This window comes from Oryx dammah, unplaced genomic scaffold (genome assembly GCF_014754425.2).
Source record: "Oryx dammah isolate SB20612 unplaced genomic scaffold, SCBI_Odam_1.1 HiC_scaffold_28, whole genome shotgun sequence".
Classification (NCBI taxonomy): Eukaryota; Metazoa; Chordata; class Mammalia; order Artiodactyla; family Bovidae; genus Oryx; species Oryx dammah.
The window spans coordinates 37,498,304-37,570,392 of NW_024070212.1; the positions used below are offsets into that span (position 1 = coordinate 37,498,304).

General features: G+C 37.0%; 1 long non-coding RNA gene across 1 annotated transcript; it reads right to left on the reverse strand.

The window, feature by feature from the left end:
• Positions 1–16,539: 16,539 nt before the first annotated feature.
• Positions 16,540–34,606, reverse strand: LOC120856771. The gene is made up of 3 exons (XR_005719476.1): positions 34,488–34,606; positions 28,887–28,892; positions 16,540–16,553 (listed from the first exon to the last, which is right to left on the reverse strand). It is a non-coding gene; the product is annotated as an uncharacterized LOC120856771 (long non-coding RNA).
• Positions 34,607–72,089: the final 37,483 nt, after the last annotated feature.

The window sequence follows — 72,089 nt, forward strand, 5'->3', positions numbered from 1 at the left end:
TGTGTTTCTTCCAGTCCAGTGTTTCTCATGATGTACTCTGCATAGAAGTTAAATAAGCCGGGTGACAATATACAGCCTTGACATACTCCTTTTCCTATTTGGAACCAGTCTGTTGTTCCATGTCCAGTTCTAACTGCTGCTTCCTGACCTGCATACAGATTTCTCAAGAGGCAGGTCAGGTGGTCTGGTGTTCCCCTCTCTCTCAGAATTCTCCACAGTTTGTTGTGATCCACACAGTCAAGGCTTTGGCATAGTCAATAAAGCAGAAATAGATGTTTTTCTGGAACTCTCTTGCTTTTTCCATGATCCAGCAGATGTTGGCAATTTGATCTCTGGTTCCTCTGCCTTTTCTAAAACCAGCTTGAACATCAGGGAGTTCACGGTTCACATATTGCTGAAGCCTGGCTTGGAGAATTTTGAGCATTACTTTACTACATTACTGCTTTACTACAGATGAGTGCAGTTGTGCGGTAGTTTGAGCATTCTTTGGCATTGGCTTTCTTTGGGATTGGAATGAAAACTGACCTTTTCCAGTCAAGTACAGCAAATTCTAGAAGACAGGAAGAGTTCAATCAATAAAACAGATTAAAAACATTAGAATTGAAAAGCATGGATGCACTTTTCCTCAAAAATTTAAAAAGCACAGTATTTTAAGTTAATAACCAACAAATACTGAGAAAAGTGTGAAATCATAGTTTAGAAAAATAGTATCTCAAGCAGAATGAAATAAATGTACAAAAAGCTACATGGACTTCAAAGGCAGGGAGAAAAACAGACCAGTTATAAAAGAATCACAGAAGACATAATCTGGGGGATGTAGGAAACAAAACATTACATTAAAAGTGAATATTTAACAAACAAGATTAAGGAACAAAAGTTAAAAAAATTACAGATTAAAACTATAACAGCAACAACAAAATTATACTAAGGAAGAATATTAGTGGAAAGCTTAAGAAATAATACTAGAAAGGAAATAAGACTGTAACAAAAAACTAACAGTATTAAAACAGTTTATAGCAGTATTATTTGAATCCAGACTAAATTTTATATTATTTTTTAGAAAGGACTGAACAAGTTATTGTTCAATTTAATGAAATTTCCTTTATGTTCAGTTCAGTTCAGTTGCTCAGTCGTGTCTGACTCTTTGTGACCCCATGAATCACAGCATGCCAGGCCTCCCTGTCCATCACCATCTCCCGGAGTTCTCTCAAACTCATGTCCATCGAGTCGGTGATGCCATCCAACCATTTCATCCTCTGTCATCCCCTTCTCCTCCTGCCCTCAATCCCTCCCAGCATCAGGGTTTTTTCCAATGAGTCAACACTTCGCATGAGGTGGCCAAAGTATTGAAGTTTCAGCTTTAGCATCAGTCCTTCCAATGAACACCCAGGACTGATCTCCTTTAGAATAGACTGGTTGGATCTCCTTGTAGTCCAAGGGACTCTCAAGAGTCCTCTCCAACACCACAGTACAAAAGCATCAATTCTTTGGCACTCAGCCTTCTTCACAGTCCAACTCTCACATCCATACATGACCACTGGAAAAACCTTAGCCTTGACTAGATGGACCTTTGTTGGCAAAGTAATGTCTCTGCTTTTTAATATGCTATCTAGGTTGGTCATAACTTTTCTTCCAAGGAGTAAGTGTCTTTTAATTTCATGGCTGCAATCACCATCCACAGTGATTTTGGAGGGCCTCAAAATTAAATCAGCCACTGTTTCCACTGTTTCCCCATCTATTTGGTATGAAGTTGAGAGGGTAACAGGCAGGAAGGCCAGGGGTGTCTAAACGGAGGAAATAGCCTGCAAGTGTCAGACATTTTTATCTCTCTTAAGCTGCAGGAGGAAACTAGCAATAGTTTTTCCTTCTCTATACAAATTTAAAAGGAGGTTTCTCTTAAAATACTGTGTTGCCATAATGACACCTGGTTTCACCCGAGGTTCAGTCAGTTCAGTTCAGTCGCTCAGTCGTGTCCGATTCTGTGCAACCCCATGAATTGCAGCATGCCAGGCCTCCCTGTCCATCACCATCTCCCAGAGTTCACTCAGACTCACGTCCATCGAGTCCGTGATGCCATACAGCCTTGACGTACTCCTTTTCCTATTTGGAACCAGTCTGTTGTTCCATGTCCAGTTCTAACTGTTGCTTCCTGACCTGCATATAGGTTTCTCAAGAGGCAGGTCAGGTAGTCTGGTATTCCCATCTCTTTCAGAATTTTCCACAGTTTGCTGTGATCCACACAGTCAAAGACTTTGGCATAGTCAATAAAGCAGAAATAGATGTTTTTCTGGAACTCTCTTGCTTTTTCCAGGATCCAGCGGATGTTGGCAATTTGATCTCTGGTTCCTCTGCCTTTTCTAAAACCAGCTTGAACATCAGGGAGTTCACGGTTCACATATTGCTGAAGCCTGGCTTGGAGAATTTTGAGCATTACTTGACTAGCGTGTGAGATGAGTGCAACTGTGTGGTAGTTTGAGCATTCTTTGGCATTGCCTTTCTTTGGCATTGGAATGAAAACTGACATTTTCCAGTCCTGTGGCCACTGCTGAGTTTTCCAAATTTGCTAGCCTATTGAGTGCAGCACTTTCACAGCATCCTCTTTCACGATTTGAAATAGCTCTACTGGAATTCCATCACCTGCACTAGCTTTGTTCGTAGAGATGCTTTCTAAGGCCCACTTGACTTCACATTCCAGGATGTCTGGCTCTAGATGAGTGATCACTCCATCGTGATTATCCAGGTCGTGAAGATCCTTTTTGTACAGTTCTTCTGTGTATTCTTGCCATCTCTTCTTAATATCTTCTGCTTCTGTTAGGTCCATACCATTTCTGTCCTTTATCAAGCCCATGGCTAGATGTTGGCAAAAAGTGATGTCTCTCTTTTTAGTACACTGTCTAGGTTTGTCATAACTTTTCTTCCAAGGAGCAAGCATCTTTTAATTTCATGGCTTATAGTCACCACTTTCGAGCCCAAGAAAATAGTCTCTCACTGTTTCCACTGTTTCCCCACCTATTTGCCATGAAGTGTTGGGACTTGATGCCATGATCTTATTTTTTTGAATGTTGGGTTTTAAGCCAGGTTTTCACTCTCCTCTTTCACTTTCATCAAGAGGCTCTTTAGTTCCTCTTCACTTTCAGCCATAGGAGTGGTATCACCTGTATATCTGAGGTTATTGATATTTCTCCTGGCAATCTTAATTCCAGCTTGTGCTTCATCCAGCCTGGCATTCCACAGATATACTCTCCATGTAAGATAAGTAAGTAGGGTGACAGTATACAGCTTTAACATATTCCTTTCCCATTTTGGAACCAGTCTGTTGTTCCATGTCCAGTTCTAACTGTTGCTTCTTGAATGGCATACAGATTTCTCACGAGGCAGGTAAGGCGGTTTGGTATTCCCATCTCTTAGAGAATTTTCCGCAGTTTCTTGTGATCCACACAAAGGCTCTAGTATAGTCAGTGATGCAGAAATAGATATTTTTATGGAACTCTTTGTATTTTCTATGAGCCAGGTTTCTCTGCCTTTTCTAAAAACAGCTTGAACATCTGGAAGTTCTCGGTTCATGTGCTGTTGAAGCCTGGCTTGGAGAATTTTAAGCATTACTAGAGTGTGAAATGAGTGCAATTGTGCAGTAGTATGAACATTATTTGGCATTGTGTTTCTTTGGGGTTGGAATGGAAACTGACCTTTTCCAGTCCTGTGGCTAATGCTGAGTTTTCCAAATTTGTTGGTAGATTGAGTGTAGCACTTTAACAGCATCATCTTTTAGGATTTGAAATAGTTCAACTGAAATCCATAACCTCCACTAACTTTGTTTGTAGTGATGCTTCCTAAGGCCCATGTGAGTTTGCACTCCAGGATATATGGCCCTAGGTGAGTGATCACACCATTATGGTTATCTAGATCATTAAGATATATTTTTTATAGGTCTTCTGTGTATTCTTCCACCTATTCTTGATATCTTCTGCTTCTGTTAGGTCCATACCATTTCTGCCCTTTATTGGGCCCATCTTTGCACGCAGTGCCCTTGGTATCCCTAGTTTTCTTGAAGAGATATCTAGTGTTTCCCATCCTGTTATTTTCCTCTGTTTCTTTGCATTGATCACTGACAAAGGCTCTCTTATCTCCCCTTGCTATTCTTTGGAACTCTGCATTCAGATGGGTATATCTTTCCTTTTCTCCTTAGAGTTTACCTTCCCTTCTTTTCTGAGCTATTTGTAAGGCCTCGTCAGAACCATTTTGCCTTTTTGCATTTCTTTGTCTTGGGAATGATTTTGATCACCACCTCCTTACAGTGCTATGAACCTATCAATAGTTCTTCAGATTTGTTATCAGATCTAATCCCTTGAATCTGTTTGTCACTGCCACTGTATATTCATAAGTGATTTGATTTAGGTCATACCTGAATGACTGAGTGGTTTCTGTTACTTTCTTCAATTTAAGTCTGAATTTTGCAATGAGTTCATGATCTGAGCCACAGTCACCTCCTGGTCTTTTTGGTAACTGTATAGAGATTTTCCACCTTCAGCTGCAAAGAATATAATCAGTCTCATTTCACTATTGACCATCTGGTGATGTCCATGTGTAGAGTCATCTCTTGTGTTGTTGGAAGAGGGTGGCAGCTATGACCAGTGTGTTCTCTTGGCAACATCCTGTTAGCCTTTGTCCTGCTTCATTTTGTACTCCAAGGCCAGACTTACCTCTACTCTGGGTATCTCTTGACGCCCTACTTTTGCATCCCAGAACCCTATGATGAAAAGGATTTCTTTTGGTGTTTGTTCTAGATAGTCTTGCAGGTCTTCATAGAACCATTCAACTTCAGCTTCTTTGGCATTACTGGTTGGGGCATAGACTCGGAATACTATGATATAGAATAGTTTGCCTTGGAAATGAACAGAGATCATTCTGTTGTTTTTGAGATTGCACCCAAGTACTGCATTTCAGATTTTTTGTTGACTATGATGGCTACACTCCATTTCTTCTAAGGGATTCTTACCTACAGTAGCAGATATAATGGTCATCTGAATTAAATTTGCCCATTCTGATCCATTTTAGTTCACTGATTTTTAAAATGTCTGTGTTCACTCTTGCCATCTCCTGTTTGACCACTTCCAATTTAACTTGATAATGAACCTAACTTTCCAGGTTCCTATGCAATATTTTTTTTTTTTACAGCATTGGACTTTACTTCCACCACCAGACACATCTACAACTGGTGGTGTTTTTGCTCTGGCTCAGCCTCTTCATTGCTCTGGAGCCATTTCTCCACTCTTCTCCATATCATATTGGGCACCTACTGACCTGGGGAATTTATCTTTCATTGTCATGTCTTTTTGCCTTTTCATACTGTTCATGGGGTTTTCAAGGCAAGAATACTGAAGTGGTTTGCCATTCCCTTTTCAAGTGGACCACTTTTTGTCAGAACTGTCCACCATGACCCATCCATCTTGGGTGGCCCTACACAGTATGGCTCATAGTTTTATTGAGTTAGACAAGGCTGTAATCCATGTGATCAGTTTGGTTAGCTGTTTCTGATTGTGGTTTCATTCTGTCTTCCCTCTGATGTATGAGGATAAGAGGCTGTGGAAGCTTCCTGATGGGAGGGACTGAAGTGAAGTGAAGTGAAGTTGCTCAGTCGTGTCTGACTCTTTGCGACCCCATGGACTGTAGTCTACCAGGCTCCTCAGTCCACGGAATTTTCCAGGCAAGAGTACTGGAGTGGGTTGCCATTTCCTTCTCCGATGGGAGGGACTAGCTATAGGGCAAATGGGTCTTGCTCTGGTGGGTTGGGGCTATGCTTAATAAATCTTTAATCCAATTTTCTTCTGATAAGTGGGGCTGTGTTACCTCCCTGTGGTATGGCCTGAGGCCACCTCCTTCAAAAGGACTCATGCCAGGTCTCTGCAGCTCCCAGGACTATTGTTTTCAGTGCCCCTGCCCAGTAGCAGGCCACTGTAGACACACACCTCCACCAGAGACTCCTGGACAGTCACAGGCAAGTCTGGCTCAGTCTCTTGTGAGATCACTGTTCCTTTCTCCTGGATCCTGGTACACACAAGGTTTTGTTGTGCCCTCCAAGAGTCTGCAGAGAAGGCAATGGCAACCTACTCCAGTACTCTTGCCTGGAAAATCCCAGGGATGGGGGAGCCTGGTGGGCTGCAGTCCATGGGGTCACGAAGAGTCAGACACGACTGAGCGACTCACTTTCAGTTTTCACTTTCATGCATTGGAGAAGGAAATGGCAACCCACTCCAGTCTTCTTGCCTAGAGAATCCCAGGGACAGGGGAGCCTGGTGAGCTGCCATCTGTGGGGTCGCACAGAGTCAGACACGACTGAAGCGACTTAACAGCAGCAGCCAAGAGTCTGTTTCCTCACTCCAGAGGGTCTGTAATCAAATTTCCTGGGCATTCTCAGTCCCTTTGCATATCCCAAGGTTGGGAAATCTGTTGTGGGCCCTAGAACTTTGGCAACAGTGCAAGAATTTCTTTGGTATAATTGTTCTCCAGTTTGTGGGTTTTCTGCTCAGTGGATCTATGGCTGGGCTAATGGTAACCTCCTCTAGGAGGGCTTATGCCACATGCCACACCTCCCAGGTCTGCTGTAGTCAGAGCCCCGTCCCTGTGGCAGGCCACTGCTGACCTGTGTCTTCTCAGGAGACACTCAAACACTCAAAGGCAAGTCTGGCTCAGTGTCTGGTGGGGGTCACTTTTCCTTTCCCTGGGCCCTGGTGCACACAAGGTTTTGTTTGCACTCTCTGAGAATCTCCGGTGGGTATGAGGTTTGATTCTAAAGGTGATTTTGCTGCGCCTACTGTCTTGTTGGGTCTTCTCTTTGCCCTTGGATGTGGGCTATTTTTTTTTTTGGTGGGATCCAACATTCTCCTTTTGATGGTTGTACCGGAGCTAGTTGTGATTTTGGTGTTCTCACAGGAATAGGTGAGCGCACATCCTTCTACTCTGCCATCATACATAACGACTTTCTGAATTACTTTACTCTGCATAATAGGTTCAAGGTTTATCCACCTCATTGGCACTGACTCAAATGCATTGCTTTTTATGACTGAGTAATATTCCATTGTATGTTAGTTCTGTAAATTTTTAATTCCTGAATTTTTAAATTTTTAAATTAGACCTGTAAACAATTAAAATGGGTCAGTGGTAAAGAATAAGCCTGCTTATGCAAGCGATACAGTTTGGATTCTTGTGTCAGGAAGATCCCCTGGAGAAGGAAATGGCAACCCACTCTAGTATTCTTGCCTGTGAAATCTCATGGAGAGAGTAAACTGGTGGGTTACAATCCATAGGGTTGTAAAGAGTTGGACTCAATTTAACAACTAAACAACAGAATATTTTAGTTTTCTTAATGATTGGATATACTTTTCATTATTAATTATCATTACCTTTGGGGATATTCCTCCTTTTGAAATTTCCTTTTTTTGAAATTAAGAGTAATACTAGTTTTTTATGCATATTTTCTGCACATTATATTGTTTTTCACATTTAACTTTCAACTCACTAGTGTCTTTACCGTTAAAGCAATTTCTTTAGTCAGCATTTTATAAGGTTATGCAATGTTATGGAGCCTGACAATCTGTCTTTTAACTGGAGTATGGAGTACTTAATGCAGTTACACTTAATGTGAGTATTGAGATTACTGGATTTAGATTGTTATTTTACCCTTTGCTTTCTGTTTTTTCTGGTTTTGTTCCTTTTCCCCTATTTTCCTGTCTTAAATTAATTAAGCATTCTAAAAAATATTCAATTTAATCCTGTGTTTTCATCTTTTTAGCCAGTGTTAGTTTCAAGTGGTTAAACTAGAGATTTACATGTGCTTTGAATGTGCATCATTAACTTATAATAGTCTACCTTAAATTGATATTATAATTTTACAAAAATTCTAATATCTTTATCAGAGTCATTTTCCATTTATCCTCACTTTGTGCTCCTATTTTAATGCATTTTACTTCTCCATAATTTACAAACCTCACAATATATTGGTATTTTTCCTTAACCAGTCAAGAAATTAACTCTTTCAAAATATAACAATTAAAGGCGTATTATATTTGAATACATAGTTACAATTCTATAACTATACATGTCTTTCTGGATATCTGGGGTTTTTCTTCAAACTTAAGAACTTCCTTTAGTGTCTCCCATAGTAAAAGCTCATGGAGATAAATTCTCTCAGTTTTTTATTGTCTGAAAATATATTTAATTTATCTCTCCTTTTTTGTGGCTCTCCTAATATTACAATATAATTTATATACTTTTCTGAATGTTTTGACAAACATATATAGTTGTATAACAAGGGCCATAATGAAAATGTAGACCAATTCTTCAGTTCAGTTCTGTTCAGGTCAGTTGCTCAGTCGTGTCTGACTCTTTGCGACCCCATGAATTGCAGCACACCAGGCCTCCTTGTCCATCACCAACTCCCGGAGTTTACCCAAACTCATGTGTGTCGAGTCAGTGATGCCCTCCAGCCATCTCATCCTCTGTCGTCCCCTTCTCCTCCTGTCCCCAGTCCCTCCCAGCATCAGGGTCTTCCTCAAATTTTCCTAGTGCCTATTTAGAGTCAAGCATCCCTCAGTCCCAGCCCCAGGCAATTCAGAGTCTGTTTTTTTTGTCCCTATATATTTGCCTTTTCCAAAAATTCATGTAAATGGACTCATGCAGTATGTGGACTTTTGAGTCTAGCTTCTATACTTTAGTAGTACTATATATTTGTTACTCAGCCAAATTGTCCCTTGTATCAAGAGTTTGTATTTTATTATTTGGTGAGTAGTAGTCTATTTTATGGATAATACTTTTCTTATCAATCTATAAGAGATCAATTGTGAATAATATGATATAAATGCTATCATGCATGTCCTTATATGAATATAATTTGTCATTTTGCTTGGATAAGTGAATTAGATTTCTGAGTCTTATGATAAATATGTTTTATTTTATTACATTCTGTCGCTTCAGTCATGTCCAGCTTTTTGTGATCCCCGAGGACTATAGCCCATCAGGCTCCTCTGTCCATGGGATTCTCCAGGCAAGAACCCTGGAGTGGGTTGCTATTTCCTTCTCAAGGGGATCTTCCCAACCCAGATGTGGGATTGAAACCACATCTCCTGTATTGGTGGGCAGATTCTTTACTTAATGAGGCACTATCAAGTGTTTTCCAAATTAAATGAAGTATTTCACATTCCCACCAAAAATGTTCCAGAGCACAATGCTGTCCGACACCCACGACAGCATCCTCACCAGGAGTTGGTATTGTCGTATTTTTAAAAAATTGAATTTTAATCTCTCTAGTTGGTATGCTGTAATATTAATATTTAATGGTTTTAAGTTTTTCTAAAATCAAATAATATTTAGAATTTCTTCAAGTGTTATTTGCCAAAAGTATATCATCTTTGTTGCTTTATCTATCCAAACATTTTGCCAAATTTAAGCTGAGATATTTATATTCCAATTACTGAGTTAGAGATTTATTGATATACCATAGATACAATCATTTTAGGAGATGTATCATTACTAAATATTTTGTACATATGTGAGACTGGTGGTTTCATTCTGTAAAGAGTCTTTTAAATAGCAAATGCTTTTATATTCAGAGTCTAATTTATCTTTTTCTTGATTTCTTTATTTGGGTTGTATTTTTGAAGTTGTGTCTGCTGAATCTTTGCCTAATCTATGATCAAAATTTTTTCTACTTCCAGGACTTATAAAGACAAGTTTTACTTCTAGATCTAGGATCAACATATACTTTAATTTTTTCTTCCAAATGAATCAATAAAAAATATTTATATATTCCACAGGATGTTTACATAAGAATTTTTAGCAGTGTTTTTATAATATCAAAAATGTGAAACAATTAAAATAACCTATTTTAATAAGCAATTAAAATAAGTAACAAGGATGAATTTCCCAAGCATATTTTGGAAAAATTATCTGAAAGGGAACACATATAATATGTAACCAATGACTATAGAGATTTTGTTGTTATTCAGTTGCTTAGTTGTGTCAGACTCCTTGTAACTCTAAGGATTTCAGCTTGCTAGGCTTCACTGCCCTTCACTATCTTCCAGAGTTTGCTGCAACTCACATTCACTGAGTCAATGATACCTTTCAGCCATCTCATTCCTGTCACCTCCTGGTCCTCAATCCCTCAATCTTTCCCAGATCAGGGCCTGTTACAATTAATCAGCTTTTTACATCAGGTGGCCAAAGTATTGGAGCTTCAGCATCAGTCCTTCCAAAGAATATTCAGGACTGATTTCCCTTGCAATAGATTGGTTTGATCTCCTTGCTGTCCAAGAGACTCTCAACAGTCTTCTTCAACACCACAGTTCAAAAGCATCAATTCTTTGGCCTGCAGCCTTCTTTATAGTCCAACTCTCACATCCATACATGACTACTGGAAAAACCATAGCTTTGACTATACGGACTTTCATCAGGAAAGTGGTGTCTCTGCTTTTTATTATGCTGTCTAGGTTTGTCACAGCTTTTCTTCCAAGGATCAAGCGTCTTTTAATTTACTGCACTCACCATCTGCAGTGATTTTGGGGCCCAAGAAAATAAAGTTTGTCACTGTTTCCATTGTTTCCCGTTCTATTTGCCATTAAGTGATGGGACCAGATGCCATAATCTTAGTTTTATGAATATTGAGTTTTAAGCCAGTGTTTTCACTCTCCTTTTTCACCTTTATCAAGAGGCTCTTTAGTTTCTCTGGTATTCTCATCTCTTTAAGAATTTTCTACAATTTGTTGTGATCCACACAAAGAGATTTAAAATATTCCAAACATATTTATATATCAATAAAAGTACAGACAAGTGAATCAGGAGTATAAACTGTTAATTAAGGGTACTATTTTATTCTGAAGATAAGAGAGTAGCATAAAATAGGAAATGTGTACACAAATTTTACAACTGTATTGGAAATGTTTGTTGCCTAAGATATTTCGTGGCTACATAGAGACTCATTATACTGCTTTATAAAATTTTAAGTGATACAAGTTTTTTCTTTCAAGTGATTTTAAATTTATTATAAGTGAAATAAGGTATTAAAAGGAAATTAATCATATACATATACATTTAAACAATTATAAAGTTAGCTTTCATCAGTATCTTTTTTTTAATGAAGTACAATATTCTAGGGAAAAAAAGTTTATAAATTAAAGTAAAAATAAAGCAAACTTATAAAAGGTGTTAATAATTTCTTGCATTTTGTCATCCAAGGAACCTAAACCTAAATATCTATAAAGCATATTGCAATTAATTTGGATGAAAATTCAATGTTTCTGTTAATTGGTATCTTATATGTTCAGTTCAGTTCAGTCACTCAGTCGTGTCTGACTCTGTGACCCCATGCACACCAGGCCTCCCTGTCCATCACCAACTCCCGGGGTTCACCCAAACATGTGCATTGAGTCGGTGATGCCATCCAGCCATCTCATCTTCTGTTGTCCCCTTCTTCTCCTGCCCCCAATCCCTTCCAGCATCAGGGTCTTTTCCAATGAGTCAACTATTTGCATGAGGTGGCCGAAGTACTGGAGTTTCAACTTTAGCATCAGTCCTTCCAATGAACACTCAGGACTGGCCTCCTTTAGGATAGACTGGTTGGGTCTCCTTGCAGTCCAAGGGACTCGCAAGAGTCTTGTCCAGCACCATAGTTCAAAATCATCAATTCTTCGGTGCTCAGCTTTCTTCACAGTCCAACTCTCACATCCATACATGACTACTGGAAAAACCATAGCCTTGACTAGATGGACCTTTTTTTGGCAAAGTAATATCTCTGCTTTTGAATATGCTATCTAGGTTGGTCATAACTTTCCTTCCAAGAAGTGAAAGTCTTTTAATTTCATGGCTGCAGTCACCATCTGCAGTGATTTTTTGGAGCCCCCCAAAATAAAGTCTGACACTGTTTCCACTGTTTCCCCATCTATTTCCCATGAAGTGATGGGACCAGATGCCATGATCTTTCTTTTCTGAATGTTGAGCTTTAAGCCAACTTTTTCACTCTCCTCTTTCACTTTCATCAAGAGGCTTTTTAGTTCCTCTTCGCTTTCTGCCATAAGGATGGTGTCATCTGCATATCTGAGGTTATTGATATTTCTCCCTGGAATCTTGATTCCAGCTTGTGCTTCTTCCAGCCCAGCATTTCTCATGATGTACTCTGCATATAGGATAAATAAGCAGGGTGATAATATACAGCCTTGACATACTCCTTTTCCTATTTGGAACCAGTCTGTTGTTCCATGTCCAGTTCTACCTGTTCCTTCTTGACCTGCATATAGGTTTCTCAAGAGGTGCAACTAGTAACTAAAGGTTTTTAGTAATTAAAGAAAATATATATTGTCTTAAATTCTCTTGACACTTTATTAATGTTTGATATTCAGTTCAGTTCAGTCACTCAGTCATGTCTAACTCTTTGCGACAAAATGAACTGCAGCATGCCAGGCTTCCATTTCCATCATCAGCTCCCAGAATTGCTCAATCTCATGTCCATGGAGATGGCGATGCCATCCAACCATCTCATCCTCTGTCATCTCTTTCTCCTTCTGCCTTCGGTCTTTCTTGGCATCAGGAAGTTTTTCCAATGAGTCAGCTCTTCGCATCATGTGGCCAAAGTATTGGAGCTTCAGCTTCAACATCAGTCCTTCCAATGGTTATTCAGGGTTGATTTCCTTTAGGATTAAGAAGTTGGATCTCCTTGCAGTCCAAGGGACCCTCAAGAGTATCCAACATCACAGTTCAAAAGCTTCAATTCTTCATTGCATCAACTTCCTTTACTGTCCAGCTCTCACATCCATACATGACTACTAGAAAAACCATAGTTTTGACTAGACAGACTTTTGTTGGCAAAGTAATGTCTCTGCTTTTTAACATGTTATTTAGCTTGGTCATAGCTTTTCGCCCAAGGAGTAAGCGTCTTTTAATTTCATGGCTGCAGTTGCCATTTGCAGTCATTTTGGAGCCCAAGAAAATAAAACTCTGCCACTGTTTCCATTGTTTCCCCATCTATTTGCCATGAAGTATGGGACAGGATGCCATGATCTTCATTTAGAATGTTGAGTTTTAAGCCAGTTTTTTCAAGCTCCTCTTTTACTTTCATCAAGAGCTCTTTAGTTCATCTTTGCTTTCTGCCATAAGGCTGGTATCATCTGCATATCTGATGTAATTGATGTTTCTCCAGACAATCTTGATTATAGCTTGTGCTTCATCCAGTGTGACATTTTGCATGTTGTACTCTGCATATAAGTTAAATAAACAGGCTGACAATATATAGACTTGATGTACTCCTTTCCCAATTTGAAATCAGTCCATTGTTCCATATCCAGTTCTAACTGTTGCTTTTTTGACCTGCACACAGATATTTTAGGAGGCATACACATTTTAAAAAGGTCATCTAGTATTCCCATCTCTTGAAGAATTTTCCACAGTTTGTTGTAATACACAGAGTAAAAGGCTTGGCATAGTCAGTAAAGCAGAAGTAGATGTTTTTCTGGAACTCTCTTGATTTTCCTATGATCCAACAGATGTTGGCAATTTGATTTCTGATTCCTCTGCCTTTTCTAAATTCAGCTTGAACATCTGGGTGTTCTTTGTTCATGTACTGAGGCTGGCTTGGAGAATTTTGAGGATTACTTTGCTAGTATGTGAGATGGGTGCAATTGTGTGGTAATCTGAACATTCTTTGGCATTGCCTTTCTTTGAGATTGGAATTAAAACTGAATTTTCCAGTCCTGTGGCCACTGCTGAGGTTTTCCAGATTTGCAGGCATATTGAGTTCAGCTCTTTAACAGCACCATCTTTTAAGATTTGAAATGGCTCAACTGGAATTCTATCACCTCCACTAGCTTTGTTTGTAGTGATGCTTCCAAAGGCCCACTTGACTTCACACTCCAGGATGTTGGCCCTAGATGAGTGATCACACCATCGTGGTTATCTGGGTCATCAAGATATTTTTCTGTATAGTGCTCTGTATTCTTGCCATCTCTTCTTAATATCTTCTGCCTCCCTTAGGTTCATACTGTTTCTGTCCTTTCTTTGCATGAAAATTTCCCTTGCTATCTCTAATTTTCTTGAAAATATTTCTAGTCTTTCCCATTCTATTGTTTTCTGGTTTCTTTGCATTGATCACTGACAAGACTTTCTTATCTCTCCTTGCTATTCTTTGGAACTCTGCATTTAGATGGGTATATCTTTCCGTTTCTCCTTTGCCTTTAACTAATTTTCTTAGCTATTTTTATGTCCTCCTCAGAAAACCATTTTGCCTTTATATTTCTTGGGGATTGTCTTGATCACCACCTCCTGCACAATGTCACAAACCTGCATCATAGTTCTTCGGACACTCTATCAAATCTAATCTCTTGAATCTATTTGTCGTTTCCACTGGATAATTGTAAGGGATTTGATTTAGGTCATACCTGAATGTTTTGGTTTCCCTTACTTTCTTCAGTTTAAGTCTGAATTTTGCAATAAGGATTTCATGATCTGAATCACTGTCAGATCTGGTCTTGTTTTTGCTGACTGTATAGAGCTTCTCCATCTTCGGCTGCAAAGAAAAATCAGTGGGAGAGGGAGAGGATGAGATGATTTGGGAGAATGGCATTGAAACATGTATAATATCATGTAAGAATCGAATTGCCAGTCTATGTCCGATGCAGGATATGGCACACTTGGGGCTGGTACGCAGGGATGACCCAGAGAGATGTTGTGGGGAGGGGAGTGGGAGGGGGGTTCATGTTTGGGAACGCATGTACACCCGTGGTGGATTCATGTCAATGTATGGCAAAACCAATACAGAATTGTAAAGTAAAATAAAAAATGAATTAAAAAAAAAGAAAAATCAGTTTAATTTCAGTATTGACTATCTAGTGACATCCATATGTAGAGCTGTCTCTTGTGTTGTTTTAAGAAGATGGCTGCCATGACAAGTGTGTTCCCTTGGCAACACTCTGTTAGCCTTTGTCCTACTTCATTTTGTACTCCAAGGCCAAATTTGCCTGTTACTCCACATATTTCTTGACATTCTACTGTCTCATTCTAGTCCCCTATGATACAAAGGACATATTTTTTGGTATTAGTTCTAGAAAGTCTTGTAGGTCCTCATAGTACCATTCAACTTCAGCTTCTTCAGCATTACTGGTTGGGACATAGACTTGGATTACTGTGATATGAATGGTTTGCATTGGAAATGAACAGAGATCATTCTGTTGTTTTTGAGACTGTATGCAAGTACTGCATTTCAGATTCTTTTGTTGACTTGAGGGCTACTCCATTTCTTCTAAGGGATTCTTGCCCACAGTAGTAGATATAGTGGTCATCTGGATTAAATTCGCCTATTCTGGTCCATTTTAGTTCACTGATTCCTAAAATGTCAATGTGTACTTGTTCACTCTTGCCATCTCCTGTTTGACCACTTCCAATTTGCCTTGATTCATGGACCTAACATTCCAGGTTCCTATGCAATACTGCTTTTTATAGCATTGGACTTCACTTCCATCACCAGTCATATTCACAACTGGGTGTTGTTTTCATTTTGGTTCTGCCCCTTCATTCTTTCTTGAGTTATATCTCCACTCTTCTCCAGTAGCATATTGGGCACCTACTGACCTGGGAAGTTTATCTTTCATTGTCATATCTTTTTGCCTTTTCATACTGTTCATGGGGTTTTCAAGGCAAGAATACTGAAGTGGTTTGCCATTCCCTTCTCCAATGGACCACTTTTTGTCAGAACTGTTGACCATGACCTGCCCATCTTGGGTGGCCCTACACAGTATGGCTCATAGTTTCATTGAGTTAGACAAGGCTGTGATCCATGTGATCAGTTTGGTTAGTTGTCTCTGATTGTGGTTTTTATTCTGTCTGCCCTCTGTTGTATGAGGATAAGAGGCTTGTGGAAGCTTTTGTTGTAAAATTAAATTTAAAATTATGAGCATTTTTTATTATGAGTGAGAATGACATTAATTTAATAGCACTATATTCTGAGTTTTATTTTCAGTGGGACATAAATGACTTCAGGTGGTTTATTGATAATTGTAATCTAAATGTGCTTTGGTTACTGAAGACATTTAATCCTGCAAGTATTTATAAGAAATTAATGAACAGATATTTTAATTTACTGGAAAGAGTCAGCAAGTGAGAGATTTGTCACAAACCAGCCAGTGAAAAACCATTGACATTTTGTTCACTATAGCCCTCCCATTTTACCTTCCCCCTCTATAAAAGAGTTTTCTTTATTTCTGCTGGACACTTGCACTTGTCTTACCAGAGTTAATGATCCTCCTAATTGGAATACTTTGTGGATTGTGAAAAAACACATTTTTCTTTTTTGCTGAAGAAATAACTGCCAGTCATTTGTTTTAAACATGCTGTGCTTAGTCACTCAGTCATGTCTGACTGTAACCCCATGCTCTGCAGCCATGCCAGGCTTCTTTGTCCATGGGGACTCTCCAGGCAAAGATACTGGAGTGGGTTCCCATCGCCTCCTCCAGAGGATCTTCCCAACCCAGGGATCAAACTCTGGTCTCCTGAATTGCAGGTGGATTCTTTCCCATCTGAGTCACCAGGAAAATCCTTTAAACATGGTAAAACATTTAAATTATCAACAAAAGTCATCTTTTCAGTGGCCAAATTAGTGATACAACTTCATGCAAACATAATAGTCCTTCAATTAGATATCCTAAATTGAGAGCAGGCTGGCTAGAGGGAGTTAAAAATAGATAAGCTAATGACAGCTCTACCTTGATTGCACCGACTTTGTTTTATCGATTAATGATAGCAACTAGGATAATTGAATCATCACAGAGTAATGATCATCTGAGTCTATCACTGTTGTAGTTTCTCAGAACTGTAAGGTTTTCCTACACCTATAAGTAAATACTTTTATGTGTAGCAACAAATACAGGTTTTAAAATAAGTATCAAAATGAGAGTAATTTAATTTTTAGACTTGATATTTGAGATGTAGACAAACATCTTTTTAAACCATTTTAAAAATTGAATTATTGGTAATTTCAGTTCAGTTCAGTTAGTCACATCCGACTCTTTGAAACCCCATGGACTGCAGCACGTCAGGCCTCCCTGTCCAACACCAACTCCCAGAGTTTACTCAAACTCATGTCCATTGAGTCAATGATGCCATCCCAGCATCTCATCTTCTGTTGTCCCCTTCTCCTCCTGCCTTTGATCTTTCCCAGCATCAGGGTCTTTTCCAGTGAGTCAGTTCTTCGCATCAGGTGGCCAAAGTATTGGAGTTTCAGCTTCAGCATCAGTCCTTCCAATGAATACTCAGGAGTGGTTTCCTTTAGGATGGACTGGTTGGATCTCCTTGCTGTCCAAGGGACTCTCAAGAATCTTCTCCAACACACAGTTCAAAAGCATCAATTCTTTGGCTCTCATCTTTCTTTACAGTCCAACTCTCATATCCATACATGACTTCTGGAAAAATCATAGCTTTGACTAGATGGAACTTTGCTGATAATTTACCTTGTGTTAATATATATATCTAAGTGATTGGTGTTCTTTTCCATTATAGGTTGTTATAAAATATTGAATATAGCTTCCTATGCTATTCAGTAGGTCCTTGTTTATTTTATATATAGTAGTAGTATGTATGGAAAAGGAAATGGCAACCCACTCCAGTATTCTTGCCTGGAGAATCCCAGGGTCAAAGGAGCCTGGTGGGCTGCCATCTATGGGGTCACACAGAGTCGGACACAACTGAAGTGACTTAGCAGCAGCAGAAGTATGTATATGCTAATCCCAGGCTTCCCAGGTAGATCAGTGGTAAAGAATCTGCCTGCAATGCAGGAGACACAGGTTTGATTCCTGAGTCAGAAGATCCCCTTGAGAAGGAAAGGACAACCCACTCCAGTATTCTTTCCTGGGAAATCCAATGGACAGAGGAGCCTGGTGGGCTGCAGTCCATGGGGTCATAGAGTCAGACAGGAGGTAGCAACTGAGCAAGTATATTCGCATATGCTAATCCCCAATCCTAATACATCTCCCCCACCACTTACTGTCACTTTGGTAACCAGAAGTTTGTCTTAAATGTCTGTGAGTCTAGTTTTGTTTTGTAAATAGGTTCATTTGTATAATTTTTAAAATATATTTAATTTATAAGTGATATCACAATATTTGTCTCTCACTCTCTGATATACTTCACTTAATAGGATAATCTCTAAATCCATCCATGTTCCTGCAAATGACATCATTTCATTATTTTATGGCTGAGTAATATTCTATTCTGTGTGTGTGTGTGTGTGTGTGTGTGTGTGTGTGTATGTATTTTCTTTATCTATTCACAAGTTGATGGACATTTAGGCTGCTTCATGTCTTAACTATTGAAATAATGCTGCAATGAATATGGGGGTGCATGTAATTTATTTTATTTTTTATTTTTTTTAATTTTTTAACTTTACTGTTTTGGTTTTGCCATACATTGACATGAATCCACCACGGGTGTACATGAGTTCCCAACCCTGAAACCCCCTCCCACACCCTCCCCATATCATCTCTCTGGGTCATCCCAGTGCACCAGCCCCAAGCATCCTGTATCCTGTATCTAACCTAGACTGGCGATTCATTTCCTACATGATAGTATACATGTTTCAATGCCATTCTCCCAAATCATCCCACCTTCTCCCTCTCCCACAGAGTCCAAAAGTCTGTTCTTTACATCTGTGTCTCTTTTGCTTTCTCACATACAGGGTTATCATTACCATCTTTCTAAATTCCATATATATGTGTTACTATACTGTATTGGTGTTTTTCTTTCTGGATTACTTCACTCTGTATAATCGGCTCCAGTTTCATCCACCTCATTAGAACTGATTCAAATGTGTTCTTTTTAATGGCTGAGTAATACTCTATTGTGTATATGTACCACAGCTTTCTTATCCATTCATCTGCTGATGGACATCTACGTTGTTTCCATGTCCTGGCTATTATAAACAGTGCTGCAATGAACATTGGGGTACACGTGTCTCTTTCCATTCTGGTTTCTTCAATGTGTATGCCCAGCAGTGGGATTGCTGGGTCATAAGGCAGTTCTATTTGCAATTTTTTAAGGAATCTCCACACTGTTCTCCATAGTGGCTGTTCTAGTTTGCATTCCCACCAACACTGTAAGAGGGTTCCCTTTTCTCTGCACCCTCTCCAGCATTTATTGCTTGTAGACTTTTGGATCACAGCCATTCTGACTGGTGTGAAGTGGTACCTCATTATGGTTTTGACTTGCATTTCTCTGATAATGAGTGATGTTGAGCATCTTTTCATGTGTTTGTTAGCCATCCATATGTCTTCTTTGGAGAAATATCCATTTAGTTCTTTGGCCCATTTTTTGATTGGGTCATTTATTTTTCTGGAATTGAACTGCATGTATTTTAAAAGTTTATTTTTAATTGGAGGATAATTGCTTTTCAATTTTGTATTGGTTTCTGCCATGCAACTATATGAATCAGCCATAAGTATGCATATATCCCCTCCCTCTTGAGCCCCCCTCCCACCTACCCCCATCCCACACCTCTAGGTAATCAAAGAGCACTGGGCTGATCTCCATGTGCTGCACAGCAACCTCCCACTAGCTATCTATTTTACAAATGGTAGTGTATGTATATCAGTGCAATGCTCTCAATTCATCCCACCTCTCCTTCCCCTGCTGTGTCCAGAAGTCCTTTCTCTATGTCTGCGTTTATATTCCTGCCGCAAGTAGGTTTATCACTGTTATTTTTCTAGATTCTATATAAATATATGCAATAGTATATTCTATTTGCTTTTCTCTTTCTAATTAACTTCAATCTATATAACAGGCTCTAGGTTAACCCGCCTCATTTTAACTGACTCAAATTTGTTCCTTTTTATGTCTGAATAATATTTCACTGTGTATATATATATATGTGTGTGTGTGTGTGTGTGTGTGCGCTTGCGCATGTGTGTATATATATACCACAACATATTTATCCATTCATCTTTTGATGGACATCTAAGTTGCTTCCCAGCCCTGGCTAATGTAAATAGTGCTGCAGTGAACATTGGGGTACATGTGTCTTTTGAATTATGGTTGTCTCAGATTGTATGGAGAAGGCAATGGCACCCCACTCCAGTACTCTTGCCTGGAAAATCCCATGGATGGAGGAGCCTGGTGGGTTGCAGTCCATGGGGTTGCGACTGAACAACTTCACTTTCATTTTTCACTTTCATGCATTGGAGAAGGAAATGGCAACCCACTCCAGTGTTCTTGCCTGGAGAGTCCCAGGGATGGTGGAGCCTGATGGGCTGCCATCTATGGGGTCGCAGAGTCGGACACGACTGAAGTGACTTAGTAGCAGCAGCAGCAGCAGCAGCTTGTATGCCCAGTAGGCTTTTGTACAGCAAAGGAAACTATAAACAAGATTAAAAGCAGGGCTAAAATGGAAAAAAATAATTGTAAATAAAGAAACTGACAAAGAATTAAACTCAAAAATATACAAGTAACTCATGCAGCTAAATATCAGAAAAAGAAACAACCCAGTCAAAAAATGGGCAGAAGACCTAAACAGACATTTTCTCCAAAGAAGACATACAAATGACCAATAAATACATGAAAATATGCTTAGTATTACTCATTACTAAAGAAATGAAAATCAAAACTACAATGACAAATGCAAATCAAAGCTACCATGATGTATCACCCTACACCAGTCAGAATGGTGTTGTTCGGTTGCTCTGTTGTGTTGCTCTTTACATCCCTGTGAACTGCAGCATGCCAGGTTTCCCTGTCCTTCACTATCTCCCGGAATTTGCTCAAAGTCATATGCATTGAGTCAGTGATGCAATCTAACCATCTCATCCTCTGCTGTCCCCTTCTCCTCTTGCTCTCAGTCTTTCCTGGCATCAGGGTCTTTTCTAGTGAGTAGGCTCTTCATATCAGGTGGCCAGAGTATTGGAGCTTCAGGTTCAGCATTATTCCTCCCAATGAATATTAGGGTTGATTTCCTTTAGGATTGAGTGGTCAGAATGGCATCATCAAAATATCTACAAACAATAAATGCTGGAGAGGATGTAGAGAAAAGGGGCCCCTCTTGCACAGTTGGTGGGAATATAAATCGATACAGTGACTATGGATAACAGTATAGAGATTCCTTAAAAAAAAGGGGGGGGGATAAAAGTACCATACGCCCCTACATGTATCTTTTTGAATTATGGTTGTCTCTGGAGCTGGATCTTCTCAGTGGTAAAGAATCCACCTGACAGTCTAGGTGATGTAGGAGACTTGGGTTTGATCCCTAGGTTTGAGAAGAACCCTTGCAGGTTTCTTAGAGCAGTCAACTTGTCAGATTAAAAATAATTTATATATTAAAAAAAAAACTTACTTGAAAACCCTGCATGTATAGATTGAAATGTTAACTACTAGTGTGATAATATGATTTTCTTCAGAAAACTACAGGAAAGTAGAACAATGCAGATAGATATCAGTTATGAGCAAATTTAAATTTAGTCACTATTTACTTCCTTAGGTCTCCCTCTCAATTTAGTTATAGATCAGTTAATGTGTCATATAAGGCTGCCAACAATTAGAAAAATGTTACTGAGAAAAATTCCCATGTTATGATCATTTTAAGATATATTTATCTTTATTCCTTTGAAGATTTTCACTTATTTTTATTATTTTTGTGATAAGAATAATCTAGAAAATTTTACTTGTTATAATTAAGTTAATTAGCCTCACATATTTGGTATGCCATTATTATTGCAGGTTTTTTGAGTAACAATTTCTATATCATACGGTTCACCCACTTAATGTGTATAATGGTTTTAAATGTATTAACATATTCAGTGAATACTGTATATTCAATATATTTTTTCAATAATATTTAATTAGATAAATCAAAGAAATCAGTTTTAGCTATTTTACATATTTCAAAATATTATGATCACTTATAGGAACATGAAAGAAAAATCTTAAGCTTTGAACAGTACTCTTTAGCAAATTCAATTTTCTGTTAACAAGTAACAGGATTGATAGAGGGTCAAGTGTTTGGGTCTTATGAATATATAGTTGGCAACATGAAAATTAAGTGGAGATGATTATGATTCAGAATACACATGCATCTGAAAATACTTTTAAGCACACACACAAATTCTAAAGGAAATTTTGTATGGACTATCCTGAAGTTATTAAAGGTGGTTGTTTTATATAACAAATAACAATTATTTAGTAGATACTTTGATATTTTGATATATCTGTACACCTGTGAGGTTACCACCAAAAGCAAGATTATTAACATAGCCATTAGCCTCAAAACTTTCTTTGCATGCTTTTGTAATTACCCCCTCAAGCTTCTCCTATTCTGAGGACTGATACTGCTTTCTGCATTTTCTAGAATTTTCATAAATATAATACAAAAAGTTTGGAGGTTTTTAAGACTGTCCTGAAACGTGCCAATTTGTATCAGGATTTACACATCTCAATAGTTGATTAAACTCAGAGCTCAGCTTTATACAGCAAAAGGGCACATAGCCAGTCATAGGAAAAATGACTACATTAGGTGATGACCAAGGATGCCATACACAAATTTCCACATTCTTCTTCTTCTGGAGTCTCAAAGAACGTGTTTTCTCTTTGGCTGTGAATTAAAGGGATGTGTGCTCAGTACTCTTCCCTAGAGAAACCCACCTGAAAGCCACAGTCTGAGGCTTTTATGGAACTGAAACTCAGAATCATAACAATGAAACCAATTAAATATCAACAATCTTGATATTTACGTAAACAGTCCTGACAGGCTATTACATCATGGTCCTTTGCTCCATTTGTACACAACGAAGTCCTCAATCACTAACATAAAATACCTTCTGAAGTCTAGATACTCTGAGGTTCACTAAAGTTAATATCTTGGGTTAGGTTCTCTTGGTGGAGAAGGCAATGGCACCCCACTCCAGCATTCTTGCCTGGAAAATCCCATGGACGGAGGAGCCTGCAGTCCATGGGGTTGCTACTAGTCGGACACGACTGAGCGACTTCACTTTCACTTTTCACTTTCATGCATTGGAGAAGGACATGGCAACCCACTCCAGTGTTCTTGCCTGGAGAATCCCAGGGACGGGGGAGCCTGGTGTGCTGCCGTCCATGGGGTTGCACAGAGTCGGGCACGACTGAAGCGACTTCAGCAGCAGCAGCAGCAGCAGCAGGTTCTCTTGGAGACATGAATCTCTAAGAAACAAAACTTGTGTTAATCTTTTTCTCATGAATACCTACTCTCTTTGGTTTGACTTCTTTTCTTAAGTGTATTGACCTTCATCAGTATTATTGTATTTATCCCTATTTCTTTCTATTTTATTACTATAAAGCAATCTATCATATAGCTTCTCTGATGGTCCAGTGGGTAAAGAATCTTCCTGCAATGCAGGAGACATGGGTTCAGTTCTTGAGTCAGGAAGATCCCCTGGAGAAGGAAACGGAAACCCAGTATTCTTGCCTGGAGAATTCCCATGGACAGAGAAGCCTAGCTGGCTACAGCCCATGAAGTCACAAATAGTCAGACATGACTGAGCAACTAACACACACATTCTGTCATATAAATATACAGAAATGTTTCTGCATTCATTTGTTGATGCATATTTAAATAATTTCCTGGTTTTTGTTAAAAATAATGCTCCTATGAATATTTGTGTACAGCTTTATCATTTATACATACTTTAATTTTATTGAATAAGTATATAGAAGTAAAATAGATGTCACATAATAGGCATACCTTTAACTATATAAGTAACTTCAAAACATTTTTTCAAAGTAGTTGCACCATTTTGCCTCTGTCTTCTGGTGGCTCAGACGGTAAAGCATCTGCTTGCAATGCAGGAGACCCAGACTTGATCCCTGAGTCAGAAAGATCCCCTGGAAAAGGAAATGGCAACCCACTCCAGTACTCTTGCCTGGAAAATTCCATGGACAGGGGAGCCTGGAAAGCTACAGTCCATGGGGTTGCAAAGAGTCGGACATGACTGAATGACTTCACTTTCTTTCCTTGCACCATTTTATATTTCTACTAACAGTAAATGAGATTTACTGTTGCTTCATATTCTTACCAACACTATGTATTGTTGTTGCTATTTAGTCTCCAACTAATGTCCCACTCTTTTACGATCCTATGGACTACAGCCAGCCAGGCACATCTGTCCATGGATTTTCCAGGCAAGAATACTGGAGTGGGTTGCCATTTCCTTCTCCAGGGGATCGTCCCAACCCAAGGATCAAACGTGCATCTCCTGTGTTAGCAATTCTTTACCACCAAGCCACCTGGGAAGCCCTGGTCATATGCTTTAGTTTTAGTCATTTAATGTGTGCATGTGCTCAGTCGTGTATGACTCTGCAACCCCAGGAGCCTCCAGGCTCCTCTGTCCATGGAATTTTCCAGGCAAGAATACTGGAATGGGTGGCCATTTCCTATTCCAGTAGAATCTTCCTGACCCAAGAATTGAACCTGTGTCTTTTGAATCTTCTGGATTGCTGGGCAGATTCTTTAACACTATGCCACCTTAATAGATATTTTATTTTTAACTTGCATTTTTATAGTAAAGAATAATGTTGATTATAGTTTCATGTGCTTAATTAACTTCTTTGGTGAAATAACTTTATTATTTTTATTGCTTGCATTTTTATTAATTTTTTAAAGAAGAAAGCTAAGTCTAGTTAATTAAGTACTTTCTGTTAACCAAATACTGGAACAGATGTTTTACATTTATATGTTAATTTTCTGCCCACTTACACCAGCCCCTGGGAACAACTAATATACTTAATGTCTTAATGAATGTTTTTTCTGGAGATATAATATAAATGGGATCATAGAATATATGGTCTATTATATCTGGCTTAATTCATTTAATTTTTTAAAGGTCTGTCCATGTTGTAGCATATAAAAATACTTTATTCATTTTATAACTGAAATAATATTCTGTGGTATATATTTAACACATTTTTGTTTATACATTCATTGAATGATAGACATTTGGATTGTTTCCCTTCCTTGGCTGTTGTGAATGATGCTTCCATGGTCATTTCTGTATAAATTTTTCAAGGATATATGTTTTCATTTCTTATCAGTATATACCTAGAAGTGAGCTTTTAAAATAACTGCCCAACTATTTCCCAAATAGGCTGTACCATTTTACATCCCTATCAGTAATGTATGAACACTTTGGTGTTCATACTCATGCTCACCAGCATTTATTATTGTCCATTTTTTTTCTTTTTAAAATTTTCCCTCCCACTGTGTGTTAGTGGTATCTCATTGTGGTTCTTAATTGAATTTTTCTTTTAGTTAAATTTCATGAGCTTACGGGACATTTGTATATTTTCTTTAGAGAAAACACTATTCAAATAATTTCTACCTTTGAACTTACGTTGTTGTTTATTGTTGAGTTATAAAATACTTCTTGATATATTCTGCTTCAGTTCAGTTCAGTCGCTCAGTCGTGCCCGGCTTTTTGCAACCCCATGAATCACAGCACACCAGGCCTCCCTGTCCATCACCATCTCCCGGAGTTCACTCAAACTCACGTCCATCAAATGGGTGATGCCATCCAGCCATCTCATCCTCTGTCATCCCCTTCTCCTCCTGCCCCCAATCCCTCCCAGCATCAGAGTCTTTTCCAATGAGTCAACTCTTCACATGAGGTGGCCAAAGTACTGGAGTTTCAGCTTCAGCATCATTCCTTCCAAAGAAATCCCAGGGCTGATCTCCTTTAGATTGGACTGGTTGGATCTCCTTGCAGTCCAAGGGACTCTCAAGAGTCTTCTCCAACACCACAGCTCAAACGCATCAATTCTTCAGCACTCAGCCTTCTTCACAGTCCAATTCTCACATCTATACATGACCACAGGAAAAACCATAGCCTTGACTAGACAGACCTTTGTTGACAAAGTAATGTCTCTGATTTTCAATATGCCATTTAGGTTGGTCATAACTTTTCTTCCAAGGAGTAAGTGTCTTTTAATTTCATGGCTGCAGTCACCATCTGCAGTGATTTTGGAGCCCCAAAAAATAGTCTGATGCTGTTTCCACTGGTTCCCCATCTATTTCCCATGAAGTGATGGGACCAGATACCATGATCTTAGTTCTGAATGTTGAGCTTTAAGCCAGCTTTTTCACTATCCACTTTCGCTTTCATCAAGATATTTTTTAGTTCCTCTTCACTTTCTGCCATAAGGGTGGTGTCATCTGCATATCTGAGGTTATTGATATTTCTCCTGGCAATCTTGATTCCAGCTTGTGCTTCTTCCAGCCCAGCGTTTCTCATGATGTACTCTGCATATAAGTTAAATAAGCACTTCAGTTCAGTTCAGTTCAGTTCAATCGCTCAGTCGTGTCCGACTCTGCGACCCCATGAATCGCAGCCTGCCAGGCCTCTCTGTCCATCACCATCTCCCGGAGTTCACTCAGACTCATATCCATCGAGTCCGTGATGCCATCCAGCCATCTCATCCTCGGTCGTCCCCTTCTCCTCCTGCCTCCAATCCCTCCCAGCATCAGAGTCCTTTCCAATGAGATAACTCTTCACATGAGGTGGCCAAAGTACTGGAGTTTCAGCTTTAGCATCATTCCTTCCAAAGAAATCCCAGGGCTGATCTCCTTCAGAATGGATTGGTTGGATCTCCTTGCAGTCCAAGGGACTCTCAAGAGTCATCTCCAACACCACAGTTCAAAATCATCAATTCTTTGGCGCTCAGCCTTCTTCACAGTCCAACTCTCACAGCCATACATGACATTACTTTACTAGCATGTGAGATGAGTGCAATTGTGCAGTAGTTTAAGCATTCTTTGGCATTGCCTTTCTTTGGGATTGGAATGAAAACTGACATTTTCCAGTCCTGTGGCCACTGCTGAATTTTCCAAATTTGCTGGCATATTGAGTGCAGCACTTTCACTGCATCATCTTTCAGGATTTGAAACAGCTCAGCTGGAATTCCATCACCTCCACTAGCTTTGTTCATAGTGATGCTTTCTAAGGCCCACCGGACTTCACACTCCAGGATGTCTGGCTCTAGATTAGTGATCACACCATCATGATCATCTGGGTCGTGAAGATCTTTTTTGTACAGTTCTTCTGTGTATTCTTGTCACCTCTTCTTAGCATTAAATTAGTATTTTTCCCATTATATGGTTTCCCCTCCATCACTTTCTTAGTAGTGTTACTTTCAGCAAACAATTTTAATTTTGATAAAATCTAACTCTTTATTGTTCTTGTGTTGCTTGTGTTTTGTTGTCATATCTGAGAAATTACTGCCTAATGGTTTAATCCCTGGGTTGGGAAGATCCCCTGGAGAAGGAAATGGCAACCCACTCCAGTATTCTTGCTTGGGAAATCCCCTGGACAGAGGAGACTGGCGGGCTATAGTCCATGGAGTTGCAAAAGAGACACAATTTACAGATTAAACCACAACCCCAGATTAGGAAGATTTATACATATATATTTTCTTTTAATATTTCTATAGTTTTAGTTGTTCAATTTATGTCAGTTTTATATATATCTATATCTATATATCTATATATATATATTTGTATTTAGAGCAAGGGAGAAATTAAACTCATTACTTTTGCATCCAGACTTTTCAGCACAATTTATTCAAAAGACTACCCTTTTCCTCAGTCTTCTTGACACCCAGGCCAATTCTTAAAACTTTTACCATAAAGGTTTATTTCTGGACTGTCAATTTTATTCCATGGATTTATATGTCAGTGCTTAGCCAGTTCCACACTGTCATGGTTAATCTACCTTTGCAGTACAGTTTGAGATTGGGATGTATGAGTCATGTATTATTTGACATTTTTCAAGATTATTTGGGCTATAATAGGTCACTTGACTTCTCATATGAAATTTAGGATCAGAAAAAAGTCAGCTGGGATTCTATAGGGATTGTGTTGAATCTATATATACAATTTGGGAGTAATGATATTCTAACAATATTAAGTCTTCTAGTTCATGAATGTGACATATATTTTCACTTACATAGATTTTCTTTAATTTCTTCCAATGATGTATTAGTGCATTTGCTTTGGCAAATGCAAATCTTGCACTTGATTTGTTAAATTTACCCTTTTTAAATTTTTTAAAACATTTTCAGATTGTTCATTATTATTCTACAAAAATAAAACTGACTTTTTTGTATCAATATTGTGTTCTAACACTTAGCTAAATTATTCCATGCAATCTAACTCTGTGTGTGTTTGTGTCTGTATTTTTAAGATGTACTATATAAAATTTTTTGTCATCTTCAAAATGAGGCAGTTTTTCTTCTAACTTTTCAATTTGGATGTCTTTATTTATCTTATTTATTTATTTTCCTTGCCTAATTCCCCTGGCTGAAACTTTTATCTCAGTTTTGACTAGACTGTTGAGTTTTTATCATGTTCCTGATTTGAGGAAAGCTTAATCTTTCATGATTAAGAATGATGTTAGCTGTAGCATTTTCATAGATGCCCTTATAAGATTGAGGAACTTATTTTTATTTCTAATTTTTTCAGTCCTTTTATCATAAAACAATGTAGGGTTTTGTGAAGAAAGTCACCAATTATTGTGAAGATAATTAGATAATTTTTTGTTTTTTTTTTTTCTGTTAAGATGGTATGCTGTTGTTTTTCATTCACTAAGTCATGTCCAACTCTTTGTGACCCCATAGACTGTAGTTTGCCAGTTTCCTCTGTCCTCCACTATTTCCTGGAGTTTACTCAAAATCGTGTCCATTGAGTCTGGTAATGCTATCTAATCATGTAATCTTTGGCTGACTCTTTCTCCTCCTTCCCTCAGTCATTTCCAGAATCAGGATCTTTGCCAATGGGATGGCTCTTTGCATCAGATGAAATGAAGTGAAGTGAAGTCACTCAGTCATGTCCAACTCTTTGCGACCCCATGGACTGTAGCCTACCAGGCTCCTCCCTCCATGGGATTCTCCAAGCAAGAGTACTCGAATGGGTTGCCATTTCCTTCTCCAGGGGATCTTCCTGACCCAGGGATTGAACCCAGGTCTCCTGCATTCCTGGCAGACACTTTAACCTCTGAGCCACCAGGGAAGCCCAGGTAGCCAACATATTAGAGCTTTAGCTTCAACATCAGTCGTTCCAATGAATATTTAGGGTTGATTCTTTTTAGGATTTACAGGTTTGATCTCCTTGCTGTCCAAGAGCCTGTCAAGAGTCTTCTCCAGCACTACCATTCAAAAGCATAAATTCTTTGTCACTCAGCCTTTATGGTCCAACTCTCACATCCATACGTGACTACTGGAAAAACCATAGCTTTGACTATATGGACCTTTGTCAGCAAAGTGATGTCTTTGCTTTTTAATATGCTGTCTAGGTTTGTAACAGCATTTCTTCCAAGGAGTAAGCATCTTTTAATTTCAAGGCAGCAGTCACCTTCCACAGTAATTATGGAGCCCAAGAAAATAAAATCTCTCATTGTTTCCAATTTTTCCCCTTCTATTTCCCACATTGAAGGTCAGGAATGGCAGCGGTAAGGAGATACCCCTCATCCAAGGTAAGGAGCAGCGGCTATGCTTTGCTGGAGCAGCCGTGAAGAGATACCCCACGCCCAAGGCAAGAGAAACCCAAGTAAGACGGTAGGTGTTGCAAGAGGGCATCAGAGGGCAGACACACTGAAATCATACTCATAGAAAACTAGTCAATCTAATCACACTAGGACCACAGCCTTGTCTAACTCAATGAAACCAAGCCATGTCTGCGGGGCAACCCAAGACAGGCTGGTCATGGTGGAGAGGTCTGACAGAACATGGTCCACTGGAGAAGGGAATGGCAAGCCACTTCAGTATTCTTGCCTTGAGAACCCCATGAACAGTATGGAAAGGCAAAATGATAGGATACCAAAAGAGGAACTCAACTCCCCAGGTCATTAGGTGCCCAATATGCTACTCCAGAAGTAACTCCAGAAAGAATGAAGGGATGGAGCCAAAGCAAAAACAATACCCAGTTGTGCATGTGACTGGTGATAGAAGCAAGATCCGATGCTGTAAAGAGCAATAGTGCATAGGAACCTGGAATGTCAGGTCCATGAATCAAGGCAAATTGGAAGTAGTCAAACAAGAGATGGCAAGGGTGAACGTCGACATTCTAGGAATCAGTGAACTAAAATGGACTGGAATGGATGAATTTAACTCAGATGACCATTATATGTACTACTGTGGGCAGGAATCCCTCAGAAGAAATGGAGTAGCCATCATGGTCAACATAAGAGTCCGAAATGCAGTACTTGGATGCAATCTCAAAAATGACAGAATGACCTCTGTTCGTTTCCAAGGCAAAGCATTCAATATCACAGTTATCCAAGTCTATGCCCCAACCAGTAACACTGAGGAAGCTGAAGTTGAAAAGTTTTATGAAGACCTACAAGACCTTTTAGAACTAACACCCAAAAAAGATGTCCTTTTCATTATAGGGGACTGGAATGCAAAAGTAGGAAGTCAAGAGACACCTGGAGTAACAGGCAAATTTGGCCTTGGAACGCGGAATGAAGCAGGGCAAAGACTAATAGAGTTTTGCCAAGAAAACGCACTGGTCATAGCAAACACCCTCTTCCAACAACGCAAAAGAAGACTCTACACATGGACATCACCAGATGGTCAACGCTGAAATCAGATTGATTATATTCTATGCAGCCAAAGATGGAGAAGCTGTATACAGTCAACAAAACAAGACCAGGAGCTGACTGTGGCTCAGATCATGAACTCCTTATTACCAAATTCAGACTTAAATTGAAGAAAGTAGGGAAAACCGCTAGACCATTCAGGCATGACCTCAATCAAATCCTTTATGATTATACAGTGGAAGTGAGAAATAGATTTAAGGGCCTAGATCTGATAGATAGGGTGCCTGATGAACTATGAAATGAGGTTCGTGACATTGTACAGGAGACAGGGATCAAGACCATCCCCATGGAAAAGAAATGCAAAAAAATAAAAATGGCTGTCTGGGGAGGCCTTACAAATAGCTGTGAAAAGAAGAGAGGCAAAAAGCAAAGGAGAAAAGGAAAGATATAAGGATCTGAATGCAGAGTTCCAAAGAATAGCAAGAAGAGATAAGAAAGCCTTCTTCAGTGATCAATGCAAAGAAATAGAGGAAAACAACAGAATGGGAAAGACTAGAGATCTCTTCAAGAAAATTAGAGATACCAAGGGAACATTTCATGCAAAGATGGGCTCGATCAAGGACAGAAATGGTCTGGACCTAACAGAAGCAGAAGATATTAAGAAGAGGTGGCAAGAATACACAGAAGAACTGTACAAAAAAGATCTTCACGACCCAGATAATCATGATGATGTGATCACTCATCTAGAGCCAGACATCTTGGAAAGTGAAGTCAGGTGGGCCTTAGAAAGCATCACTATGAACAAAGCTAGTGAAGGTGATGGAATTCCAGTTGAGCTGTTTCAAATCCTGAAAGATGATGCAGTGAAAGTGCTGCACTCAATATGCCAGCAAATTTGGAAAACTCAGCAGTGGCCACAGGACTGGAAAAGGTCAGTTTTCATTCCAATCCCAAAGAAAGGAAATGCCAAAGAGTGCTCAAACTACCGCACAGTTGCACTCATCTCATGCTAGTAAAGTAATGCTCAAAATTCTCCAAGCCAGGCTTCAGCAATATGTGAACCGTGAACTCCCTGACGTTCAAGCTGGTTTTAGAAAAGGCAGAGGAACCAGAGATCAAATTGCCAATATCCTCTGGATCATGGAAAAAGCAAGAGAGTTCCAGAAAAACATTTATTTTTGCTTTATTGACTATGCCAAAGCCTTTGACTGTGTGGATCACAATAAACTGTGGAAAATTCTGAAAGAGATGGGAATACCAGACCACCTAACCTGCCTCTTGAGAAATCTGTATGCAGGTCAGGAAGCAGCATTTAGAACTGGACATGGAACAACAGACTGGCTCCAAATAGGAAAAGGAGTACGTCAAGGCTGTATATTGTCACCCTGCTTATTTAACTTCTATGCAGAGTACATCATGAGAAACACTGGACTGGAAGAAACACAAGCTGGAATCAAGATTGCCAGGAGAAATATCAATCACCTCAGATATACAGATGACACCACCCTTATGGCAGAAAGTGAAGAAGAGCTAAAAAGCCTCTTGATGAAAGAGGAGAGTGAAAAAGTTGGATTAAAGCTCAACATTCAGAAAACGAAGCTCATGGCATCTGGTCCCATCACTTCATGGGAAATAGATGGGGAACCAGTGGAAATGGTGTCAGACTTTATTTTTGGGGGCTGTAAAATCACTGCAGATGGTGACTGCAGCCATGAAATTAAAAGATGCTTACTCCTTGGAAGAAAAGTTATGATCAACCTAGATAGCATATTCAAAAGCAGAGACATTACTTTGCTGACTAATATCTGTCTAGTCAAGGCTATGGTTTTTCCTGTGGTCATGTACGGATGTGAGAGTTGGACTGTGAAGAAGGCTGAGTGCCAAAGAATTGATGCGTTTGAACTGTGTTGTTGGAGAAGAGTCTTGAGAGTCCCTTGGACTGCAAGGAGATCCAACCAGTCCATTCTGAAGGAGATCAACCCTGGGATTTCTTTGGAAGGAATGATGCTAAAGCTGAAACTCCAGTACTTTGGCCACCTCATGCAACGAGTTGACTCATTGGAAAAGACTCTGATGCTGGGAGAGATTGGGGGCAGGAGGAGAAAGGGACGACCAAGGATGAGATGGCTGGATGGCATCATGGACTCGATGGGCATGAGTCTGAGCGAACTCCAGGAGATGGGGATGAACAGGGAGGCCTGGTGTGCTGCGATTCATGGGGTCGCAAAGATTCTGACATGACTGAGCGACTGAACTGAACTGAACATTTACCATGAAGTAATGAGACTGGATGCCATGATGTTAGTTTTATGACTGTTGAGTTTAAACCAGCTTTTTCACTCTCCTCTTTCACTTTCATTAACAGACTTTTTAGTTCCTCTTCAATTTCTGCCATTAAAGTGGAATCATCTGCATATCTGAAGTTGTTGATATTTCTCCCACCAATCCTGATTCCAGTCTGTGATTCATGCAGCTTGGTATTTGTCATGATGTACTCTGCATAGAAGTTAAATGAGCAGAGTGACAATATGCAGCCTTATTATACTCCTTTCCCAATTTTGAGTCAGTCAGTTGTTCAATGTCCTGTTCTAACAGTTGCTTCTTGACCTACATACACATTTTTAAGGAGACAGGTAAGATTATCTGGTATTCTTATCTTTAAGAATGCTCCACAGTTTGTTGTGATCTACAAAGTCAAAGGCTTTAGCTTAAGTCAAGGAAGCTGATGTTTTTATGAATTCCCTCATTTTCTCCATGATCCACTACGTTTGTTCATAGTAGTTCTTCTTAAGGCCCACTTGACTCACATTCCATGATATCTAGCTCTAGGTGAGTGACCACATCACCTTGGCTATCCAGGTCATTAGGACCTTTTCTGTATAGTTTTTCTGTGTATTTTTGCCACCTCTTCTTAACCTTTTTTGCTTATGTTAGATCCTTTAACGTTTTTGTCCTTAATCATGCCCATCTGTGCATGAAACTTTACCTTGCTATCTCCAATGTTCTTGAAAAGGTCTCTAGTCTTTCCCATGCTATTATTTTCCTCTATTTATTTTCACTGTTCATTTTAGAAGGCCTTATCTGTGCAATTCAGTTGGGTATGTCTTTCCCTTTCTCCCTTACCTTTTACTTCTCTCCTTTCCATAATTATTTGTAAAGCTTCCTCAGACAACCACTTTGCCTTCTTGCATTTATTTTTCTTTGGAATGATTTTGGCCATTGCCTCCTGTACAGTGTCTGTCTACCAGATCTAATTCCTTGAATATATTCATCTCCATGGTATAATCATAAGGAATTTGGTTTAGGTCTTACCTGAATTGCCTACTGGTTTTCTCTACTTTCAATTTAAGCTTGAATTTTGTAATAAGGAGCTCATGATCTGAACCATAGTCAGTTTCAGGTCTTGTTTTTACTGACTATATAGAGCTTCACCATCTTTGGCTGCAAAAAATTTAATCGATCTGATTTTGGTATTGACCATCTGGTGATGTCAGTGTGCAGAGTCTTCTCTTGGGTTGTTGGGAAAGGGTGTTTGCTATGACCAGTGTGCCCTCTTTACAAAACTCTATTATCCTGCTTCATTTTGTAGGCCAAGGCCAAACTTCCCTGTTATTTCAGGTATCTATTGACTTCCTGTGTTTTCATTTCAAACCCCCATGATGAAAAGGACATCTTTTTTTGTTAGTTCTAAGAGGTGTTGTAAGGTCTTCATAGAACTGGTCAACTTCATCTTCTTTGGCAATAGTGGTTGAGGCATGGACTTGGATTACTGTATTGTTGAATAGTTTGCCTTGGAAATGAACTGAGATAATTATGTCACTTTCAGATTGCCCCCAAGTCCTGCATTTCAGACTCTTTTGTTGACTGTGAGAGCTACTCCATTTCTTCTAAGGGATTCATTTCCACAATAGTATTAACAGATATAATGTTCATTGGAATTAAATTCACCCTTTCTGTTCATTTTTGTTCACTGATTCCTAAGATGTTGATGTTCAGTCTCTCTCCTGCTTGATCACATCCAATTAACCTAGATTTATGGACCTAACATTCTAAGTTCATATTCAATATTGTTCTTTATAGCATCAGACTATGTTCACCACAGTTGAGCTTCATTTATGCTTTGGCTCAGCTGGTTTATTCTTTGGAACTATTAGTAATTGCCCTCCATTCTTCCACAGTAGTTATTGGACATTTTCTGACTGGGGAGGGGGGTTCATCTTCAGGTATCATATCTTTTTACCTTTTCATACTGCTCATGGGGGTTTTCCAGGCAAGAATACTGGAGTGGACTGCTATTTCCTTCTCCAGTGGAGTATGCTTTGTTATAACTCTTGACTATGACCCATCCATCTTGCATGGCCTTGCATGGCATGGTTCATAGCTTAACTGAATTATGCAAGCCCCTTCATCACGGCAAGTCTGTGATCCATGAAGGGGAAAAATAGTACATTACATTGACTGGTTTTCATTATGTTGAACAAAAAAACTTAGTAATATTCTGAATTCAGTTTGCTAATACTGTGTTGTGATTTTGCTTCTATATTTATAAAATGTGTTGGTTAGTAGTTTATTTTCTTGTGATAGCATTGTCTGGTTTTGGTGTGAGGAAATACTGGCCTCATAGAATGGTTTGGAATGAGTTCCTTCCTCTAAGTTAGGAATATTTTGTAAAGCTTTATTGTAAATTATTTTTTAAGCATTTGGTAAAATTAAAAGGCTTACTCCTTGGAAGAAAAGTTATGACCAATCTAGATAGCATATTCAAAAGCAGAGACATTACTTTGCCAACAAAGGTCCATCTAGTCAAGGCTATGGTTTTTCCAGTGGTCATGTATGGATGTGAAAGTTGGACTGTGAAGAAAGCTGAGCACTGAAGAATTGATGCTTTTGAACTGTGGTGTTGGAGAAGACTCTTGAGAGTCCCTTGGACTGCAAGGAGGTCCAACCAGTCCATTCTGAAGGAGATCAGCCCTGGGATTTCTTTGGAAGGAATGATGCTAAAGCTAAAACTCCAGTACTTTGGCCACCTCATGCGAAGAGTTGACTCATTGGAAAAGACTCTGATGCTGGGAGGGATTGGGGGCAGGAGGAGAAGGGGACGACCGAGGATGAGATGGCTGGATGGCATCACTGACTCAATGGATGTGAGTTTGAGCGAACTCTAGGAGTTGGTGATGGACAGGGAGGCCTGGCGTGCTGTGATTCATGGGGTCGCAAAGAGTCAGACACGACTGAGTGACTGAACTGAACTGAAAATTCTCTTATGAAGCTATTTTGGTATGGGTTTTGTGAGAAATTTTTTAATCAGTAATTTAGTCTATATTCCTTGTATAGGTCTATTTAGATTTTGTCTTTTAAGTAAATTTTATTGCTTTTCTACAAAGTTATTTTGTCTAGATTATCTAATTTGTTGGTGTACAATTGTTTACAGTGTTCCCTTTTAATCTTTAATCAACCTCAGATATCAGGTTTGATGGTGTAGTTTCTCTTTCATTCTTGGATTTAATAGCAGATATTAAACATGTTTAAAGCAATGACTCTTTGGTCAAATTCTCACTTGAGGAAGTTGGAAAGAATACTGCTCCAATTATTTTAAGGGAAAAAGCTGCAACTTCATGAGTTTCTTTGATCCCTTTGGAGAGCTGAGGTAGTATTAGAAAAGATTTTCAATTCAAATGTTTCCTTCACCCATTTAAATTTCTGGATTCCACATTTTCCTTCACTATTCATCCAATAATTCCATACTCTATTGACAGTTCTTCATTGAATTTAAATTTTGAAATGTTATTCTGAGTTTATATGCTGTCCACAGAAATACATACACATAATGTTACCTATCACAATCAAAATCAGAACTTCTGAAACTAGGATACCACCCTCAATGAACTCTGCCAACTCAATCTATTTGTCATATGGAAATTAAGTTTAAACCTAAAAGCCTAAAACATATGTACTAATATTAGGTTTAGAATGTTTGAGAATGTTAGGTTTTCAACTTGTAAATTCATGCATTATCTTAATTCTCTATTTTCTCTCATAGGCACAAATAATAAGAAAAGATTCCTATGTTTTGAACATTTATCAGTAATAACCAAACTGTCTATCTAAATATACAAAGGTAGAAATAAAATTTTAAAAGAGAGTAAACAGTAATTCAGTTAATGAAATAAATACAACATTTAATACAATAAATTGCTAAATAAATACTTTTTTTAAAGGTGAAAACATCGCCAAGCATCTGCAATTCAGGTTTTCTTCAAGTTACAAGTTGGCAGACACCAGCAAAAATTTCTTTCTCAGATCTAAAACATAATTTTAGAAGTATAAATATATAAGTGGAATGCACTAATATCTGTGAACATTTTCTCAGTTGTGCAATGATATATATTGAAAGATTCTAATATTATTTTCAAATACTCAAAAGCCAGACGAAACCATGGATACTGATAATGTCCTGCCCTTAGTTCCTTAAGCCAGCCTTTGCACGTTCAGCTTTTGTGTTGGTCTGTAACAGTCCACAGTTCTTCCTTTTTCTGAAAGATTACCCTTAGCTGAATGGTAGCTTCATATCCCAGGAGGTAAAATACACTGTCCAAGGTGCAGGTTTTCCTCCAGAGTTCATAATGGAATTCTGATGAAGCCAGTCTCATTCCAACTAAAATTATAAATTCCTGTCCTACTTCCCTACTCCCTATTTCTTGAGTTTACAGTCTCAATAAATTATGTGCACTTGAATCCCCATCTCAGGGCCTGACCTAAAATAAGTAACTTTGCCTCTTTCATTTCTAAATATCCAGGAAATAAAAGCTGATTTAACCAACTTTGAACAATCATTCTGTTTGCTCCAGAGAGCCTTGGCCAAAGATATTAATGATCGTGTAATACTATTAAAATAGAAGCAAAGAAGGGAAGATACTCTCAAATTCTCCAGATTCAATTATGACACTCTTTCTCCATTAGCAAGATAAGTAAACTTAATTCAAGTACCAATTATGCTTTCGCTTCATTAATCAATTATTAATTTTATTGCTAACCAACTTCATTGTTGTGACTCTGTGACTCTAATAAAGTACAAGCTTTCTGAATATAGAATGCCAATTTTCAACACTTTTGAAAGAAAATATTTCTACATTAATTAAAAAAATAAGGTGAAGTCATAACAAATCAAACATATTTTTCTTCTTCAGTGTAACAAAAAATAATAAGAATGAGGCTAACACACCTAAATTCTATTTCTATTCCTAGTAAAGCCACAGATCAATTGAAAATCTTTGGAATTTAGCATTTTATCTGTAAAATAAATGAAGGGTATTGGTTTGACTTAATTTCAACAAATATTTATTCAGTGTATATTGTATGTTGCAGTGGTCTTTTGACTTCAAGATTAACTATGGTAAGGAAAACAGGTATTGAACCAAGATCAATATAAATTCTGTAATAGAGATATTTTTTAAAATTCAAGAGGAATTGAGTCAAATGGGAGAATTAATATCGATTGAAGGTCAATGGAAACTTCCATGGGGCTGATATCTGAGGTGAATATTGATGAATGTGTTAAATCTCAATGGAAAGAAGAGGGAAAATACAGGATTAAATAACAGTGAAGCAAATGTAGGCAGACATTAAAGGATATGGGATATTCAGGTATATTTTCACAAGGTAAATATAATAAAAATATGAATTTTGCATATTATTACTTGTACATGCTAAACTATATGAAACATTTTGCTATATTATTAAAACTCAAATTTATAGCATGATTCCCACTTTCATTAAAAAATAATAAAAATAACAAAACAGAGTATCATCTGATTCACATACTTATTTCATCATTATTTCCAACAATTTATGAGCTGGTCTATTTCTAGAAAACTGTACTTCTTAAAATTTGTTTTGAAAGAGACAACAAAACAAATAAACAGTGAATCAGTTATTTCAAAGCTTCCTAGATTATTCTCGATGTCAGGTGGGGGCATAGAGTTCAGAGGCTTTGTCAGAAATAGTACACTAGCCATGAAAATTAAAATGCTTATTTTATCATTGTAATTGAAAATGTCTTATAACTGAAATATGTATTTCCATGACAAGAAAGCATTTTTATAAACACTCCACTATAAAAGCAAATGTATAGTCAAAATTATTTTGCTGCACGCCTCTATAAATTTCTAATGCTTTTAAGTAATACTTTAGTGTCACAGAAAGTTCCATATTTAAGCAAAATGTTTTTGGAAAAGTTTAAGCTAATAATAAGTCAAAACTTATAATATAATATGGTTAATGAAAATGCTCCAAGCCAAAGAACAGTAAAGAAGAGATTTATCTAATATGTTTAAAAGATAATACAAAAAAGATGCTATCTTATTAATTCAGACATTGCAGCAATGTTTGAGCTACAGTGCTAAGTGCTTTGGCCAGAATTATACATTTTGATAATGAGGACAAAATTATATCATTAATACAACTGTGACAAAATTTAGAACGGAAAAATAGACATCCAGGACATTGTTTCAGTTTGTTTTGTTAAATCATGACCCTATTCAGTTTTCATTTTCAGAAATGATCTAACCTAGTTTCACCATAATAATATTCATGTTTTCCACTTGTTTTATTATAAAATTTTAATATGTATTGAACTTATATATATTGATATGTTATACTAAATGATGTGATATACCATATATAATATATAATGTATAACTGTACCATATCTAACATCAATTGCATTAACTATACTATATATTGCAGCTACCCAGGTGGCACTAGTGGTAAAGAACCAACTGTCCAATGTAGGAGACGTGAGATGTGGGTATGATTGTGGTTCAGGAAGATCCCCTGGAGGAAGGCATGGTAACCCACTCCAGTACTCTTGTATGGAGAATCTCATGGACAGAGAAGCCTAGCAGGCTACAATCTGTAGGGTCACAAAGAGTCAGGCACAACTGAAGTGACAGCACACATAGTACCAGTTCAGTTCAGTTCAGTTCAGTCGCTGAGTCATGTCCAGCTCTCCACGACCCCATGAATCGCAGCACGCCAGGCCTCCCTGTCCATCACCATCTCCCAGAGTTCACTCAGACTCACGTCCATTGAGTCAGTGATGCCATCCAGCCATCTCATCCTCTGTCGTCCCCTTCTCCTCCTGCCCCCAATCCCTCCAGCATCAGAGTCTTTTCCAATGAGTCAACTCTTCGCATGAGGTGGCCAAAGTACTGGAGTTTCAGCTTCAGCATCATTCCTTCCAAAGAAATCCCAGGGCTGATCTCCTTCAGAATGGACTGGTTGGACCTCCTTGCAGTCCAAGGGACTCTCAAGAGTCTTCTCCAACACCACAGTTCAAAGCATCAATTCTTTGGCTCTCAGCCTTCTTCACAGTCCAACTCTCAAATCCATACATGACTACTGGAAAAACCATAGCCTTGACTAGACGGACTTTTGTTGGCAAAGTAATGTCTCTGCTTTTTAATACGCTGTCTAGGTTTGTTATAGTTTTTCTTCCAAGGAGTAAGCATCTTTTAATTTCATGGCTGCAGTCACCATCTGCAGTGATTTTGGAGCCCCCCAAAATAAAGTCTGACACTGTTTCCACCGTTTCCCCATCTATTTTGCATGAAGTGATGGGACTGGATGCCATGATCTTCATTTTCTGAATGTTGAGCTTTAAGCCAACTTTTTCACTCTCCTCTTTCACTTTCATCAAGAGGCTTTTTAGTTCCTCTTCACTTTCTGCCATAAGGGTGGTGTCATCTGCATATCTGAGGTTATTGATATTTCTCCCAGAAATCTTCATTCCAGCTTGCGTTTCTTCCAGTCCAGCATTTCTCATGATGTACTCTGCATAGAAGTTAAATAAGCAGGGTGACAATATACAGCCTTGACGTACTCCTTTTCCTATTTGGAACCAGTCTGTTGTTCCATGTCCAGTTCTAACTGTTGCTTCCTGACCTGCATACAGATTTCTCAAGAGGCAGGTCAGGTGGTCTGGTATATATAATATCTATTACATAATATTTATTACATCTATTAAAATAAAAATTTAAAAAAAGGACCAACATAGACATCTTAAAAACAAATACAACTTGGTAAACATAAAACTAAAATGGTTGAAAGCAAATATACCTGAGTTTACCGTTGTTATTTTTCAGTTGCTCAGTTCTGTCCAACCCTTTGCTACCCTATCGACCTCAGCATTCCAGGCTTCCCTGTCTTTCACCATCTCTCGGAGCTTGCTCAAACTCGTGTCCATTGAGTTGGTGATGCCATCCAACCATCTCCTCCTCTGTCATCCACTTCTCCTGCCTTCAATCTTTCCCAGCATCAGGGCCTTATCTAATGAGTTGGCTCTTTGCATCAGGTAGCCAAAATATTGGAACTTCAGCATCAATTCTTCTAAGGAATATTCAGGACTGATTTCCTTTAGGATGGACTGGTTTGATCACCTTGCAGTCCAAGAGACTCTCAAGAGTCTTCTCCAACACCACAGTTCAAAAGCATCAATTCTGCAATGCTCAGCCTTCTTCATGGTCCAACTCTCACATCCATACCTGACTACTAGAAAAGTCATACCTTTGACTAGATGAAACTTTGTTGGCAAAGGAATGTCTCTCCTTTTTAATAATGTTGTCTAGATTTGTCATAGCTTTTCTTCCAAGGAACAAGAATCTTTTAATTTTGTGGCTGCAGTCACCATCTGCAGTGATTTTAAAGCCCAAGAAAATAAAGTCTGTCACTGTTTCCATTGTTTTCCAATCTATTTGACATGAAGTAATGGACTGAATGCCATGATCTTGGTTTTTTTGAATGTTGAGTTTTAAGCCAGATTTTTCATTTTCCTCTTTCACCTTCATCAAGAGGTTCTTTAGTTCCTCTTTGTTTTCTGCAATAAGGGTTTATTCTGAATTTACTAGGGTAAAGAATAGTGAAATATTCACAAGTATTTATCTTTCATTGAGCATTGTTTTTTAGTGTGCTTTAACAACACATTTGATCAGAAGACAGTTATAAGAAGTTATTTATGAAAATTTCTATAAAATGCTTATACTCATTTATGTTAAACAGGTAAATCTTGCTTTAACCAAGTCAGTTTATCCTTGTAAACCTATATATTATTATGTCAATAGACTGTGACACAAATTCCAACATACACTTTGTCACCTCATGGCCAACTCTCATTTATTGAACAAGACCACACTGAAAGATACTATTATTTAATCTATTATTGTTTGAGTTGTAAATAGTTTAAGCTGATAGACAAAAATGATTATTAGAAGAAAACTTTATTTGGTTTTATAGAAACCATTCTTTTTACAGGCAGTACAAGTCATATGTACAACATAAATTTATGTTTCAGTATAGACATCACTCTAGCAGAGTCAGTAATATTTTCTTCCTATTCCATTTGCTTAGAACATGAATAAATCAAAGCTTTTATTATTTGTGGTCATACATACTTCAACTTACATGATTTTTAAAAATCTATTGTAAGATATGCTCTACTGAACTTGATTACAATAAAAGTGAGAATTTATAACTTCTATTGATTTTTCATTTATAACACTTTAATATGGTTGTTATCATTAACAAGTAAACATTCTCTCTAACATAGTAAATTAATTTTAACAAGTTTAATAAATAGCCATTCCAGTGTTTATCAATTAATTCAAAAATAATTTTCATGTTATTATCACTTTATGATATCTGTTTAATATAGAGAAAGTTTTAGAATTTCTGATTTCATGTTATTTTATATGTACATGAGGCGGTTGTCAATCTCCAGATAAAAACACAATGACTTTAGAAAGTTATGGAACATGAAACAACACTTTTAGGACGTAGATAATAGAAGGTATTGGTTTTTGCCTAAAATAGTATCTACCTATATACCTCATTTGCTGCATTCTACTTTTATAAGAAATAATATGCTATTTAAAAAGGAATATAATCATTTAGAAATAATCTGCTATTGCATACATTGATTTAAAAATGAATATTATAAGAATACTTATCTACTGGAAGCAGATAATTTAAGAGAGAATTCATGTTTAGATCCTATGCTATTTTTCAAGAAACCAAAGTAACTAGAAACAAAAAGTAGAGAACACAGCAAGAAGGAGATATGTATGGAAAATAAAAGATAAAACTTATTCTGTAGAAAATTTAGGAAAGAAAGACAATCAGTATAAATTGAAAAAGTACTGTAAAAGTTATTGAAAAAATGGCAACAAAATATTAGAAAAATATTAAAATAACAAATAATTGAATAGTTGAGTTGGATAAAGTAAAATGTATTAAATAGAAAAATAATTATAAAATATTGTGAGTATAATTACAATTGCACATGACACTTATTTTGAATATTTTTTAAAAATTTTACTTTCTTTTGGCTTTGTGTGGTCTTTGTTGCTGGGCAGGCTTTTCTTTAGTTGGAGTGAGTTGGGGTTACTCTCACTGTAATTTCAATATGTGGGCTTCTCATTGTGGCGGCTTCTCTTGTTGTAGAGCACAGCCTCTGGATTGCAGAAGGCTTCAGTTATTGCAGCTTGTGGCCTCAGTAGTTCTGGTTCCCAGGCTCTAGGACACAGGGTCAATAGCTGCAGTACAGTCTTAGTTGCTCAGTGACATATGGGATATTCCCAGATCAGATATCCAACTGGTGTCTCCTGCATTGGTAGGCAAATTGTTTTTTAGCAGTTTAATAATCAAAATAATATAACTCAAGTGCCATAGTCTCATTTATTATGTTAAGATGTTAGTAGAGGCTAGAGTAGAGGATGCAATGAGAAGGAATATGTGAAAGTGTTTTAAATAAAAAAGTGATATGAGTGTAACTACAATCAACATGACTCAAAATTTATCAGATAAAAAGTTCTTTTCACAGAAATCAGTGTAATAAAAATATGTAACTAAGAAGCTATTGGAATAGAATAGATAATTGTTTCTTATCCCTATGACCTAATACAGTCATCCCTAGGTATCCATAAAGGATTCATTCCCAGGACCACAGCAGATACCAAATTCCATGAATGCTCAAGTCCCTTATGTAAAATGACTAGTCCAGTGAGGTAGCTGTATCTGAAGGATCTGTATTCACAGATATTTGATTAGCTCATGATATGCTCATCAAAAGGAGAAATTATTATTTCTTTAAGATAGTCTTTTATTTCATTTTTGTTTGCTTATTTTAGAACCATAATTTATTTTAATCATCTTCTAAAGACTTCTCTTTTCAACCAGCAACACCCTGATTGGTAAATCTACAGGAAATTATTAACCCTTTTAGTTATTTTTAAAGCAATTTCCAGAGGAATTGGAAATCTATGTCAGAAGTCATTTCACATTAAAAGTATTCCAGTGAGGTAAAAATGCAGGGACTTATCAATTATACAATTCTTGCTGGTAAGACAGAACAGGCTGTGTTCATGTAAATATATATGAGAAAATTGTTGTTGGCTTCTATTATTGACAGTGTGCTAGAATTGCACCAATTTCTTGTAAATTAAAAACGCAATAGAACAAACAAGGGTTATCAGATCTTGTTAGTATATTTATGAATGCAAAAACATTACTGCTACAATAATTGTGCCCTATTGTCAACATCTTTTTCAGTAGTGGTAAATAAGAATAAGCATTATCACTGATTTAAATGATAAAAAAATATTGAAATCTGTTATCTGAAAAATAATGATTGCCCGCAGTATTTTAGGTATTAAGGTAATATCAATCATTTACTTTATTTTGAAAAGTTTTAGTGTCTAAGAAAGAGTGTTTCCTTGCTTTTGCTTAGAATTGTAGCATCCTGTAGTCCTGTAGGCATAACATACATAAAAGTTACTCAAAAGCAGCAAGGGGAAGAGCAGAAAGTTAGAGTAACATCTATTTTATTTACTGACATATACAAATAATGCATAAACAGTGAAGTAATTAGTATCATATATGTATGAGGAGTTAACAAATTAAAATCTATCATTTTGAAATTTAACATAAACTTCCAAAAGTTGCAATCCTGAGTTATACATAAAATATAAAAAATATCAAATCTTAAGTGAAAGTCTTAAGTAATGGAATAAAGGCAAGTTCTGTCATTTCTAGCTTATTTTAACTTTAAAATTATTTCCCAGATTTTAAAATTTTAATTAATTTTTATTGGGGTATAGTTTATGTAAATGATTTAAATCCTTTATTTATTATTTTTTTTTAAATCAAGATGAATATAACCAAGACAAATGTAATTAGAACCATAGCATTTGTTGCATTTCTACCTTTAAGAAGTCTTCAATGATAAAGAGCTAAAGTGCTCATTTTTAAACAATCCTCCCATTTGAGACCCATCAATTAGTGTTTTGTTTTTATTAACTTGCCTTGAACTTTGAGTAAAAATTTCCATGGTTTTTCTAAGCCCTCGGAGAATCACTCCTTCACTGATTCTTCAGGGTCGCTGCTGAAAATAACACTCACCCAAAGATGCTTCCCCTATAGCACCAGGAAGCTTCTGTGTTGGCATAAATAGCATAATAGTGATTATATATAATAACCTAGCTATGATTACCTTAAAATAAAAAGAGATTTGTTAGTTATTGAAAACTAAGAGAAAAAGAGATCAAGTCAATCAAAGAAGTCTGAGGCTTGGAATTAAAAACAAATGCCAGATAAATCTACCCTCACAAACCAGTTGCTATAATCATTGCCCTGACACAAGATCTAAGATGAAAACTTTTCAAAAACTATAGTTATCTAACCAACCCTATATAAGCTTTACTTATCAGTTTACAAGAAAAGATACCAGCAAATAATAACAAAAAGAACCCAAGCCAGAAACAGGGTTAGCAATGTTTTGAGTATCCTTGCTGGTACAAAATTAATGTTTGCAAGTATTTAAAGAGTAGACTGCAAATGTATTATCATCCCCTTAATTTGTCTTCCTGCCTTAGTTTCTGACTTTAGCTTGAAAATGCCCCTCAGATTTGTCCAATTTAATTGTCTGCTCTTAAGCTCATTTGGGTCATTTTGCTTGTTGGTTGCTTTTAATGAGAAGCCTCTGTTCATGCCTTAAGGTAAAATTTAACCCTCTTGTAGTGACTATGTTCAGATCCCTCTCCTCTTCATGTTAACCTCAGTTCCACATTTGTAACTGAATTGGACTTTTTTTAGCATCACCTGAAAAGTGAAAGTGAAAAGTGAAAGAGGAAAGTGAAAAAGTTGGCTGAAAATTCAACATTCAGAAAACTAAGATCACAGCATACGGTCCCATCACTTCATGGTATATAGATGGGGAAACAATGGAAACAATGGAAACAATGACAGACTTTATTTTGGGGGCTCTAAAATCACTGCAGATGGGGACTGCACCATGAAATTAAAAGACACTTGCTGCTTGGAAGAAAAGCTATGACAAACCTAAACAGCATATTGAAAAACAGACACATTCCTTTGCCAACAAAGGTCCGTCTAGTCAAAGCTATGGTTTTTCCAGTAGTCATGTGTGGATATGAGAGTTGGGCCAAAAAGAAAGCTGAGCATCTAATAATTGATGCTTTTGAACTGTGGTGTTAGAGAAGACTCTTGCGAGTCCCTTGGACCGCAAGGAGATCGAACCAGTCCATCCTAAAGGAAATCAGTCCTGAATATTCATTGGAAGGACTGATATTGAAACTCCAATACTTGAGCCACCTGATGTGAAGAACTGACTCATTTAAAAAGACCGTGATGCTGGGAAAGATTGAAGGCAGGAGGAGAAGGGGACAACAGAGGATAAGATGGTTGGATGGCATCACTGACTTGATGGACATGAGTTTGGATAAACTCCGGGTGTTGGTGTTGGACAGGGAAGCCTAGCATGCTGCAGTCCATGGGGTTGCAAAGAGTTGGACACAAGTGAGCTACTGAACTGAACTGAGCATCACTTGTGTAAAGAGGACAGCTCCCAAATTCTCTTACATTTCAATCTAAGTCATGCTCACTGCCACTAAGGATAAACAGGGCAGAACTTCTTGCCTGTATTTAAACAGCTCCTGAATTTATAGACATTCCTTTTCTGGCTTTTCACAGCTTTCCTACTTCCCTTTTTGTGGCTACGAAATGAATTCTCCCTAACTTGTCATCCCAAATCTGAAAACCTTCTATTGAAGGAGGCAATGAGAAATCGCTGAATGTTTAGAACACTCCAGTCTTTAATCCAGAGACATTTACCAAGGGATATCTTTGACTTAGACACTGAAAGCCTTGATAAAGTTGAAAGTCTGAAAAAACAAAGGGTGATTGCAGAGAAGAAAGTATTTAAATGAGAAATTAATGCCAAAATGAGAAATTAATATCAAAGATACTTTAGAAACCCCATGCATTTGGAAACTAAATGTCCACTTTTAAATGATGAGTATAACAAAGAAAATTAGAAAATATTTGTAAAAGAATATTATCAGAATTTGTTGCATGCAACTGAAGCTACTCAATGTAACTAAATATGAAATCTTGAATAAAGTATGAAAACAAATAATGGACACTAACATAAAATTTTGTGAAATTTGAAAATCTGTACTTTAGTTAATAATACTTGTTTTTAAATAACAGTACCTCTTTATATTCTAGACTTTCAGCAGTAATACAATTAGCTCATAATTCTTAGGTTTTTGGCTAATTTTATTTCAGGGCCAGAAACTGTGGAAGGGGGAATGCCCTAAAAATTAGTGTTGCCCCATATGTCAAAAGTTAAACAGAGCTCACAATGTAACAAATGCAAAATTTGGAATGTCATGACTAAAAGAATATGTGTCATACACTCAAAGTAGATTTTTTAGAAAAAACTGCTCATTTCCATGTATATCACTGCAACTCATCTCTGTATACGGGTACGATCTTCTATTTATGAAATGATAGCTCCTTCAGTATTCATAAACTAATCAGTTCAGTCACTCAGTCGTGTCCATCACCAACTCTGGGAGCTTACTCAAACTCGTGTCCTTTGAGTCAGTGATGCCATCCAACCATCTCATCCTCTACTGTCTCCTTCACCTCCAGCCTTCAATCTTTCCCAGCATCAGGGTCTTTTTCAATAAGTCATAAACTGATACACATAATAATTGCTTTCCTAATGATTCTATTATATACATGCCTGCATTTAAATAAACATATCTATCGAACTTCCTTTGGCACCTCAGTTTTGAATTGTCTGTCATTATCTCTACTATCAAACTCAGCAGAAATGTCAGTGTTTTGACACATGTTGTCATACTTCAGTATTAAGTCATTACAAAACTACACTTCTGGATACTATATATCAACTTTTAACTTCCATTATTACCCACATAGGACTATGATAACAGAATCAAGATTTATTTAAGAAGTGTAATGCACATAGAACTTCAAAGTGTTTTTGTAAAGATAAGAGCTGATATGATTCATTTTTATATGGTTTTATTTCCAGAATACAAAGTAGATCATCACTTTCCTCTCAGAATACAAAATTGGGATAAAAAGGAAGACCACCATTAAGAGGTATGCTTTTTTGTTAGATGATTAAAGTTATATGATATTTGGTATTTTTTCTCTGCTGCTGTTGCTGCTGCTAAGTCTCTTCAGTTGTGTCTGACTCTGTGCAACCCCATAGACAGCAGCCCACCAGGCTCCCCCGTCCCTGGGATTCTCCAGGCAAGAACACTGGAGTGGGTTGCCATTTCCTTCTCCAATGCATGAAAGTGAAAAGTGAAAGTGAAGTCAGTCATATCTGACTCTTAGCAACCCCATGGACTGCAGCCTACCAGGCTCCTCCATCCATAGGATTTTCCAGGCAAGAGTACTGGAATGGGGTGTCATTGCCTTCTCCAATTTTTTCTCGATTGGCTTAAAAAAAAGGCAGAATTAAATTCTCTTAGCACAATAGTTCAAATAAATTTAGTTTTTATTGACATTTAGTAAGAATTTTGAATATATATATATATATGAATCACTTTGCTGAACATCAGAAATAAATATATATGTGTGTCTGTGTGTGTGTGTATGTGTTCATATTTCTATTCTTTTCCCAGTTCAGTCTTGGATGATTGTACTCTTCTAAGAATTTGTCTATTTATTCTAGGTTGATCATTTTATTGGTGTATAGTTGCTTTTATTTTGTTATCCATTAGTTTTTGTAGGTCTGTTTTCTTCCTTTTGTCTTTTGTTCTCTCCTCTCATGATTTGATGACAAACTTCACTGTTCTGTTTGGATTCCTTCTTTGTGTGTGTATGTGTGTATCTATCACAGTTATCATGAGGTCTTGATACAGCAGTCTATATATAAGCAAGATTGTTTTAAGTTGCTGGTCTTTTAATTTCAAATGTCTTTCCAATATCCTGCATTTGTACTCTGTTCACAATTGTTGGTTTTACTATTATATTTGTGTTTGGGTCATTTCCTGCCTTTAGTGTGTTTGCCTTTACCAGTGAGCTTTTCCATTTGTAATTTTGTTTCTAGTTGTGACCTTTTCTTATCTAGAGAAGTTCATTTAGCATTCGTTGATCTGGTGGTGCTAAGTTCACTTAGCTTTTGCTTGTCTGTAAAGTTTTTTATTTCTCTGTGGAAGTGTTTTTGGTTATAGGTTCTTCCCATTCATTGCTTCCCTGGTAGCTCAGCTGGTAAAGAATCCGCCCACAATTCAACAGACCCCGGTTCAATTCCTGGGTCAGGAAGATCTCCTAGCGAAGGGATAGGCTGCCCACTCCTGTATTCTGGCTTGGAAAATTCCATGGACTATATAGTCCATGGGGTCACAAAGAGTCGGACACAACTGAACAACTTTCACTTTAACTGTAGGTATATCATGTTACTCTCTTCTGTAGAGTTTCTGCTGAAAAATCAGCTTATGGTAATATTCTTGTATGTTATTTGGTGTTTTCCCCTTGTTGCTTTTAATATTTTCTCCTTGTATTTAATTTTCATCAGTTTGGTTTCTACATTTCTCTGTGTGTTCCTTCTTCAGTTTATCCTAGCTGGGATTCTGTTTTTTCTGGACTTGGGTGACTGTTTCCTATCTCAGGGAAGTTTTCAGCTATTATCTCTTGAACTATTTTCTCAAGTTCTTTCTCTTCTCCTGGGGCCCCAATAATAAGAATGTTGGTGTATTTAATATACTCCTAGAGATAAGAAGTCCTTTTTAATAGAGGATATTCTGGGTATATTTTGCAATGTTTATTTTTATAGCTTATTTGCCAGAGTCACAAGATCATTCTTGATATTCAGTCTGTGAACCTGATAGGGTTCCAACATCCAGCATTTATCAAAATGATCATCTTAGTGTTTCTACCAGTTTTTGGATCCACTGGTTTCATCTCTATGTAATCAAATCTTGGCTGTGACTCTCTGAATCTGCTTATTCCTTCTAGATTTTGGGTGGTGATTTGCCTTTGCAAACTCAGTTTTTTGATGATTTTTAAAAATTAATTGACTCTTGCTTTGTTCAGTGCTTTAATTTTATAAGGAAAAGAGTGAGGTTTTAAAAATGTCAGCATTAAAATAAAAGTATTTTTTGAACATTGTTTCATTCTCTCATTTTTTTGTTTCATTCTGAGATTTTTTTTGACATATAATACAATTCAAACATTCCTCTAATTTGTCTCATCTGTCATATAAATCCATATTGCATCTTAATGTTAACTTTTGTTTTCCAGTTATAATATTTACATTGATTTCTTCTTTTTATCCTATTTCTGCACCTTGTCACTTAAAAACATTAACCATATCATATCAATCACATTTATTTGAAAGTTTATATATGACAGCTCCAATATCTAGATAAAAAACTTTGCTCCCATTAGAATCATTTGCTTTTTTTTATTTGTTTCATATCAATTCTTGTTATTTTCACATATTTTGTTAAATATCAGATATTGAGTTTTAAAACATAATGATGATTTTAGTCTCTCAATTATGTTACTTTCCTTTATAAGGAATTTACTCTTCTTGCTTTCTGAAGGTAAAATATATAAAGGAAACTGACCAGTTAGGGATTGAGATGGTTGGAGAGCTTGCTGATCACTACATTAATGCCACCACTAAGGTCTGTTTCTTCCAATGCCTTAAGAATCATCTTTGTCCTCTTTATATAGAGAACTCCAATTCTTTAAACCCAGCCCAATAGACTAAAAAGCTCTGACATAGTTCTTGTCCCTCAGCATCTATTTTAGAATTGACAAGTAACTCAAGGGAAAAGTTAGAATTTGTCTAGACTTCTAATCATTCCTCTGTCTTGTTACCTCACATCTGTGCTATCTTCTGAGCTTCAATTAGAGGATTTTGATCTGTTTTATTTAAATGTAGGTTTTGTTATTATCCTTTCTTTAAGAGTTGTTTTCAGATAAGCTATTCTTCCATTACCAGGAGCAGAATTTCTGTAGTATTTATTATACAAACTCATGTTTAATAGTTTTATTCAATGAAAAATACATAAATAATATATAAACAGTTCTGTGTAAAATTATAAAGTTTTGTCAAGATGATAAATTTTGGAAATAGAAATCTATACAATATGAATATCAACGGAGAAAAATTTATTTAAATTGTCATCAGGTCTTGAGATCTAGAAATACATAGTGTGTCAGAGTATAAACTTCATAGACAGAACCTATTTTGTTAATGTGGAAGTTACATAAAAACTGGGACATCACTATTGTTGCAGCAGCAAAAAAATATTTTAGTCCTTAGATATGACCTTTAAAATTCATCTATTTTTAACTTGTACATTTTCTTTTTTCTAGGACGTTAGCACTGATTTTCAAAGTGACTATGATTCTTATAAATTTCTCTTAGAAATATTTCCAGGAAGTTCTAGGAATACCTCAAAGTGTTCAGAAAGTAAGGCAACTTAGACTTCTTTGATGTAAATATTTGCAAATAATATACTTTTGTATTATTGGGAAAATGTATAATTTAAGCCATTAGGCTTATGACAATTCATCCTAAAAATGATCTCATCTCTAATTTTTAGTCAGTGTAAATGATGGTAAAATAATGTAAATAATAGTACAGTAATTGTCATAAAAATCAGAATGGACTTCTAACATCTCAAAACTTCTTTCTTCAATATTCTAATGATGATGGACTTGTCTTTCTGATTACAAAGTAGATGTTTTTATTGGTTCATTCTCTAAATATTGAATCATAAAAATGAGTGTTGGTGACTTGTTAGCACTGGTATGTGGAATTATACGAATGACTTTTATTATATATGAAAAATATCCCTGGCATTGACTTCTGTCAGTTCCTTCTTTTTTCTTTCTCCTTTAACAACACCCCAGCCCTTACTTATCATTCTGAACGATAGAAATTTGCTTTTGATTCCTTAAGTAAAGTGTATTGGTCAGGATTGTTCATATTCTTTCTCTTTGAATATCCACTGACCAAGTCTTTTTCTCAGAGGATTGGTAGTACAATAATATTACAAATTATTTTTTATGATGCGAGACATGCTTTTTCTAGCCTGTAGCAATTTCCATTTGTTATTTCAAATTACTAATTTTCATTTATATTTATGTACAAAACTTCTATCCTTTCTTATTTTAATTAATATATTAAAACAAAAGTTCTGTTTTGTATAAAATGCAAGAAGTGTTTTCTATTCCAGTTATCTATCTTCCCACCCTATTCAACATGGTTCATTGTGAAAACAGAAATATGAATCATTGTTACTTTAAAAAAAAGTCCTCAGAAAGAGGACTGGGATTGGATGCCTGGAGAAAGCCCAAAGGGGCTTCAACTGTGGTCCCACTGCAACTGGGGATATGCGCATTTTGAGCTCAGGTCTGCATAGAAGTAGCATTGTTAATGCTTGACAAAGCAACCTTATTCTCAGTGTGCTCACAGTGGGCATAGCTCTGCTTCTAAGAGCTCTGGGAGAGTGAAAGTATCAGTGGGTTGTCCAAACACAGATGTGGGGCTGTAATCTGAGTCAATTCCTAGCAGCAGTGTGTCTTCAGATTTCTACCACTGATGGATTTGTGAGCACAGCACCTGCATGAGATTCAAGCAGATTACTGGTGCTCCCATGGCTCAGGCAGGTACGGAGTTAGCAGGGGTGGATTTTGTGGGTGTGTACACATGAAAACAAGGCTGGGCTCTGGGGTGATTCCCATAGCTCTTACAGTTTGCCCCGATGCATAACTAAATCAGGTTTGGGTGCCAGACTTTGGTGAATCTGCTAAGGTGGCTTTCTGAGCACAGTGCCTGAGGGATGTTTGGTCCTATTGCCAATGTTTCCACCACTGAGATAGGGCTAAAGGCAGTGCTGAAAATAGTGTACTTTGTGAACATGCACAGTGGTGAACAGGTGACACCACAGAGCATACTGCCTGATGGACAGCTCCTATGGAGAAATATTCAGTGACTCCTTTTCTAGCAGGAATGCTCTAGTCCTGCCTACCTCACAGATCCAGAACCATTTCTGGAGGAGGGCTTCCACTCCTACAACTAGGGAACACATCTTTCCCCAGCAGGACTGTGACAACCACAGAACAAAGAGGAGGTCCCATAGTAGAAAAGTGTTTATCCTAAATTCATAGAGTCAGAGAGCTATACGTGAAATAAAGAAGCAGAGGAACTACTTCTAATGAAAAGAATAAAATGGACATCTACAGTCTATTAGACCTTGAGTTTAAAAAGAAGGCAACAGGAATACTAAAGCAATTAAGAAAGTTTATTGATACAAATGCAGATCACTGTAACAAAGAACTGGAAACTATAGTAGCAGCCAATCAAAATTGGAGAATTCATTTCCTGAGATAAAAACTGAGCTAAAGGCGATAAATACCAAACTAAATACTATGGAAGATCAAATAAATGATCTGGAAGATAAAATAATGGGAATCCCCCAGTCAGGATAGCAGATGGAAAAACAAATAGGAAAACGTGAAAGCAATATACGAGAACTATGGGATCATACAAAGTCTGCCAATCTTCACATGATAGGGAAACTGAGGGAGAAAAAGGGACTGTAAATTAATTTAATGGAAATATGACTGAAAACTTCCCCCAAAGAAAGAAGGAAACAGATACCCAGGTACAGGAAGCACAGAAGGTTCCAAACAAGATGAAACCAAACAAGACTTATACCAGGACATATTATAATTAAAATGACAAAAGTTAAAGAGCAAATTCTAAAGGCAGCAAGACAGAAACAGAATTAATCACAAGAGAACCCCCCATAAGGTTATCAGGTGATTTCTTTTCAGAAATGTTGCAGGCATTTGCAACATTGCAGGGAATGCCAAGATATATTCAAAATCCTGAAAGGCAAAATCCTGCAATCTAGGATACTCTACTAAGCAAGACTATCAGGTAGACTAGAAGGAGAGAGAAATAATTTCTCAGACAAGTAAAAACTAAAAGAATACAGCAATATTAAAGCTAATCCAAAAGAAATATTGAAGTATCTTCTAAATAGAAAAGAAGCTATATCCCATATGGAAGAGAATATAACAGTTATAAAGCAATCAAATAAATAAGCCAGTACAGACATTTAAAATATTTTTTAAAATGTGAAATCCACAATAGCTATAATTACTAGCAAAAGCATAAACATGAAGATGTACACAGGACATTAAAATCATAAAATGTTGGGGAGAGGAATAAGAAAGACTTTTTTTTTTTTTAATGTGTTTGAGCCTATATAAATGCTAGTCTAAAGCAAGCAGATATTGTCATGGGTTAACATACTTGAAAAACAGGGTAGCCACAAATCAAACAAATATAATAGGCTCACAAAAATAAACATAAGAGAACTTAAGCATAATACAAAACAAAGCCATCAACCCACAAAAGAAAAATAAAAAGAAATAAAAACAAAATACAAAATTGACTGGAAAAAATGGTTTAAAATAGCAGTAAATGGATATCTGTCAATGAAGTAGAGAAAAAGCAAACAAGACCCAACATTAGTAAAAGGGGAAAAAAAATCATAAAAATCAGAGTAGAAATAAATGAAATAGAGACAAAAGAGACCAAAAAAAAAGGGGGGGGGGAGGGATCCATGAAAGTAAAAACAAATTCTTTAAAAGCTAAAAATAACTGTTAAACATTTAGCCTGATTGATCAAGAAATATAGGGAGACAAGCAAATCAATAAAATTAGATGTGAAAAAGGAGAAAGTATAACCAACACAGAGAAATATAAAGGATAATGAGCAATTATACCCCAGTAAAATGTACAACCTAGAAGAAATAGACAAACTACCAAGACTTAACCAGGAACAAATAGAAAATATGAACAAATTTCCAGTATTGAAACTAAATCAGTATTGTAAAACTCCCTATAAACAAAAGTCTAGAACCAGATGGCTTCACTGCTGAATTCTGTCAAACATTTAGGGAAGAGTTAACACCTGTATTTCAGTCACTATTCCAAACAATTCCAGAGGACAGAAAATTCCAAACTTGTTCTATGAGGCCACCATCACCCTGATACCAAATCAAACAAAGATATCATACAAAAATTACAGACCAAAACTTCTCTTGAACATAGATGTAAACATTCTTAACAAAGTATTGGCATGCTCATTTCAAGAATATATTAAAATCATTAAAATGAGCATACACCATGATCAAGTGGGATTTACCCCAGTGATACAAGGACTTTTCCTTATCTGTAAATCAATCAGTGTGATATACCATATTAACAAATTGAAAAATAAAAATGTATGATCATCTCAGTAAATGCAGAAAAAACTTTTGATAAAATTCAGCATCCATTTATGGCAAAAACTCTCCATAAAGTGGATGTTGCAGGAACATACCTCAACATACTACAGGCCATATGTTAGGAACCCATAGCTAACATCATACTGAATGGTAAAAAGCTAAAAGCAGTCAAAATTCAGGAATGAGATAAGGATGCCTACTCTTATCACTTTCATTCAACATAGTTTTGGATGCCATAGTCACAGTGATCAGAGAAGAAAAACAAATCTGATTTGGAAAGAGAGAATTAACACTGTCACTGTTCACAGATGACATGATACTATACATGGAAAATTGTAAAGAATTTTCTTTAGCTACAAGAAAACTACTAGAGCTCATCAATGAATTTGGTAAAGTTGTTGAATACAAAATTAATATAGAGAAATGTGTTGTAGTTTTATACACTAACAATGAAATATCAAAGATAAATTAAGAAAGCAATCCCATTACCATCACATCACAAAGAAGAAAATACCTAGGAATAACCCTGAGAGGTCAAAAAAAAATCTGTACTCTGAAACTACAAGATACTCTGAAAACTATAAGATAATGATGAAATAAAGATAACACAAATAGATGAACAAATATACTGTGTTTTGGGATTGGAATAATCAGTATTGTTAAAATGAAGGTACTACTGAAGGCAAACTACAGATGTAATCTCTATCAAATTACAAATGACATTTTTTCACAGAACTGGAACAACAACAACAACACAACAAAAATCCCAAAATGTTTAAATTTGTTGTTTGTTGTTTAGTCACTAAGTTGTGTCTGACACTTTTGCAGTCCCATGGACTATAACCTGCCAGGCTCCTCTGTCCACAGGATTTTCCAGGCAAGAATATTGGAGTAGATTGCCATTTCCTTCTCCAAATTTTCAATTCATATAAAAACACTCCTAATAGTGGGTGTTTAGGAGTGAATATGAAAAGACCCCTAATAGCGAAAACAACCTTAAGAAAGAAGAATAGTGTTGGAGTTATCACGCTTCCTGACTTCAGACTATACTACAAACTTATAGTCATTAAAGAACATGGTACTTGCACAAAAACAGACATATAGGTTAATGCACACAGATAGAAAGCTGAGAAATAATCAAATGCACTTATGATTGATTATGACAAAGAAGGCAAGACCTTAGAATGGAGAAAAGACAGATATTTCAACAAGTGGTGCTAGGAAAACTGGACAGTTACATGTAAAAGTATGAAATTAGAACATTCTATAACACCATATCCATCTGATAAAGATTTACTTTTTAAAATGAGTGCAAAATTCTACTCATTCACTTAAAAAAGCATGAATTTATGCCATGTGCAGCAACATGGATGGACCTAGAGGTTATCATGCTAAGTGAAGTAAGTCAGAAAAAGAAATATGTTGTATGCTGCTGCTAAGTCACTTCAGTCGTGTCCAACTCTGTGCGACCCCATAGATGGCAGCCCACCAGGCTTCCCGGTCCCTGGGATTCTCCAGGCAAGAACACTGGAGTAGGTTGCCATTTCCTTCCCCAACACATGAAAGTGAAAAGTGAAAGTGAAGCCGCTCAGTCGTGTCCGACCCTCAGTGACCCCATGGACTGCAGCCTTCCAGGCTCCCCTGTCCATGGGACTCTCCAGGCAAGAGCACTGGAGTTATCACTTAAACGTGGAATCTAAAGAAATGCTACAAATGAACTTATTTACAAACATAAATAGGTTCATAGATACAGCAAACAAACTTATGGTTATCAAAGGGGAAAGGCATGGGAGGAATAAATTGAGCATTTCAGATTAACAGATACGTGCTACTATATATAAAATAGATAAAAAAAACACAATGATCTCCTGTATAGCACAGAGAATTAATAACCTATAATGCAAAAGAATCTGAATCACTTTGCCATACACCTGAATAACTGTAAATAAAAATATATCAAATAAAAGAAAATAAGTAGAAAAATTTTCTTAGAATCTTGAAAAGACAAAAAATATAGAGCAGCAGACCAGATAGTAAAAATAAGAGCCTGCCATATGCTGCCTACAAGAGACCCATTTTAGAGTGAAGGACATATATAGATTGAAAGTGAGGGGATGGAAAAAAGATATTTCATGCAAATAGAAATGACCAGAAAGCAGGGATAATAATACTAATAACAGTCTAAATAGACTTTAAAACAAGGCTGTAAAGAAATAAAGAAGAAAATTATATAATGATAAAAGAATCAATACGAAAGGTGTTTTAAACTTATTAACATATACGCACCAAATATGCTGCTGCTGCTGCTGCTAAGTCACTTCAGACGTGTCTGACTCTGTGAGACCCCATAGACGGCAGCCCACCAGGCTCCCCTGTCCCTGGGATTCTCCAGGCAACAATACTGGAGTGGGTTGCCATTCCCTTCTTCAATGCATGAAAGTGAAAAGTGAAAGCGAAGTCGCTCAGTCGTGTCTGACTCTTTGCGTCCCCATGGACTGCAGCCTACTAGGCTCCTCTGTCCATGGGATTTTCCAGGCAAGAGTACTGGAGTGGGTTGCCATTGCCTCTCCTGCATCAAATATAGAAACACCTAAATATATAAAACAAATACTCATAGTAACAAAGGAAGAATTTGATGGGAATAGTAGGAGATTTCAATATTCCATTAACATAACTAGGCAGATCTTCCAGGCTGAAAATTAACAAAACAACAGAGATTCTAAATGACAGAATAGAACAGTTAATCTTAATTGATACTTTCAGGATATTACATCCAATAAAACCCAGGGTACATTTTCTTTTCAAGTGTACATGGAATATCCCACAGGGTAAACCACATACTAGGATAGAAAATAAGCCTCAACAAATTTAACAGGACATGAATTATTTCAGGCATCTCTTCTGACCACAATGGCATGAAACTAGAATTCAAATACAGAAAGAAAATGAGAAAACAATGATTACATGGAAACTAAATAATGTTCTACCAAAACCTGATTTGGTTTATCAAGAGATGGTTAAAATTTTCTTGAGACACATGGCAATGAAAACACAGCCATGCAAAATCTATGTGATGCAGCATTAGCAGTTCTAAGAAGAAAATTCATACCGATACAGGCCTTCCTCGTAAACCAAGAAAAATCTCAAATAAGTACCCTAACCTACTACCTGTGGAGAAGGCAATGGCAGCCCACTCCAGTACTCTTCCCCGGGGAAATCCCATGGACAGAGGAGCCTGGTGGGCTGCAGTCCATGGGGTCGCGAAGAGTTGGACACGACTGAGCGACTTCACTTTTACTTTTCACTTTCATGCACTGGAGAAGAAAATGGCAACCCACTCCAGTGTTGTTGCCTGGAGAATCCCAGGGAAGGGAGCCTGGTGGGCTGCCATCTATGGGGTCGCACAGAGTCGGACACGACTGATGTGACTTAGCAGCAGCAACCTACTACCTAAATAATTATAAAAAGAAGAAAAAAGAAAACGTAAAGTTAGTAGAAGAAAGTAACTAACAGAGATCAGAGAGGTCATAAATAAAATAAAGATTGGAAAAATAGAAAAGCTCAATTAAAAATAATCTTTTTTTTGAAAGGATAAATGAAATTGAAAAATCTCTGGCCAGGCTTACCAAGAAGAAAAGAGAAAGGACTCAAATAAAATAAAAAATGAAAGTGGAGAAATAACCAATATAAAAACCCATAAGAGAGTACTATAAAAAATTATATGTCAATAAATTTGATTATTTGGAAGAAATGGAAAGGTTTCTAAAAACATAGAATCCACAAACTGCATCAAGAAGAAATAGACCATTTGAACAGACCAATCATTAGAACTGATGTAGAATCCATTAAAAACAAAAACAAACAAACAAAATAAACAGTTCCCTGCAAAGGAAAGTTCAGTACCAGATGACCTCACTGGGGAACTCTACCACACATACAAAGAGGAAGCTGTACCAGTTCTTCTTAAACTCATCCAAAATACTGAAGAGGAAGTAACACTCCCAAAGTCATTCTATGAAGCCACCATCATCCTGATAGCAAAACCAAAGACACTACCAAAAAAGAAAATTATAATCCATTGTGTTTGATGAATATAGATGCAAAAATCCTCAACAAAATATTAGCAAATTGAATCTAACAACACATAAAAAGGATCATAAACCATGATCAAGTTGGATTCATCCCACATTCACAAGGATGTTTCAACATACAAAAATAGTCAATATGATACACCACATTAATTAAAGAAAAGACAGAGCTACACGATCATCTCAGTGGATAGAGAAAAAGTTTTTGATAAAATTCAACATACATTCATGATAAAACTTTTATCAAACTGAGTATAGAGAGAACATATCTCAAGATAATAAAAGTTATTTATGACAAACCCACAACCAACATGCAATATGAAAATCTGAAACTCTTTCCACTGAAATATTGAACACAAAGAAGCCCACTCCCACCACTGCCTTTCAACATATTGATTCCTAGCCACAGACAAGAAACAAGAAAAATTAGTGAAAATAATCCACATTGGCAGGAAAGAGGTAAATTTTTCATTATGTGCAGATGACATGATATATAGAAAACCCTAAAGAACCCACACAAAAAGTACCAGAACAGATAAATTTAGCAAGGTACCAGGATGCAAGATTAATGTACATAAATTGGTTGCATTTCTTTACACAAACAATAAAATAAAAGGAAAGTAAAACAAACAAACCTTTTTAAAATTACATCAAAAGATTAAATAAAACATTTTAGCATAAACCTGACCAAGGCAATGAAAGGCTTATATGCTAACAACTATAAAATATTGACAAAGGAAGTTGAAAATGATTCAAAGAAATGGAAAGCTATCCCATGCTCTTGGATTAGAAATATTAATTTTGTTAAAATGCCATACTACCCAAAGCAAACTACAGATTTAATGTGATTCCTGTCAAACTACTCATGACATTTTTCACTGAACTAGAACAAATAATACTAAAATTTATATGGAAGCACAAAAGATCTGGAATTGCCAGAATAATTCTGAGGGAAAAGAACAAAGCTGGAAGCATAATCTTCTGATACTTCAGACAAAACTATAAAGCTACAGTAATCAAAATGGCATTGTATTGGCATTGAAACAGACATATGGATCAGTGGAACAGAATAGAAAGCCCAGAAACAAATTCATACACCTAATTCAGGCAATTAATCTTTAACTAAGTAGGTAAGAATATGTAATGGAAAAAAGTGATGTTGAGAAACCTGGATAGCTGTGTGCAAGTCAATTAAGTTAGAATACTCCCTCACACTATACACAAAAAGAAACTCAAAGTAGCTTAAAGACTTATGTCATGATATCATAAAACTCCTAGAAGTGAAAATATGCAAGACATTCTCTGACATAAATCATACCAATGTTTTCTTAGATCAGTCTCCCAAGGCAGAAAGAAATAAAACCAAAAGTAAACAAATGAAACTGAATCAAACTTTCACATTTTTGAACAGCAAAGAAAACCATAAACAAAAAGACAGACTATGGACTGGGAGAAAATATTCACCAACAGTGTGAATGTAATGGGATTAATTTCCAAAATATACAAATAATGTAAATGATTCAATAACAACAGTAAAACAAATAACCCAATCAAAAAATGGGCAGAAGATCTAAATAGACATTTCTCTGAAGAAGACATCCAGATTACCAACAGGCACGTAAAAAATGCTTAACATTCCTAATTATTCAGTTAGTTCAGTTGAGTCGCTCAGTCATGTCTGACTCTTTGTGACCCCATGAATTGCAGCACGCCAGGCCTCCCTGTCCATCACCATCTGCTGGAATTCACTCAAACTCATCTCCATTGAGTCGGTGATGTCATCCAGACATCTCATCCTCTATCGTCTCCTTCTCCTCCTGCCCCCAATCCCTCCCAGCATCAGAGTCTTTTCCAATGAGTCAACTCTTCACATGAGGTGGCCAAAGTACTGGAGTTTCAGCTTTAGCATCAGTGCTTCCAAAGAACACCCAGGGCTGATCTCCTTTAGAATGGACTGGTTGGATCTCCTTGCAGTCCAAGGGACTCTCAAGAGTCTTCTCCAACACCACAGTTCAAAAGCATCAGCTCTTCAGCACTCAGCTTTTTTCCCTAATTATTGGAGAAATGCAAATCAAAATTATGATGAGGACTCTCCTCACACTGGTCAGAATGGCCATCATTAGAAAGACTACAAATAGTAAATGCTAAAGAGGGTGTCAAGAAAAGGGTACTCTTCATTATTGGTGCAACTCTAAATTTGTACAGCCACTATGGAAAACAGTATAAAGGTTCCTTGAAAAACTAAAAAAAAAAAAAAAAAGGAAAAATAGTATTTCCCTGTGATCCAGCCATCACACTCCTGGGCATATATCAAACAAAACAAAACAAAACAAAAACCCCTGTAATTCGGAAAGACATATGCATCCTAATGTTGATAGCACGTGATTTACAGTTCAAGATATGGGAGAAACATAAATATTCATCTGCAGATGAATGGATAGAGAAGTGGTGGTTTATATACACGTGTATATATACCATATATACAATGATATAGTAATCAGCCATAAAAAATAATTAAATAATGCCATTTGCACCAACATGGATGGACTTAGAGATTGTCATGTGAATTAAGTGAATTAAGTCCATCAGAGAATGGCAAATATCATATGATGTCACTTATGTATGGAATCTAAAATTTGATATAAATTAATTTGTTTATAAAACAGAGACTCAGAGGCTTAGAAAATAAACTTAGAGTTACCATAAGGAAAAGGGGAAGGAAGGATAAATCGGAGTTTGGAAGGATAAATTAGGAGTTTGGAATTAGCAGATAAAAACTACTATAAATAAAAAGATAACAAGGTCCTAGTGTATAGCACAGAAATCATATTCAATATCTTATGATAAGCCATAATGTTACATATGTATATATTTGTATAACACAATCACTTTGCTGTATAACACAATCACTTTGCTGTATACCAGAAATTAACACAACATTGTGAATTAACTATACTTCAATAAAAGCAAGATAAAAAACATTAAAACTTCTGTACTCTGTGAAAGACACTGGTTAAGAAAATAGTTGAGAAAATAGACAACATAAGAGAAAACATTTATAAAAGACATATCTGATGAAGTACTTGGATCCAAAATATACAAAGAGTGTTTAAAACTCTACAGTAAGGAAATAACATAATTTTTAAATGGATAAAAGTTTGGCGTAGACATTTAGAAGAAGATATAAAGATAGCAAATAAGCATGTGAAAAGGTGCTCAAAATCATTTGTAATTAAAGAATTGAAAATGAAAACTAGACACTATATATACTTATGAGAATGTCTCATGTACAAAAAACTGACTATAGAGAATGTTGGTGAGAAGGTAGAGCTAGAAGAATTTTCATTATTTACTGGTAGGATTTAAAAGTGTAAGCTACTTTTAAAAAGAGTTTTATAGTTTCTTGCAATGTTAAACATAATTTACCCCATGTTTCAATAATTGGGCTTTTCTGCATTTACTCAACTATTTTGAAAACTTATGTCCACAGAAAAATGCAAATGTTTATTGAAACTTTTTCCACATCACTGAAATCTGGAATTAACCAAGATATCCTTTAATAGGTGAATGAATTAACAAACTTGTACAACCATACAATGGAGTATTATTCATCATTAAATATGAGATAACTGTGAATGAAACAACATGAATTATGTAAATGCATATTGCTAAGTGAAAGGAACCAGTCTTAAATGTATACACAGTGTATAGTCCAATTTCATAAACTTCTGTAAAACAAAACAGTAGATATCATAGAAAAAAAATCAGTGACTACCAAAGGTGTGGGTTAGGGAAGCAGGACTGAATACATGAAGCATAATGAATTATTTTTAGTATCTCTAATATACTGTTATTAGGGATACATGACACTATGCATTTGTAAATGTCAAGTTTTATAGCACAAAAATAAACCTTAATGAATGAAAATTTTAAAAATATCATTTAGGAGATTTGATGACTCTAGCATGGACTATAGAATGTGACAAAATGGTGTAATTATACAACCAAGAAGGAAATGGCACCCCATTCCAGTACTCTTGCCTGGAAAATCCCATGGATAGAGGAGCCTGGTGGGCTGCAGTCCATGGGGTCACAAAGAGTCGGACACAACTGAGCGACTTCCCTTTCACTTTTCACTTTCATGCAATGGAGAAGGAAATAGCAACTGACTCCAATATTCTTCCCTGGAGAATTCCAGGGATGGGGGAGCCTGGTGGGCTGCCGTCTATGGGGTCACACAGAGTTGGACATGACTGAAGTGGAAACAGTGTCAGACTTTATTTTTTTGGGCTCCAAAATCACTGCAGATGGTGACTGCAGCCATGAAATTAAAAGACACTTACTCCTTGGAAGAAAAGTTATGACCAACCTAGATAGAATATTCAAAAGCAGAGACATTACTTTGCCAACTAAGGTCCGTCTAGTCAAGGCTATGGTTTTTCCAGTAGTCATGTATGGATGTGAGAGTTGGACTGTGAAGAAGGCTGAGTGCCGAAGAATTGATGCGTTTGAACTGTGGTGTTGGAGAAGACTCTTGAGAGTCCCTTGGACTGCAAGGAGATCCAACCAGTCCATTCTGAAGGAGATCAACCCTGGGATTTCTTTGGAAGGAATGATGCTAAAGTTGAAACTCCAGTACTTTGGCCACCTCATGCGAAGAGTTGACTCATTGGAAAAGACTCTGATGCTGGGAGGGATTGGGGGCAGGAGGAGAAGGGGACGACAGAGGATGAGATGGCTGGATGGCATCACAGACTCGATGGACGTGAGTGTGAGTGAACTCTGGATGTTGGTGATGGACAGGGAGGCCTGGCGTGCTGCGATTCACGGGGTTGCAGAGAGTCGGACACGACTGAGCCACTGAACTGAACTGAACTGAAATGACTTAGCAGTAGCACTACAACAAATGTATGAAGCAACCCCACTGAAGAAGGTTCAAGGAAAAAGTAACTTTGGAAATGAAAGAGAATTTGTAAGCTTAAAGGTAAAATAAACTATACAAGAATACTTTCCCATGGGAGTTGGATCAAAAATTCTAATACTGTTCTACATGTATACAGGAATTGAACAGTTAAGTAAATGGATGTGAGATGGAAGAAGTTTCTTACTGTTAGAGTTGGAAGTTATGAAAAAGCAAATGAAAGAGGGTAGAATAATCCATACAGTGACTGATTAGAGTCAGATATCAGTATGAATTTGTTTAGCTTTATGTAAATAAATTAGTAACAGAAATATTTATAGATACGTATATATGCACAGGCTAGTATACACACACAAGCACACACATTTATTTCTGTATATCTGGTATATCAGCTGAGAGAATCCACAAGAATTGGAGCCTCAGTAATATACCAGTACCTAAAACTTAGTTTTCAATGCCATTCTCCAATAAGATGAATTTGAGTTCATTGGAGAAATGGCTGATTCTGGGATAGGGGAAGAATTATACAATATGAGCCTGGAACATCTTTTAGTAAGTAAGAACGTACTAAAAACTTACCAAAAAGCAAACAAACAAGAAAGAAACAATGATGTGAGTATGTTACAGGAACACAGCCACCACTGTAAGAAATCTCAATAGCCAAAGTTGAAACAGCATCCATGAGTCCATACTGATAAAAATACATGAGTAAATAAATTAATAGTGGGTAGAGACAAAACTCCCATACAGAAGAATTCTAAATAATTTATGTAGGTAGCATGCCCTCAAGGAGGTGGAGCATGCTTCCCTACTCTTTATGCATGGATTATACATAGTGACTTCCTTCCAAAGAGTATAATATGCAAAGGGGGAAAATATTAATAACTGCAGAATGGGAAAATCTGACAAACACTACCTTGCCCAGAGATAAATCATGCTGTTAAAATATACACTTGATACGATGTGATGAGAATGGCTCTTTACCTCTTTGGTCTTATTCCAGAAAGTATAAAACCTCATTCCAATAATAAGTAAAACATCATTCAAATCTCAATTGAAGGATTTTTTTTTACCAAATATCTGACAAGTACGTTTCAAAATTGTGAAGATCATGAGAATAGAAGAGGGAAAAGAGAAGGAAACTTCTTTAATGCCACAGCCAAGAAGAGTCTAAAGAGACATAAGTCTATAATGTGGTAGTAATATATTGGATGGGATTCTGGAGCAGAAAAAAAGACATTTAGTAAAAATAAAGGAAATATGAATAAAGTGTGGTCTTTAGTTAATAATAATGTATCAACATTGATTCATTAATTGTAACATATGTACCATACTAATGTAAGATACTAAAAATAGGGTGAACTGTGTTTAAGTCATGTTGGAATTCCCTGTATTATTTTTGCCATTATTAAGGAAGTTGATTTAGACAACATGTGATTCTCAGAAAGAAATACACTTCAGTTCACTGGCAGTATGGTGACAAATCTCCATTAAGCAATTTTCCATTATATGGGAAATCTTAAAAACATGTATACAAACATATATGAGAATGCACAAAGTATCTAAAAATAATTACAATATAAGATGAAAATCCTTAAATAAAAAATAAATAACAAAAAGACCTTGTCTCTGAATTATCCCTAAAACATTCCCTTTATATTTTTAATTTATTATTAGTAAATGGAGTAAGTGACTATGAAATTTGTGAGAACATATTTTGTAGTAGAAACTCTGCTACCCTGTAATAATGATGCCCTTGTGCAGCCTTCTGCTACAGATGCCTCACTGTCCTTTCCTTTAAACAAAATCATTAAGCAAAATTTGGTCCTTTGCAGAGTTTAGTTAAATCCAGTTTCAAGTGATACCTAGAGCTTAAACCAACCAACTTACACCCAAATATCCCACATATGTGGGTACTTTTAAGGAATCCTACTGGTAAACAAGCTAAAGAATGTTCAACCCCCTTGAAAATTGCACTAATTTCCCATGCTAGTAAGGTTATGCTCAAAATTCTTCAAGCTAGGCTTCAACAGTACTTGAATCGAGAACTTCCAGATTTACAAGCTGGGTTTAGAAAAGGCAGAGAAACCAGAGATTAGAATGGTAACGTTCATTGGATCATAGAGAAATCAAAGGAATTCCAGGAAAGCATCTACTTCTGCTTCAATGACTACACAAAATGTGTGGATCACAACAAACTGTGGAAAATCTTAAAGAAATGGTGCTACCAAAACATCTTACCTGTCTCCTGAGAAGCCTGTATGCGGGTCAAGAAGCAATAGCTAGAACTTTATATGGAGTAGTTGATGCTTTGAAATTGGGAGAGGAGTATGGCAAGGCTGTATATTGTTACCCTGATTATTTAACTTCTATGCAGAGTACATCATGTGAAATCCTGGCTGGAGGAATCACCAGCAGGAATCAAGATTGCCAGGAGAAATAACAGCAACCTCAGATCTACAGATGACACAACTAATAGCTGAAAGCAAAGAAGAACTAAAGAGCCTCTTGATGAAGGTGAAAGAGGAGAGTGAAAAAAATTGGCTTAAAAGCCAACATTCAGAAAACTAAGACCATAGCATTCTGTCCCATCACTTGGCAAGCATGGAGAAAAAGTTGAAGCAATGACAGATTTTCTCTTCTTGGGCTCCAAAATCACTGCAGATGGTTACTACAAGCATGAAATTAGAAGACACTTGCTTCTTGGAAGGAAAGCAATGACAAACCTAGACAGTGTATTATAAAAGACATCACTTGGTGGACAAAAGTCTGTATAGTCAAAGCTATGGTTTTTCCAATAGTCATGTACAGATGTGAGAGCAGGACTATAAAGAAGGTTGAGCGCTGAAGAATTGTGGTGCTAGAGAAGACTCTTGAGAGTCCCTGAGATAGCAGGGAGATCAAACCAGTCAATTCTAAAAGAAATCAATCCTGAATATTCACTGGAAGGACTGATGCTGAACGTCCAAAACTTTGGCCACCTGATGTGAAGAGCTGACTCCAAGGAAAAAACTCTGTTGATGGGAAAGATTGAGGGCAGGAGGAGAAAAGGGTGACAGAGGATAAGATGGTTGGATGGTATCACCAATTCAATGGATATGAACTTGGGCAAACTCTGGGAGATAGTGAAGGACAAGAAGACCTGGTGTGTTGCAGTCCATGGGGTTGCAAAGAGTTGAACACGACTTAGCGACTGACCAACAAAACAACTGGTAAAGATGACTTTCCCTTAATCCCTTGTGGATTGCCAGATAGTTACCAGAATAATTGCTGAAGATTAAAAATATGAGAATTTAGATAATCTTTTAACATAAAAGAGTACATAAAGAGATATCAACTAACTTATGAGTACAAAAACACCATTTACATTTAGAATTAACCTCAACTAGTGAGCAAGAGTTTTGTACACACTCCTGATATCAATGTGATTCTCGTCTGGGCCTGAGGTTACTTAACAAATTTTGAATTAGGAATATGTTACACTGGGGCGTCCCAGATGGCTAAAGGAGTAAAGAATACCCCTGCAATGCAAAGACACAAGAGATGCAGGCTCAATCCCTGGTCAGGAAGATCCCCTGGAAGAGGAGATGGCAACCCACTCCAGTATTCTTGCCTGAGAAATCCCAAGGACAGAGGAGCCTGGCAGGCTACAGTCGATGGGGTCACAAAGAACTGGGCATAACTGAACATGCAAACACATTTACATCAGCTAGATTAGACCATAAAGGACAGGGGCATGCTCAAAATATTTGAAAATAAACACTTAAGCACAACTAAAGGTCACTTAAATAATAATTAAATGTTGCTTAAACAGAAAACAAGCAATGCAAAAGATATATACCTGGCTAGGATACATGTTAGTATGTATGCATTAAAACTTCAAAAGAAGAAAATATCTTTGTTTCATTAGATAATGTACTATGAACCAGGTCTACAATCATTGCATATTCCATGAAGTCATAACATTTAATTAAGTTACATTATTTTTTTCTCTCAGTTAAAAGAATACAATTTATCACATTTGTTTTAACATTAAATGGGTTCAGTGCAGTTCTGTTCTGTTCAGTCACTCAGTTGTGTCCAACTCTTTGTGACCTCATGGACTGCATTAAATTGGTTAGCTTAGTTTAAATATAATTCTTCCAGTGAGCAATAAGGTAGGACTATCAGGCTGAAAATTTAACTTAGCGCCTTGCATTTGGTAAAGTCAGTTGGCCTCTAAAGTCTCCCTCAGTCCAGCTGATCTTTCTATATGCACTTGCAGACTTAGCTGCTGTTTTTCTATTCACTTGGCATTTTTCATTTTAGAATGCATTAAAGGTAAATTGATAAGATTTAATTTTAGAAGATGCAAAGTTTTTATTAAAAAATCTCAGATATATTAATAGAATATAAAATTAAAATGATGCAATTGTATTATAATTTTTCTTTGATGATTATATTATTCATGGAACTGCATTTTATTTCAGGAGATGATATGTGATCAAGGCATGAAATGTATTCATGTTATTTTGGGGAACATTCAATATTCAATGAAATGTCCAGAATACAAATAACTAATACTGCTAGATTATATGTCCAATTTACTGTCAAATAATTAAGATTTGTTGTTGTTAGTCACTCAGTTGTGTCTGACTGTTTGTGACCCAATGAACAGTAGCCCATCAGGCTCCCCTACCATGGAATTTTCCAAGAAAGAATACTGTAGTGGGTTGCCATTCCCTTCTCCAGGAGATCTTTCCAACCCAAGGATTGAACCTGGGCTGCCTGCTTTGCAGGCAGATTCTTTACCAGTTGAGCCACCAGGGAAGTAAAAATATAAAATATATTATATATATATTTATGTAATTAATGTTATCAATATATTAATATATTATTTATATAAATATATATACAAATATAAAATAAGGAATATTCTAATATTACTATTTTTGATTTTGTTAAGCATTATGGACATCTTATTATAACATTATTGACATCAGCATATACTCTTTGAAGCCTCAAAATAGTGCTACTTTAAGGGTGTCTATTTTATGAGTTTCACTGCATGAACCTAAAGAAACAAAATGTTCTCTGAAACTCATTTTGTTAAACTATATACTTTCAGTTTTTTTCTAAGTATCATTTTATATCTGCTTTCATACATAAGAAAACAATCCCCTAATGTTTTGATTTCTATTCCAAACTTGCAGCTGAAGAGCATTTCTAAAAATGATGCATATAAAACATTTCCTCAAAACTAACGTTAACAGAAAACACATTAAAAGTTGCCTCCGCAAATGAGGACGAGTATTGATTTTTATAAATAGAGTTCTACTGTGCTTTTCATGTGTTCAGTCATTAGCTAGAGTATTTGGATTATACAGCTTTTATGATTCTTCTGACACATATAGTCTGATTTAATTTTAGCATTCTCATTGATTGCAAGGGGTGTCAGAAAGGGCAAAGGGATGAATTGGGTTGACAGAGTTCAACATATGGCATCCAATTAGAGACACCAGAGAATGTCAGTACTTCCTTTATTCCTCTTATATAAAAAAAGAAACTCTAAATGCTATTTATTCTTGAGAGAAGACTACATCTAAGATTCCACTCAACAATATTTATAGAATATCTCTTTTAGCATAATTCACCACAGTGGAATACATGAGTTATATAAACACTTTAAAAAATTTAAATGATAAGAAATATAGTGGTAAGAACACTGGATTTAGCATCAGAAAATACTATTTACTGTTTATATAGTAAACTTGGATTGTTTACTTAAACTTTCTGTCCCCATTTTTCAGTGGTAAAATGACAATGGCAGTCTTTCTCACCGAATTTGTATTAGTTTCTTAGGGCTGCTGTAACAAAGTATCATAAACTGAATGGCTTGAAACAACAGACTTCCATTGTCTTACAGTTCTGCAGCATAGAAGGGTGAAATCAAGGTGTCACTAGTGTCATTCTTTCTCTGAAACAAACTGGGGAGAATTATTTCTTGCCCCTCTCCTAGCTTCTGGTGGTTTGCAGCAATTCTAGATGTTCTTTGACTTGTGGGTGGGTCACTCGAATCTATATCTCTGTTGATACATCCATTTTCCCTTTTGTACCTGTGTGTACCTCACAGTACACACTTTCCCTGTGTACCTCTCTCTGTGTTCCCTCTGTGCTTTCTATAAAGATACCAGTCACCCTGAATTAAGGGCCCACCATCCTACTTCAGTATGTCTCCATCTTGTGTGTGTGTTAAGTCGTTTCAGTCATGTCTGACTCTTTCGGACCCCGGGGACTATAGCCTCCAGGCTCATCTGTCCATGGGATTCTCTAGGCAAGAATACTGGGTTGTTATGCCCTCCTCCTTGGGATCTTCCTGACCCAGGGATGGAACCCGTGTCTCTTATGTTTCCTGCATTGGCAGGTGGCTTCTTTACCACTAGTGCCACCTATTTACAATAGGCCACATTGTAAGATACTGGGGCTTAGAAGTTCAACATACCCTATTCACACACAATTTAAGCTGTAACAGAGTTGTAGTAGGATGTAAGGAAAATATGATAAAAATCTTCTTGCACAGTATCTAGTAATAGTAGCTTCTGAAAAAATTTTAAAAGAAGAGTTGAGAAGACGAAGTTTAAAACAAATAAAATGATCTAAACCTTAAGTCAAACAAGAGCCTTCAGTTCAGTTCAGTTTAGTTCAGTCACTCAGTCGTGTACGAGTCTTTGCGACCCCATGAATCATAGCACACGAGGCCTCCCTGTCCATCACCATCTCCGGGAGTTCACTCAGACTCATGCCCATCGAGTCTGTGATGCCTTCCAGCCATCTCATCCTCTGTCGTCCCCTTCTCCTTCTGCCTCTAATACCTCCCAGCATCAGAGTCTTTTGCAATGAGTCCCAAAGTACTGGAGCTTCAGCTTTAGCATCATTCCTTCCAAAGAAATCCCAGGGTTGATCTCCTTCAGAATGGATTGGTTGGATCTCCTTGCAGTCCAAGGGACTCTCAAGAGTCTTCCCCAACACCACAGTTCAACAGCATCAATTCTTTGGCACTCAGCCTTCTTCACAGTCCAACTCTCACATCCATACATGACCACAGGAAAAACCATAGCCTTGACTAGACGGACCTAAGTTGGCAAAGTAATGTCTCTGCTTTTGAATATACTATCTAGATTGGTCATAACTTTCTTCCCAAGGAGTAAGCGTCTTTCAATTTCATGGCTGCAGTCACATTCTGTAGTGAATTTGGAGCCCCCCAAAATAAAGTCTGACACTGTTTCTACTGTTTCCCCATCTATTTCCCATGAAGTGATGGGACCAGATGCCATGATCTTGATTTTCTGAATGTTGAGCTTTAAGCCAACTTTTTCACTCTCCTCTTTCACTTTCATCAAGAGGCTTTTTAGCTCCTCTTCACTTTCTGCCATAAGGGTGGTGTCATCTGCATATCTGAGGTTATTGATATTTCCCCCAGAAATCTTCATTCCAGCTTGTGTTTCTTCCAGCCCAGCATTTCTCATGATGTACTCTGCATAGAAGTTAAATAAGCAGGGTGACAATATACAGCCTTGACGTACTCCTTTTCCTATTTGGAACCAGTCTGTTGTTCCATGTCCAGTTCTAACTGTTGCTTCCTGACCTGCACACAGATTTCTCAAGAGGCAGGTTAGGTGGCCTGGTATTCCCATCTCTTTCAGAATTTTCAACAGTTTATTGTGATCCACACAGTCAAAGGCTTTGGCATAGTCAATAAAGTAGAAATAGATGTTTTTCTGGAACTCTCTTGCTTTTTCCATGATCCAGCAGATGTTGGCAATTTGATCTCTGGTTCCTCTGCCTTTTCTAAAACCAGCTTGATCATCAGGGAGTTCA